Consider the following 72,089-nt stretch of genomic DNA (forward strand, 5'->3'; position numbering starts at 1 on the left):
ATTTCTCTACTCTTTATTATTATATTTTTCCCCATAGCTTGAAATCCTGGTTTAAGGTTAATCGTTATAGGTAATTTCTAGTGTTGCTAAAAAGCTCGATTAGAATAGTCGATTTTTAAAAACAACTCAAATCGGGCTTATGCGGTTTACTAAATAATCACTGGGTATGGCGTGGTTATATTTAACTCCGCTAGGGTTCCTATTTCACGCGAAAAATATTAAAAGTAAATTCAAAATTTGGAGGAGCTAAAATTTGTCGAGCTATTATAGATGACTAAATGTAACATTCTCGTATTATTTTTTTTAAAAAAAAATTTTTTTGGCAATCATTAAAAAAGTTATTATTTATTGAAAAATAAAATTTAAAAAAAAACCAATTAATTTATAAAAAGAAGAAAAAAAAATTTTAATGATTGGAAATAGTTAATTAATTTCTTCTTTTTTTTAAAATCGAAATTTTATCGTTAGAATTTTATAAAATATTTTTCTTGTTAAATAAATGAATACTTTGAAAATAAAAAGTTTAATTAAATTTCGATTAGTTTATTCCTGATGCAAACTTTTGGCTATTTAGTTAAGAAAAAATGTAACGGAATATGAAATATTCGATTAATAAAGTCATGGAAATTATAATAAATGATTTTAAAGAAAATTTAAATAAATTTAAGTTGAATAAATATTAATTAAGCGTCTAATATCTTTAACAAATATGCCAGATACATAATGTGCTTGTAATTAATAGGTTCATCGCAGATGGATCGGATTTATAAAAAAACATTATGGCCGGCGAGAAGCATAAGTATGTAAAAGATTTAGATCATCCAACACGTGAGTTTTGCTTTTCGACCGACTTTAATTAAAAATGGGGGGTGGGGGGGGTGGATACGTATTGCGAATCGCTTTGCTTCCGTTATAAGGTGAGGCGTCTTTTGAATTCATACGCGAATCACGAGAAAGGGGAGGGGTAGTGTTGTTAAACGGCTCTCAAAAAAAATAATATCACGCTAGCCTCAAGATCGCGTTAATAGATGTCCAAACCATTCTGCCGCAAATGACGCAAAATCTCCCCGGGTTTTGCGTGATATTTTTTTTTGACTAAAGTATTGGGCTACCCGTTTTGTGAAAATCGAGCCGTTTACCAACACCGGAAATGGGAGATTAGTAATCATGTTTTTGCTAAATCGATTCATTACTTTAAGTATATATATTGGTGTCAATGTGTTATTTTTACATACCGGAAATATGTTCTTCTATCATGTTTGGAATATACCTATCTTATGAATTGTCATTTATAATTTATAATAAAAAAAATATATGGGAAAAAATTTAAATATAAATTACATTAAGCTTAAAAGTTCGTGGAAAAATTGTCCGAAATTCGTAGGGTAGGTAATTTTCGGTAAAATCAGAATCTTAAATATTTTTTAAAAAAACGCGCTCAATAAATGATATAAATTTTAAAAAAATACCACATTGCCGGAAAAAGCACATTGACGCTAAACATACTATATATTCTTCGATATCATTTATATATACGAATGTTTTCGCTTTAAGAGTTATATAAAATAAAATATTGATTTTCTAAGCCTTAATTTAATTTCCTAATTAGTTATTATGTAGTTTAACTTTCTTTTTTTTATCGTGATTTGTTTGTTAAATGGTTTTTTAAAAAAAAAAAATGTTAACTTTTTATCTATATTTTAAATGCCGCAAATTGAGATTGTAATATTATGTCAATGTGTGTTTTTTTCCGTTAATGTGTTATTACTTGTTGTGTTAGAAACATTGACCTATAGCCTGATCGTTAAAGGCATCATTAAGGGCAAAATAAAAGAAACTGGTAGGAGATTCTCAAAAAATAGTATGAGCCCAAAACTGATATAGCTAAGACAACTCATTAATTTCGGGGATACATTTATTGACCCTTTACTAAAATATAATAATTTAGTACAGAGTAGAGGTCTAGCCCACCCGTCTACGCGCATGGTCGGGTTTTTTAAAATATTCTCAATATTGGGCGATGGACGGGCGTGGGCGGATGAATTTTTGATATTTTACAAGCAAAATGAGCAGAACTGACTTCAATTTATTTAAAATAATAGTTTTATTTCGTAATTAAAAATACATTTGAATAAATAAATAAAGAGCCAAATCAGCCTTTAAAATATATTTTAAACATTAAGCGGGGGCTGTTAAACAAAATTTAGGGGCGGGTAAATTTTTTTAAAAAAAATTATAAGTTAGCCGGGTGAGCGGGTTAAATAATTTTCAAAACAACCAGTTGGCGGGCTTTTTGGCTAAAAATCTCATTGCAGACCTCTAGTACAGAGCGATGATATGATCCATTCATTTTATTTAACGGTTCCTCAAGGAACCAAAAGTTAAAAGCTCGGATTATTTCTTTCCGGTTTCTTCTCTCCAGGTCTATTTTTTTTCCTTTAAGAACTGGACGTACCCTTTAGAGTTTTACGGTTGAGCCGACGTCCCAAATTTTATTATTTTTGGGGGCCATTAAACAAAATTTCATGTTTTTTTTAAAGAATATTAATAATTGAAAATTTATAGATAAATTTATAATAAACTATAGTTATTTTACAAAATACATCATAAATTGGGCATGAGGGATAGCCTCTTGGTTGACTACGAGTAGGAGTGACCATCACCATTTAATAAATATATTTAATATTTATCCTTAAAATAATAGGAATTCTTATATACTTATAATATAGTCATTTATAAAAATTATACGTTTATCCGGAAAGCTCCATTTATTAATCCGTCAATCTAATGAAAGCTAATCACATGTTATCAGAGATCTGCTGAGGTACCATTTGGACGGCCCGGCCCGGATTTTTTTTAAAAATTTTTTCGCCCGACCCGGCTCGAGTTTTATATTTTCAGGTCCGGCCCGGTTTCTGATTTATATAGAGAGTTACCATTTTTTCTTGAAAATAACATTCTCACGAGTGAGAAATCGTTGTGGCCTTGTAAGTGTATGTAGCTCCTATTGCAATTTTAGATAGAATAGGATCAAGCAAGTTTTTATAGTCTCTACACCCACGTTTTATCCCTCGTATTTTGAAATATGTATAAAGCGAATCCCTGTTTCGAAATCAATACTATATCTAAAAACAGGTTAAACATCCGTGTCAATGAAAAAAAAATTTAATAATACGAAGCCTAGGCCGTGCCAGGAATTTCTCAGGAAGGGGATGGTGATGGTTAAGATGGGAAAGTCATGTTGCAACTTATTCCTCTCCACATCTTATTAGCCTTCGATCGGGCTACCCTTATTTTTTTAAAAAAAATAATATTTGTTTTACAAAAAGTTAGCTCTAAGGATGTGTCATGGTGACTTAAGAGCTTTTGAATAGTATTTGTTAAACGGGTTGATTTTTTTTAAAAATGGCTAAATTCAATATTTTCGCCAAGAAAAAAATACTTAAGCTTCGAGATTGGTATTAATAGATGAAACCATTCTGCTATCTACGAGAAAGATCTCCAGACGCAAGTAATATTTTTGGCTGAAATATTGGGTGAGCCGTTTTTCACAAGGTAGGCAGGGAAGACCAGGGCTGGTTAAATCAATTTCTTAAGTTTAACAACACTACTTTTGGACGAGGACACCTAGGTTTGTTTTAAGCGTTTGAGTGACATTTTTATTTTTCAAATTTTTTTTTATCATATTATTTAGCCGGTTAAACAGCTGACGTTTAGTAATAAATCTAACCATGACCTAACAATTTTTTTTATAAGTAATTATTTAAAAAATATATATATCGTAGATAACCTGGGCCATCTAACACGGTGGGAGGTTTACGAATAAATCGCGGGAAATTTCGGGTGGTGGAGGGGGAGGGAGGGGGTCTAGCCTTTTAGTCAAAATATAGAGTCAGTCACTATCCGTTATTATAATTGAATAATTTTGTGATAAGGGTTGGGTATTGTTAAAGATAACTGTCAGTCATCATCTATCATATTCTATCCAGAGCTTCAAGCTGCTCTGGGCTCAAGATGAAAAAAATTTTTTGAACCAGGCCTAAAGTAAGTTGGGTGTCTAGAAATGTCAATCAAAATTTTTTTTTTTAAAAAAACGATTTGTTAAAATGTCAGTCAAATAAATTCGAAAACTTAATAAAAAAATATTTCCGATATCTATAACTTTGACTTATTTTTTTTTCTATTTCAAAATTCAAATTTATCTTACAATTTACTTTAAAATTTATATTATGTCAATTTTCAAAAATCTAACAATCTACTCCTACAACATTCTTGGCCTACTTTCAAAAACAACTATACTTAGGAAACTCCTTGATCAATATGATATTAACATTATTTTAACACAAGAATCACTTATTACTAATAATATAAAAAAAAAAAAAAGAGAAAACAAAACAAAACAAAAAAATAAATAAATTACAAATTACAAAAACTAATTCTTCTTCCTCTTTACTCCTTAATCACCCCCCCCCCTCTCCTTTTTTCTAATACATATTCCTATCTTATCTTTTATAATAAATAAACATTATTTACAATGTGGATCCTGGCTTATCCACGAGTGGTACCCGTCATCCCACTCAAATTAAACGGGACCCTGACAGTAGGGTAAATTACTGTCAACTTTGTGGATCCTGGCTTATCCACGAGTGGTACCTGTCATCCCACTCAAATTAAACAGGACCCAGACAGTAGGGTAAATTTTCTGCCAAACAGTGAATGCAAATTCACTGCACTGGAGACGCCCTCTATGGGGTGGTGGAGTGCCCACTTAATTGTGGGATGTCTCCTCAGTGTATAATATGATATGATATGATAACTTTGACTTGCGATATTTTAAACATTTTGATTTTATAAATATTTTTTATAAAACTATTTCTCTATTTTTTTCCTTTTTTTTTCCTTTAAAACAAATCTATTTTTAAAAACAAAATCCAAAATTTACAACAAAAATCGATATCTTCTCATATTTCATCTTATGAAGATCTTTATTCTAAATTTTTTATTTAAAATTTTTTTTATATTAATTTTAAGACAAATGATATTCATATTAAAAGTATGATTTAAAACAAGTAGTAAATTAATTCTACGTTTATTTTTACATTTTAAAATAAAATACAAAATTAATTAAAAATTGGAATAATTACTATTATTTATAAAAAAAAATTCAAAATTAAATAAAAATTAAATATTAGGCCCTATCTTGGTTCGCCATATTTTTTTTTTAAAATCTTATTTCCGTTTCGACCAGCCTATTCAGATTTTTAAGTAGAACACGCATCCTAATTCTGTTTATTTTTAAAGTGTATGACGTAGTGCTGTTTAAGCCGATTCTTAAAAAATGGCTAACTCGATAATTTATCCAGAAAAATAATACTTAAGCCCGAAGATTTTGGTCATAACAAAGGTTTGGACATCTGTTAGCGAAATCTAGAGGGTTATGCAACGACATAATAATACCTAGACTAACGATGAAGTCATAATAATGCATTTTAAGGCGTCGTTGATTGCAAATCAGCTGGACCCGCCATTTTAGTAATCCATATAGTTATTATTCACATCTCATGCAATTGATAACTTACTTCCTTATTATCTCGATGATCAGGTAATTCTTTAATAAAGTTTACGTCAGACATAGGAATAAATTGGCCTCTCGTTTAAAATTTTTAATATATGGGTAATCAAAATATGGTCCCCAGCTGTTTTCATTGATGTACACTTTTAATGAATGCGTCTTCAGTCTAGGTATTATTACATGTCATTGGTAAGGATATAGCCTTAGATTTTTAGCACTAAAATGGGGAAGGGGGAGGTGGTTACTAAAAACTGTAGTTATAATTTATTGATTTTATTCAGTTTAAAAATACCTAGCTCCCGTTCCCGCTTTCACTCCTACCTTCTCACTCAAAAGTAGCTAACTCCCGCTCCCGCCCCGCTCCCGCTCCCGCTCCCGCCCCGCTCCCGCTCCCGCTCCCGCTACTACATTTTTAAAAGGAGCTAGCTCCTGCTCCAAGTAATGGAGTGCCACTCCATAGCCGCTCCTTTGATTTTCAATTTTTTTAGAAGGTATACGAAACAAAATCATATTTTTTTTTATCAAAAAGCTTTATTTATATTAAATGATCTATCAAAATATTTATAACCTTTTATTAGCTTTTAAAAGTAATAAATTTTTTAAATTAGAATCTAACAAACATCCACGCCTCTCCCCTAAGACCTGTTTTGCAATGCTAAATAGGCACTAAACAGGAGCACTAAGGGGAAGCGGGGTATTGTATTTTATAAAGATATTTTTTAATTCAGGGAATTTATCAAAAATAGTAATTTTGGTATCATTATTTAAAAAATATTTGTTTAATATATTATCTTCCTGATGATCAATTTCATGGAATCCAAAAAAATCTTCCAAATAAATTTGTATTTAAAAGAAAGATTTTTTACTTTTAGATGCTTTTTTAGATTGAAGCTGCTCACTTTTGAAAATTAAATAGTTTTATTTAAACACACAAGACATTGTGCCCTTAAATTTTTTGATCATTTGGATCAACATCTTTTAAAAGTTTAAAATATTTTTTGTATGATGGAAATGAAAATTCGATTTCTTCATCTATGATCTCTAAATCCATAATATCTAAAACTATTTTTTATTATATATCTATAAAATGAATATATTAATATAACTTACAAGATTTTCTAAAAAAATTTTCAATATAAAAAGAAAAACTTGATGTTTAATATTTAATGATTAGATGAAAAACCAATATAAAACTCGGCTAAACATTTTATGGATAAATTTAAATTAAATAAAATTTCATTTTTATTTTTAATTAATAAATATTATTAATATTTAAAAAATAATTTAATTTTATACATTAAATTTAAAGGAAAGGTGGAGCGGCGCTCCTCCACTCCAGCCCTAAAAGGAGCTAGCTCCCGCTACCCTTTAAAAAGGAGTGTTTTTGAAAAAATGTAGCGAAAAGACTTTTTTTCTTCTTATAAATTTTTGTTGTCGAAAGATCAGATGTTTTCCAGAATGGTATTTTTTATCAATTTAATAGTAAACTAAATTTTTGCATATTTTGTTATAAAAAATTTATATGTTTAATCTATTATTATTATAAATGTTAAAAAAAATTAAAAGTACTTCAAGGGTTCAAGGCTATATTGTCTGGAATTCACGGGGTTAAGGAATACCTCTTATACATTTGGAATTCGTTTTCGGAAAAATCATGTATTCCCTAGGTTACCCTAACCCCTCATTTCTTAGTTACCGCGAATTCGCTGCGAAATTATAATAAAATATGCCATTAATTTTATATTCTCGATCACAAATTGGCGCTAACTGTGAATGAGGAGTCGTAATATAGAAATTTAAAAAAAATATATATTTATTACTTTTTTTTTATAATTTTTTAGTTATGTGTCTAGAGAGTCACAATTCAAACTAAGCACAGGAGAATCGATATTATTATTTATTTTTTTTCATCGCACGGATCAGCTTATATATTATAAAAGCTCCCTATTTCTTTAGGGTTTCGTCACGCAGATCTCGTATAAAATAGGGGCAATAAATTAAACATAGAAGAAGAGAGAAGAACAATAGTGCAATAATATATTTCATCCGTATTTACATCTGTGATTTCCATCTTTTTTTAAAAAAAATTCTTCCGCGCGATAATTTCGCCATTTTATACTAAAAATTTTTTTTTAAAATACGACATCGCCATTGTTGATTATAAACGACCTGAAAATTCAAATATTAAAGGCTAAAATTGATCGATTTAAACGTTCAAACATCATTTTTTTTAACGCTCATGCTACCTACCGACTATATGCTATCTTAAAATCAAATGCAAAATATCCTTATTAACACCATAATCGGAAAGGATAAATAAATATTGAGTACACTTAATACAAAAGGCAAACAACACACCTAATTTTCTTTAAAATTATTGTTAATTAAACAAAATGATTAAATGATCACATCTAATCACAAATACGAAAAAACTCCTTCCAATGAGCAGCTGCCCGATTTTGCTGTGGATGATCCCAACATAACCCGGCATCCTTTACTCCCCGAGGATAACGGATCGGGCGCCGTCTATTACGAGGGGACCGAGACTCTTCCCGATTTTACCTTCAACCCTCCCCCGCCCCTTCCTCCTTCGTTGACGGGCACCGGAAATATGGATCGATTTACCCCTTTGATCGATAACAAAGACTACACCCTGGGCTTCAAAGACGGTTCTGGGTACGGTTATCATCCCTACACGGACCGGGATCAATATCCGTTCGATAAAGACTACAAGGCACCCGATTTGAATAACATGGACTACTACAATAATATCAACTATGACAATGACTTTACCAACGGTGCTAAGTTCAACGCCACCACATCGCCACATCACAGTAACTTGACCAACTTCACGTCACTGAATTACGACCAACAGAAAAACCCTTACTCTGACCCTCCCCAGAAGCCCAAAACGGCTCAACAACCAATCAAAATGCCTCCTTCTCTCGCGAACGCCTCTAACATCAACCGACGGGCCGATAAAATTTATTCGTTGGAAGATCGTAACTATTATAACAAGGCGGGACTCTTGGGACTATTGGCTCATCCCATTTATCTCTTCAAGAACTTTTGGAACCGGAGGTCTAAGTTGGAACGAGCGTTTCTGAGTTTGCTCCTTTCCTCCCTTTTCGTGATTATGGTCCTAAGTTTCGTCATCAAAGCCGGAAATCAAAGGTACGGGAAATTATTGAACCGACTCGATCTAATCACAGGTACAAATACAGATTATAACTATTAAAATTTTTATAGAAATTTACTATATTTGCGCTTTTTATAAAAGTTGGTATTTAATATAAATCACCAGAGAGCGTTCAAAATCGTTTTTAATACAGCGGGAAAAACTTTTTTTTAAAAAAATATCAGCTGATTAAAAGTGACCTTCCAAATTCTTCTTAAGTGCTTAGAAGATTAAGAAGTTGCAAGAATAAAAGCTAGCTATGATTAGTTGCGTAATTGGTTAAAAACTTTGCCTACCTAATTAGACTTAGCCTGAAAGAAAGTAAGACAGAAAGAAAAAATTGGCTAAAACTAATTAGTCACGAATTATGCATCGGCTAAGGAGTCCGCGGCTAATTTTCTGTCAGCATTACGTAAGATACGCCTAACCTTAATTATTATACTTAAAATTATTAGTGCATTCATATTTCTTACATAACGCTGACGAACTATTATCCAAGCTCCGATGCCTAATTTCTGATCAATTAGTTTTAGCCAGCTGAGCCATTTTGGCATCGGCTAAAATTAGCCCATTACGCAACACTAGCTACGGACTGCTTCGAATTTAACATAAGGAATAAATCGTGCGATGGTTTTTGACGTTTTTTTTTTAAAATTTTTGATGTGTACTCGTGCGTAGAGACCCGATAATTAGATATTTTACGAAGAAAAAGAAACCGGTATCAAAATTGTGTCATTTACTTTTATGATCATATCTTTTATTGCCCTCTCAAGATGCCCCGCAATTTTAAACAAAATAGTGAAACGATGAACGTTAATCAAAACGTTAGAGTCGATGGAAAGCAAAGACAACTAGGATAGCGGACAATGGCGCAGGTGAACAGGCCTGCGCCTTAGGGGGACCAATTGTATTGTCCGCATTAGTGTTGTTAAACGGCTAAATCATTATTGTATCCGGAAATATGGTTTAAATCTCGCGATTTCGCTAATAGATGTCCACAAACAGTTGTGCCATCTACGAGCAAGATCTTCAGCATGGCGTAATATTATTCTGGATAAAATATTGAGTTTGTTGGTTTTTAAATATCGGCTCAAATCGAACCGTTTAACAACACTAATTCACAGCATCATTGTTTTAAAGCTACTGGCGATTAGTATTTTGTGTTAACAACATTTTTATATTTACAATAATCTTTCTCTATCTCGAAACAACCTCGTGTAACTTTTTCTTCATATAGGTTAATGCTTTTTCTTTTTTAATACGTGTTGTGTTCCATCCGTATTCCTTTTAAAAATAAAATGAGGTTTATTGTTTCTTAAATATATTTTTTATTTCTTTTTCAAAACTTTCTTCTTTTTTTTTATCGATCGCAAAAGCAAAATATATATTTGGAAAGGAGTTTTTTTTTTTAAAATTTGATTCCCATTTATAATATTCTTCCCTTTTTCTCGAATTCCTTATTTATTTATTTTTTGGAACTCCGAAATTGGTTCATCAGGTTCAAATTTCGGATAAATCACGTGAACGAAGAAATTAAATGGATTTATTACCAAAAAAAAATAATGGGAACATTTTACTCCACCAGGCAGCACATCATTTTCAATAGATAGATAGATAGATAGATAGATAATGATAATATATATTTTGTTTAAAAATATTTCTTTGTTAATACAGTGGAAAGAAGAAATATAAATCTAGCTAAGTTATTAAACGGCTTGATATTTTAAAAACAGCTAGGCCCCAATTTTTTAGCCATAACTCATCACGGGAGCTTAGAGATCTTACATATAGAAGGTAGGAAGGTTTGGATATTTATTAATGAAATCTTGAGGATTACATATATTTTTTTGGGTTAAAATATTGGATCAGCCGTTTTTAAAAATCAAGCCGGTAAGAACTTCGATATTTTAACCCCCGGAATTATTTAAAACTCACCAACCCATTAATGATATAAGGGGAGCAAATTGCACCTCCCCACCCTCTCCCGGCTAGTTCATGTTGAAACCACGTGAATGCGGAAGGGATTTTGGGATTCAAAAATATGAATGATGCAAACTTTAAGTCAAATATAATTTAATTTGAACAAACATTGAATTGAAATGAGCTTTCTTTCATCTTTTAACAGTCCATCTTTGCAGCTAACGCATTTTTCCAATTCCTGTATCTCTTTTATCCAAATTCATCACTTGGGATACACAAGTATTGAGATGCCTTTTTATCTTATTTTTTATGGAGAAATCCAAGAAAATTTAATATGCATTATTAATTTATTTTAATAATTAATGAATTAAATATTAATTCATCGAATATAATAAGCCAGGCATTTGATGGTACAAATATCATGTCTGGCCGAAATGCAGGAGAGTACACACCCTGCTTCAAAAAAAAATTAATAAAAAAAGTGCCTTATATACATTGCTACAACCACAAGTAGCATCTTGTGGTTCAAAATTGATATGAATGAAGATAATCATCCAGATCATGATCCTCACTACATTCCGCAGGAAGAGGTTTTGAAAATACCAATATTAGGTGATGGTGATGCATTATTAATTTTTGATACAAATATTGAAGAGAATCAATCATCTCAATCTCTCATTGTCAAGATGAGTATGGCAGTGAAAAGATTTAATTTACCGATGATTTTGTTATTTTAAAATCAGCTATAGAAATGTTCTGCAAAAAAGGCCATGAATGACCCGTTAGCTGAAAATTTTAAGATTTTACTGGGTAGGTTTGAGAGGACATAATTAATTTACCAGCTTTGTTGGACATCTTTAATAAGAATTATCTTGAGCATTCATAAAACGCACATGTTGATACGATATCGATTTTAATTTTTTTTGTAAATGACCCCAATTGCAAAAATTTCGAAATATTTTGAATATGTAATACATATATTTTATTGTTAAATTATGTTATATCTATTACATGATAATATTGGTCAATACTTCATATCGGTATTTCTTTTTCTCTAAAACCTATTTATGAAAATAAGATCATCGATATTTAGCATACAAAATTTATATATCATATCGAAATGTGTTTGTTTTATTACAGCGAATGGTACTACTCATTTGCCTCAAGATAAGAAAACGCCTTCCGCAGAAATTAAACCTGATTCAAACGGGAAGTTATTGGAAGGTTTACCAAAAAAGCTAAATTAATTTATCCGCAGTTTTTTTTTACATAACAAAAAATGATTTAATAATTTCTTTTTTTTCTTTCTTTCTTTCTTTCTTTCTTTCTTTCTTTCTTTCTTTCTTTCTTTCTTTCTTTCTTTCTTTCTTTCTTTCTTTCTTTCTTTCTTTCTTTCTTTCTTTCTTTCTTTCTTTCTTTCTTTCTTTCTTTCTTTCTTTCTTTCTTTATTTATTTCTTTCTTTCTTTCTTTCTATCTTTTTTTCTTTCTATCTTTCCTTTCTTTCTCTTTCCTTCCTTCTTTATTTGATATTTAACAAAATATTAATCAAAAGTGCCACTTACTCGAGAGATGCGAAATTAATCGTTAGCGAAATCACAGCTGATTCATCACGCATTAATACCCTTTGAAATATGCGTCTATTTCTTTATTTCGCTCCGTATTTATGAATCATACATTATTGCCTTGCTTCTGTAAATTACGCAGCGATTAATTTTCATCGATGATTATATCGCGCTTACTCCAAATGCAGCATTAATTATGTATTACAAAGAAAGGGGCTTACAGACTTCAAGTTAGGCAGGTCCACCATAATAAAAAATCCCAAATTATAAGATTTTTGTATTCTTTCCGCCTACAGTGGGTGCGGTTGATCCTAAAATCTTGGCCTGAACAATTGGAGCCATATAATCTTCCATAATTTGTATCTTTTAGTTTATTCAATGGCATAATACTTAGCAAGACTGATTCATTTAGAATGCAACTTGAAGCCCCGTTGAATACAGATCAGCTAGAGACACGCCATTTTGGTTTCTCATATATAAAAGTTTTTATAATGATAATTTATTTTTTAAAAATATGAAAACCAAAATGGCCTGTCATCCAGTTGATTTGTATTTATACAAACTAAAATAAATGCGTCAGCAGTCCAGGTAGTATTGTATGGTTTCACTAAATAATACTTATTCCTTTTTTTTCAAAAATATAATATTTCGCTCAAAGATTGTATCAGCCCCGACTGCATCACCATATCCGCCAGATTACTCAATTCCATGAATCTTTCCGTTGATCCCTGCCACGATTTTTATAATTACGCCTGCGGTGGGTGGGTCCAGGACAACAACATACCCGACGGACAATCCACGTGGAACAATTTTCAAGCTTTATTCCAAAAGAACCAGTACATCCTCCGCAAAATATTAGGTACATTTTTTATAAAAAGACCCCAAATTTGAAGGAGGTGATAATTAGTGTTTTGAGCTGATTTTTAAAAAATGGCTAATTTTATATTTTAGCCAGAAAAATATTGGCTAAGTCTAGAGATCTTTGCTAATAGATGTCCAAACATTTGTGGCCATCTATGTGCAAAATCATCAGACTTGCAATTGAGATAGCCCCCTTTTAAACGCCTAAAATTCTATCCGTTTAACAACACTAGTCATAATTATTTTAATATAAAAGGCCTTTGTTTTGTTTTCTTTAATCGAACAGGTATAAAGGGGCATTGTTTATGATTCCTAAATCCAGGTTAAGGGGGGGGGGCGAGGCGGTGTTCATTCAAACATTTTGCGGAAGTAGTAGCCTGTGAGGAAGGAACTGTTTTTTAAAGTTTTTTTGTAAAATTTTAGTATTTACTTTATCAGGTGAATGCTAAATCAGCAAGTTTGTTTTAAGTCTTTGATATTTCAGAAGTTTATCAATACTGAACTGATGGTTGTTTTTGAGCTTCTTCTTAATTTCCAACGCCTTAAGCGGGAATTCTCTTTGAACTTTAAAAGAGCGTTCGCGTTTTACCTTAAATTTTTTTTAATTAAAAAAAATACGTGACGATTTGTTTTTCAAAAATTATATTATCGTCTGCCTTTCTACTTCTTTTAAATCTCTAAAATATTCCATTTTAAGATTGTAAGCAAGTTATTTTTTTCTTCTCACATTTTATATAATATTACAAAATGAAGAATAAAAATTCTCATTTTTTTTTCAAAATGGTTGCTAACGCCAAACGGTAATTTTACCAATTGGCGTGACGCCATTTTAAATTTATGCGCGCTATTAGATATATATAAGAAATACGCCCTTTCATTTTTATAAATCCATAGATGAAGGTTTTTTTTTAAAAAAAATCATTATTCTCCATTTTGAAAAAAAAATAACTTGAAAACGTTTTTAAGACCTTGATCAAATTAACGATCCTTTGTTTGTTTGAGATAAATACATAAATAAAATATGTAAAGAAAAATATATGGCGGAAGTAAATCGAAATCGATATATAATTTTTTAACTGCATTATCTTCGATCAAAATCAAAATATTTAGAGAACACTTAGTAATCATATCTATTATGATTACATTATAAAATCCCCGTTATAAAAAGTATTTATTTTAATTCCTTTAATAAAATATATAAATTTTATGCGCGAAATATTCCCGAATGTTTGCACCATAATCACGCGATTGTTCCTAAATTTTTTTAAAGTCGCTTGTTATCGCAAGTTAGAAGATCGGAAATCCTTTAGGATAAAAAAAAATTATTTTGTTTAAGTTTTAACTATCGATTTAAAAATATGAGCGAGGAGATGATGACTCATGATGATTTTTTGGCGGGTAAGGTATATGATACCCCGTTTTAAGTAACCCCTTTCTGTTTTAATTACATTACCATTCCCTTTTGTATAAAGAGTAGCCTCGTGGTAATCAATTTAAAATGTTAAAAGAAAGAAAGAAAGAAAGATGTCGCACAAATATTCCACAGGGGAACATTGGATTATTTATCACTTCATTTTTTTTTTCAATTAGCATTTTAATTAAAATTTTTAGAATAATTTTTATTTGAAAAAAATTTTTTTTTTAGTTTGATACTATAAATTAAATAACTTGTTTAATTAATTTCAACGTGATGTGAATGTAAGAAAAATATTTTTATTTCCTGAACGAAAATAATTTTTTTACAACACAATGGAATCTCTAAGGAAGGATAAATCATCTTATTGTTAGAAAAAGTAAAATCGAAATGATTCAAAAAAAAATTTTTTTTAAGCTGGAAATGGCAACTTAAAACTGCGGAGTTTCGAGTGTATCGACATATAAATTTAATGCGATGATTTTTTTTTCTAAGTTTTTGAGATGAAAAACGTTTCCATCTTATTGCGTATATAGTTTTGACTAATTGAACGGCTAAATTTTCATTTTTAGCCTGCACAAAAATGGCTGAACCTAATTTTTCTCCGGCAAAAACGGCTAAATCTCGTTTTTAGCCAGCAAAAAATATAGGATTAAATTTAATTTTTTGGCAGCATAAATGGGCCAAACCTAGTTTAGGTGATTAAAACCGGCCTTACCCAAGTTTTAACCTGCAAAAAACGGTTAAACCTATTTTTCAGTCAAAAGCGATCCCCTCAGATTCGGTTTATCGTATTTTATTTCATCACGCGTGTGCCTCACGTTTTGCGAAGATTTCCTTCAAGGCGTTAGTGACCGTGGAACGAGATTCCCATTGGTGACTAAAATATAAAATATTTGACTATATCCTCCCCCTCCTTTCTAAAATTTCAGTGACGCAATCGCATCGTCTCTTCCCCTTCCCGTATTTAGAAGACCTTTATTTATTTATTACGCTTCATACAAAAATAAGAGAGGAAAGAGACAACGTACGAATCCGAATCGGAAGTTAAGGCCAAAATATATTATGAATCGTGTCTGGACGAGAACGATACCATCGAAATGTTGGGAGCTCAGCCCATATTAGATCTGTTATCCCGATACGGGGGCTGGAATTTTTCGGCTCTTAACGAACCCTCAATAACACCTTTTTCTTTCAACCTGAGCAGTCCCGATAAACTCAAACTTAAAAAACAAGAAGGTATATATATATATATATATATATAATCATAACAAAATGATCAATCATTTTTTTTTTGTTTTTTTGATATATTTTGTTAATTCTATCTGTTTGGGAAATATATTAATAATTTATAAGATCTTGTTTATCAATTAATATGGCGTGTCTGGGGCTATGATCATCAATAATATTGATTTCAATTTTTAAATTTGCTTAAGTTAGGGCATATGTAAGCCAATTTCACGGGAATTTTTGAATGACTAGGACGAGACGCCAAATTAATTTATAGCTCAGTGTTAGATATTACTCAGAATCTCGTGCAACTAGAAAGACGTTTATCATAAAAATATTGCATACAAAGTGTGGAGGTTTTAGCAGGGATTCGGGAGTGAATCGACCCGTTATAACGGAATGATTTACTAATGTTCTGAACCGTAACCAAATTTTTATATGCATTTGCTAAAAGGGGTGAACCGAGCCTATATATTTTGTCTGAACCGGTTTAAACCCGTTTTGTTATCTTATCTTATATATTATAAAATTGTAATTTTTTGATAAATAACACTATTTATTTTAATTTTTAATTATTATTTTTTTCATTTAATGTATACTGCTGTAGAACTTATCAAGTTTAGGCTATTGTTAATTCTGGAAACTCCCCAAATTTGGCCAATTTTGAATCCCAATCAAATTCTTATAAACTATTATTAGAAAGTAAAATAAAGTATCTCGATAATGGGAAACTGTTTAAGTTGGAACAGAGATTTGGTTCAAACTGTGCCCAAATTAAGCAGGTTTTACTGTCGTTAGGCGTTTAATTTCACAACTCTGCATCGGACCTATTTTTTCAGGTTCAATTCTTTTCCAGACTTTTTTTTCCCCCAATGATTTGAATTCAATCCGAAAATTCTATTTAGAAATAAATAACTGATTTATTTTTCACTGGACTGTTGAAAATGTCCGATACAGTCAAACCTGTCTAATTTGGGTACCATTGTGACCAAAATTTTTGTTCAACTTAGACAGTTGCCAAGTCTATCAAGACTTTTATCTAACTTATACAGTTATTAATTTATCAAAACTTTTTTTAAACTTTCTATTTGATTGTTAAAACTATGGTCAAATTAGGGTGTTCCCCGAGTTTTTCCAGAGCCCAAATTATTTTTTACTGACAAACCTTAAAATATTCATTGGATGTGTCCTAAATATCAATAATATAATTAATAAACTTTCGTAACTTTAACTAAAAAGGAGAAATAATGCTATTTTTAAATGTAAAAATAAATTAGTGACCAAATCATTTTTTTTTAATTATGAAAGTTCATTCATTTTTTAAAGTTAGAGAAATTATAAAAATTTAATATATTTTACCTTAAAGTTGGTAAAGTTGTGAAATTTTTACGAAATAGAAGTAAGTAATAATTAGCTTATAATTTCAAATTCTAATAAGAAATGGGCAGTTATGTTAATCAAAATAGGAAGTATAAGAATAATTTGGTACGAATTATATATTTAAGAATTTACAAAACGTTTAATGGAAGATTTTGCATATGTTTGGATAAAGTTACCAAAGTTTTGAAATTTTGACAATTTTATAAACATATTTAGGACATAACCTATAGTGCGTATTATTTATTTCCTCATTCTCAATTAAACATTAATTTCTCGCTTTTTGTGTGTCTTTTTTATATTATTATTTTTAAGACAAAATTTGGTATACATAATTACAAGAATTTCTTAACCCGAAAAAACTTTTTTAATTTATCTAAAGCCACCATATATGAACCTTTTAAAATTTAAGGCAGGTGACCGTAACTTAACCTTTACCTTTTTTATTTTTTTTTCGCGAGCCGTTATAACGGTTTGGGTCCCTTAGTGGTATAAAATATAGATGGAAATTAGTGATCTTTTTTGAAAATAATTTTGGATCAGGCCTAAATAGATCACTAATGGAAATAATTCCTTTTAAGTCAGAGATCTTGCCAGACTGGTTTGGGCAATTATTAAGGATCCATGCAAATTTTATCCTTTTTTTTATTTTAAATACCATATTGGTTTTATTATTATCAGGCCTAAAAAGCCGGATGCGTTATGAAAATTTTCCATCACCTGACTTTTTTTTTTAGAAAAAAGTGTTGCAGTACATTCGTAGACTTAAATTTACACAAATACATTAAATATTTAACCTTAAAATCATTATAAACATGGACATTAAAATAAAGGTTGTTCTTTTGCAAATGGCCATTATTATTTTTTAATCGTTGAAGCAGTCTATATTAATATAAGTTTATGAGTACATTACAGCAATATTATATCTTGTTTATTACACATTATTTCTTAAATTAGACAGCAAACTTTTGAGGAAATTGCTTCCAAAGGATTGGGATTTTCAGGACCGGATGGAAAGAATTTCGATGGAACTCGATATCAGCCTACTCTTCTCGGTATACGTTTCAGACGATGATAAAAATTCATCCAACAACGCTTTGTATTTAGATATGGGTAGCGATCATAATTATTTATACAGTAAAAAAAAAGACACTCCAAATGTGACCTCCAGAAAGTTACCACAGTAGATTCCCAATAAATTATTAAAATTGTTTCTAGTCATTAATCAAAGACCCCCCTTAAAAGTGGTAACTTTAAGTAGTTGATATAATTCCAAACTTACCCTAAAAAAATACTGACAATTAGTTCATTATATATATAAATTATATAATATATATATATATATACCAACCCATTTCATTGGTATGCGATCACCCATGATTTTTTATATTAGTTTTCATAATTGAGAAATAATTATTAATCTTTTAAAAAATTTGAAAGTCTTGTACACAATTTATGTAACTCAATAATTCTACGAGCACTGATATCTACTTTTAAATACTGACCGTCTATTCTAACATTCCCATCTCTTCAGGTCTGTGTGTCCATGGAATTTCTCAAATTCCATGAAAGAGAGGCCAATTCATGGTTTTGGGAATGCCTTCAACCAAACCTTCGGCATTCATGAGAAAAGGGAGCATTTGGAAATAGCAAAATATTCCGAAATTTCGGATGACCACCTATTGATCCTTTATTATTTCCACCAACTGTTGCAACTTTTGGGAAACTCGCCATATCGTTTTTTAAGAAACTAAGGGCTCCCACATGCACAAACTCACGGATGAAGCCCATGAAAGCTTCTTCATTACACCAGCTTCATGAGTAACCTCATGCCAAACGATGAAAATTTTTGATACATTTGATTTTGATTATTTATCTTATTTTCAATAAAACAAATTTTTTATTTTGTATTATATCATTTCTACTGTATTTTAATATAATTATATTGATTTATAGATAGCCTATATGTTTCCTTTAAAGTAAATTTTTTTTATATTCAATTCCTTTATATATTAATTTATATTTATTGTGCAATTACGATCAAAGAAAAATATTCACTTATGCATAAATATCCTCCCACTTCGCCAAGATCTCCAACATGTTCTCCCATCTTAATTTATCTATCCAATTTAAAAAAATTTTTTAACTATCGTCTGCTTTTTTACAATTTTTTTTAGTTTTTTTTTTCAAATGGGTAGAGTAGAAGATTCCAGAGATTATTATCATCTCATATAAGAGGAGAAATTCTGGGAGGAGGATATATAATCAATTAGCCATAAACCGATCTAACATTAGAGATTTACTACCAAAATGTAAAAAATACTATGGTTTGTGAGCCTATTCAAATTCTAAGAAATTATTCCCCAAAAATCAGCTTGTCACTTCTTCAAAAATAGGATTTGATGAGATTACTCTGGGAAATAAGTTTTATATCAACTTATCAATGAAGGCTACCTTCATTAGGACATTCCTTCCATAAGATTGTTTGTATCATACTATTTCATTCTGTCTAAGAAGAAACCATCTTCAACAAAATTACAAATGAAGGAAAAAAATTTTTAATTGGACTGAGTAATGGAAGAACACAATATGTAGCGACGAATTAAAATTTGAGTTTTGGGTCTGTAAGAAATACGGTTTTAAGAACCTAGACAGAAAGATTTCACCCTGATTGCTTAAAGAACATATAAGCTTTCAGAAAGTATTGCTATTGGCAATCTAAACGAATATATTTTCTTTATAAATAAAATGCTCCAAATATCAAGATATCCTCAACGGACTTACACATTCCATCAATTTAGTTATTAGAATATGAAACATTACATCTTCCAGAAAGATTAAGATCCTTGTCATATCGCGAAATCTATAAAATCGTTGCAAGGAGCATAATATCAATCTTTTCATTCACCCGAATACAATTGAAAACATTTTGAGATTTACTCAAACGAGAGCTTAGAAATCATATCGTCGCATTCAGATTAAGGATTTTCTTTGAATAATAAATCTGAGTTTATGGCGACAGAAGTCTCAGAATGTGTGCCAGAATCTTATTAATTCAATGCCACAACGAAAGGTACTGTTAGATAAATGTATAACACTTTTTTTAATATAGCAATAGTAGGACGGAAATTTTGAATAAAGTTTACATATCTTAAATCATATATATCATTAATAATTTTAAATATAATAAGTTTATATTTAAATGTTGTTAGTAAATATACAGTAATTTTATAACGATAAAATTTTGATGGAAAAAATATTTAAATAAGCTGTAGGTTAGTAAATGTGTGTTATCGGGCACTGCTCGTATCAGGCAATATGCGTAATATCTTTAAATTGATAACTGTAGGTATATATTACACATATTGGGAATTAGCGCGTTTTTTGAATTTAAAGGTAGAATTTCGTTTAAAAATACATTCCAGTATGTCTCAAAATAACAATCTTATAAATTTGAGATAATTGGTCAATGATTATCAAGACCTAACTCAGGTAAGGGTTTTGTTTTGTTAACCATTTTATTTTCGGATAACTCCAGTTATACCATAAATCTTTGAAAAATATGTATTAGATTTTTATAATAAAGTTTAAATTATATCTGTTGTAAATATTTTTATTTATTAATCATAATTAATATTATTATTTTTTTGTGTGAGTCATGAAATATTTTTTTTGGAGTTTTGTTTTTAATATTTTTTTTATAAAGTTTAGCGAACTCATCGTGACCATTATTATAAATATTTTTAATATTTATTATAAAAAAATAATAATAATCAGATATAAAAACCTGAAAAAGGTTAAAAAATTGTCATTATTATTATAATATATATTTTTTTAAAAAAATTTCCTTTGAAACAAGAAAATAAAGACGTTATATTGTAAAATCATTTGTTTTGAAAAGGTAAAAAAAAAATAAAGACTTTGTATTTTAAAATAATAAGAACTACCAAGTTGAAAGTTTCTAGCCATTAGAACTTCCAATTTCAAAGTTCTAATGGCTAGAAACTTTCAACTTAATTTCAAAGTTCTAATGGCTAGAAACTTTCAACTTGGTAGTTCTTATTATTTTAAAATACAAAGTCTTTATTTTTTTTTTACCTTTTCAAAACAAATGATTTTACAATATAACGTCTTTATTTTCTTGTTTCAAAGGAAATTTTTTTAAAAAAATATATATTATAATAATAATGACAATTTTTTAACCTTTTTCAGGTTTTTATATCTGATTATTGTTTTTTTTTTATAATAAATATTAAAAATATTTATAATAATGGTCACGATGAGTTCGCGAAACTTTAAAAAAAAATATTAAAAACAAAACTCCAAAAAAAATATTTCATGACTCACACAAAAAAAAAATAATATTAATTATGATTAATAAATAAAAATATTTACAACACGCCCCCATTAAATAAAAACCTTTGAACACAAAAAAAAAGTTGTTTTACAAAGACGAAAAAGGGGGGGGGGGTCGTAAATAAAAAATAAAAAGTAATCATCTATTATTCTACACATGTTCACATAAATAAAAAAATACTATGATGTTAAATATTTTAAAAGTTTTATTCCATATATTAATATCGAATTTTAATTATTCTCGAAATTCTATTAAGGAAAATGATAAAAAAAAAATTGTTTTATTATAAAAAAAAATTGTAATATTTATTCGGGTCCCATCACATCCTCCAACAACTCTTGAATCTCAGAAGGTGACAAATCGACCATAGGCCACTCCTCAGTGTAATAGGCCCTGGGACTCGCCTCCGCCGTTTCTTCTCGTAACGGCTCTATAATCGCCACCGGTCGCCCCGTCGCAGTTATGGATTGATCCTGTTGTGGTATTACCCCTATCGTTAAAGGCGGCAAAATGGTCCTAACTGACCGGGCGTCGCTCCTTCCCGGGCTTCGGCTTCTGGGGCGCGTCGTTTCCCTATTATCATTCGAGTTTTGCCTACGATTTGGCCCACGGGGGCACCGCATCTGCAAATGATTAGGCGAACCACATAAGAAACAAGAGCGTCTCCTCCTTGGGCGCGTGCTGAGGTGCCGGGGCTCCGGTAACTCGGAGTGATCTCGATTATTCGTTATTATCCCGGATACTCCCCTTTGGACCGGGGGAGATCTAGCTACTCTGTTCCGGCGTATTGGAGGCGATCGGTCTACTATGTTTCGGCAAATCGAAGGCGAGATTGGGCGCCCATCCTCAATATCATATCCTCGGAAAATACTTATTCTAATGGTTAAATTCTCCCAATAGATACAACGATGTCTACCCGACATTCTTTTTTTCAAGAAAAAAAAGTATAATAAAAAACTTTCATGATTCTCGAGTTAAAGTACATAGAAAATAATATTACCAATAGTGATAATTAACTCCAGATAGTAATACCTCCGCAATTCCGGGATTAAATCACACTTAGTTAGAGTGCCAATAAATAATGCACCAAAAAGTTAAAAATGTTGGGTATGTTAACCAAAGTAATAAATTAAAGTAAAGGATAATTTTGGGAGATGTCGGAGTCATAAATCAAAAGTTGGAAATAAAATTTATATATAGTTGGAGAATGGAATAGAAAGGAGTAACAATTGGGCTAGGAAACAAATAAAAAATGGTTCCAAGTTGGACTGAAACACGAAAAAGATTTCTACAATGACAGTTGGAAGCGAGACGCAAAACAAGGAAGGTTCCAATAATTGGGCTTTAAAAGGGGAATATAAATGCAAAATTATAATTTTTCTTTTTGTATAATTGTTAATTTTGTTAAAGAAAATTTTTCCTGTATTTATTCATTTTGGCCCAAAAGAAAAGTGAGTAAAAAACTGTTATTAATTTTTTTTATTATACTTTTTTTTCTTGAAAAAAATAATGTCTGGTAGACATTGTTGTATCTATTGGGAGAATTTAACCATTAGAATAAGTATTTTCCGAGGATATGATATTGAGGATGGGCGCCCAATCTCGCCTTCGATTTGCCGAAACATAGTAGACCGATCGCCTCCAATACGCCGGAACAGAGTAGCTAGATCTCCCCCGGTCCAAAGGGGAGTATCCGGGATAATAACGAATAATCGAGATCACTCCGAGTTACCGGAGCCCCGGCACCTCAGCACGCGCCCAAGGAGGAGACGCTCTTGTTTCTTATGTGGTTCGCCTAATCATTTGCAGATGCGGTGCCCCCGTGGGCCAAATCGTAGGCAAAACTCGAATGATAATAGGGAAACGACGCGCCCCAGAAGCCGAAGCCCGGGAAGGAGCGACGCCCGGCCAGTTAGGACCATTTTGCCGCCTTTAACGATAGGGGTAATACCACAACAGGATCAATCCATAACTGCGACGGGGCGACCGGTGGCGATTATAGAGCCGTTACGAGAAGAAACGGCGGAGGCGAGTCCCAGGGCCTATTACGCTGAGGAGTGGCCTATGGTCGATTTGTCACCTTCTGAGATTCAAGAGTTGTTGGAGGATGTGATGGGACCCGAATAAATATTACAATTTTTTTTTATAATAAAACAATTTTTTTTTTATCATTTTCCTTAATAGAATTTCGAGAATAATTAAAATTCGATATTAATATATGGAATAAAACTTTTAAAATATTTAACATCATAGTATTTTTTTATTTATGTGAACATGTGTAGAATAAATAGATGATTACTTTTTATTTTTATTTACGACCCCCCCCCCCCCTTTTTCGTCTTTGTAAAACAACTTTTTTTTGTGTTCAAAGGTTTGTAAATATTTTTATTTATTAATCATAATTAATATTATTTTTTTTTGTGTGAGTCATGAAATATTTTTTTTGGAGTTTTGTTTTTAATATTTTTTTGTTAAAGTTTCGCGAACTCATCGTGACCATTATTATAAATATTTTTAATATTTATTATAAAAAAATAATAATAATCAGATATAAAAACCTGAAAAAGGTTAAAAAATTGTCATTATTATTATAATATATATTTTTTTAAAAAAATTTCCTTTGAAACAAGAAAATAAAGACGTTATATTGTAAAATCATTTGTTTTGAAAAGGTAAAAAAAATAAAAATAAAGACTTTGTATTTTAAAATAATAAGAAATACCAAGTTGAAAGTTTCTAGCCATTAGAACTTTGAAATTAAGTTGAAAGTTTCTAGCCATTAGAACTTTGAAAATATCCAAACCCTTATTTTGTTAGGATTAGGAAGGACTCGAAGACCCCTTCTTTTTTGATCACATTGAGTGTAGATCCATCTTAAATCATTTGTCAAACAAATGTATTATGGCGTTAGTTCTATATTTATGATCATAGGTAAAACTTGGTCACGTGATGTTCCGCAAAATTCGGTTAGCGGTTTAAATTAATATATATATAAGAAATAAAGAAAGAAAGGCTAATATATACATATATAATTTTTTAGGAAGAATCAGCCTTCCTAAACGCGATTATTACCTTAACATGTCCTTGCCGGAAAACAAGGAAATTCTGACGGCCTACTTCAAGTACATGATAGGCGTGGGCCTTTTGTTGGGCGATAAATTGGAACAACAACAAAATCGGCAGCTCAGATCGTTGCTTCAAAGCAGGCTCATGTCCGGCCCCTTCCGAAAAAAAGGGGAGAATAACCTCAAGATCAACCCGCCTCTAATTCGCGCCCACCATTTGAGCTCATCCGATAAGTTCGCTCAGGAGGATATGGGTAAGTTTAAGGAATTCTTTTCGCGGTTGGTGTTATTGAGGGGGGGGGGAGATCTTTTTTTAAAGTTTAAGCCTATTACCTGGAATTATGTCAGGAACTATAAATTATTTTATCTTTAAATCCCCCAGGAAAAACGTTTTTAATATTTGTTTTTTTATTGATGAAAATCATTTTGCTCATTTTTTAAAATAATTTTTTTTTCGGATATATTATCTACATTTTCATTAATTTCTCAATTAATTTATATATATATTAAAAAAATACTACCTCTTATAAAATATTTGCCAAACACTTCAAAGAGAAATAAGAAAGAAAGAAAGAAAGAAGAGAAAGAAATGAATGAAATTATAATGTATACTATTATAAATATTAGACGTAAGCATTCTTTATTTAAAAATAATTTTTTCCCTCGTCACCCTTTAAAAGCCGTGTCGAAATTCTCGGAGAGCTTGGTCATGATGAACCTGGAAAGGGAGATTTTCGAGGAATTAGAAAACGGCGACGATTCCCTCCCGCCTAACGCCGATCGCAAGCAGCTTAACAATGCCCCTCACGATTCTAGCAATAATACGATATTTGCTCGGTCGGCGTACGCTGACTACTACAGACTCATCACTAGAAGCATGGCGAACGTTCTCACCTTCGAAACTACCATAGCTAACGTAAATAACCTAACCACGTGCAAAAATAAATAGTAGTCTGTTCAATTTGATATTCTACCGTTAACAATGACATATAATAATACCTAGACTGAAGATGCATTCATAAAGGTGTACATCAATAAAAACAGCTGCGGACGCCATTTTGGTTACCCATATCATTATTAAAAATTTTAAATCCAATTTATTCCTATGTCTAACGCAAACTATAAAGAATTGCCTGATCATCGAGATAATAAAGAAGCATGTTATCAATTACGAGAATAATTACCATATGGTTTACCAAAATGGCGGGTCTAGCTGATTTTACATTCAACGGCGCTTTCAAATGCATTGTTATGAAAGCATCGTCAGTCTAGGTATTATTTTATGTCATTGATTGCAGTATAGAGATAAGTATAAAATACTTTGCACTTGTAATTTGATCATAATAAGAATATTTATATTTAAAGATTCGTTTTTTTTTAAAAAAAATCAAAATATATTCAATTAGTTCACGCCACCCCAGGAAATGCTGAGAAACGGAGAAAGAAACTACAATCCCATGACCCTCAAGGAAATTCAGGAAAAATACGATTTTGTAATATCTTTATCATTCATTCATTTTACAACTTTTTTTTTGTATTTTAGAGATCTATTTGAAATTTCTCTCTCTTCATTTCAAGCTAAAAAAAAAATTTTGCGATAATAAAAATACTCAATATATTATTAAAAAATAACATCGCAACAAAAATACAATAACGAAATCGATGGTAAAATAAAAATATGCGACCTTAATTACGTCGCGTACAAATAATAATAAAAAGAAACATATAATTCTGCTAAATACAACACGTCCTCCTCCAAAAGAATATTGCTTGAAGGTTATCCTGAGTATGTGCCACACTACTCTTGCCCAAATAATAATTCATCCAAATCTTCCATTATGTCTTCGGTGTCTCGTCTTTCACCCATTGCACTAATATTACCCCTTTCGTCCGGTCAGGACACACACCCACCGGTGTCTCGCTTGTAATTGCCATCACCGGTCTTACTCGCTTTTCTGTATCAGTTCCCTTACTCTACATGAACACGGATCCTCTCTGACATTCTCCACCCCCTCTGAGAATCGTCCCTCCACTTCCCTTCTACGCATCATAACACAATGGAAACGGGAGGTGGTCATGTACGGACAAACGAGCTTCAGTTCCCCCTCTTTCCCTAGACAAAAAGTCGTAACTGATGGACAATGCCTCGACATAACACGCCATCATCCCTTCGTTTCTCCTGCTGAATATCCCTCTCTACCCCTGAATCTACTCAATCCGTTCATCTTCACTCTATCCATTCACCAATGTAGCACCTAGTTGAATCCTCCATTTTTCATTCCATACGGAAACCTGGTAAATTAAGACGTGGGATGATAATGGAGGTGAATTTGGTAAAGAGCGATGTACTATGGGTGTTGTATGGAATAAAAAATTTACAGATTCAACAAGGTGTTACATTGGTGAATGGACAGAGTGAAGTTGAACGGATGGAGTCAATTCAGGGGTTGATAGGGATATTCAGCTAGAGAAACGCAGGGATGATAACGTGCTATAGGTGTGGCGGTGTTGGACATATCTCGTTGTCCAACAGTGACGACTTTTAGTTCTAGGTAGAGAGGGGAACTAAAGCTCGTTTGTCCGTACATGACCACCTCTAGTTTCCATTGTGGAGAAATTCTCATGTGATGCGTAGAAGGGAAGTGGCGGGACGATGCTCGACGGCGGGGAATGTTACAGAGGATCCGTGTTCAAGTACAGGAAGGGAAGCCGACTGTCAAGATGATAGGATTGACCAGAAGGAAGGGAACTGTTACAGAGAAGCGATTAAGACCGGTGATGGCAATTACAAGCTACACCCCTGTGGGTGTGTGCTGTGCCAACTATACCGGACTAAAGGGGTAATATTAGTGCAATGGTTAAAAGACGAGACACCGAAGAAATAATGGAAGATTTGGAGGAAATATTATTGGAGCAAGAGTAGTGGGATACGTATTCTATTCAGATGAGTAAGCAATATTTTTTTTGAGGGGAGGACGTGTTGTATTTAGAAAAATTATATGCTTCTTTTTATTATCATTTGTACGCGACGTGGTTAAGGTCGCATATTTTTATTTTAACATCGATTAAGTTTATATATTCTTGTTGCGATATTATTTTTTAATAATATATTGATTATTTTTATTATCTCAAAAATTATAATTTTTTATTATTTTTCTGGGTCTTTTAAAGAAAGCTCAATAAATAAGTAATAAAGGTGACCAACTTTTGTACCACACAATTTTAATAATCAAAACTTCCACACTTATCTTTGAATCACACAATTTTTACTAAAAATAATATTTTTTCGACATAGTAAAAAAAAAATCAAAAATTAATTCTTTTCGCGATAATAAAAATAATCTTTTTTTAAAAATAATTTTACGCGAAAATAAACAAAATAAATTATCTAGTTTTTCTCTTTTTCATATAAAAATAAAATACATCCTTGACATCATTGCAAATAACAACCAATTAACCCCAAAAAACATAAAAAGAATAAACAAAATAATATTACAATATTACAAGTACAACATATATATACACACACTGACGGAATCACGCGTTCGCATCTTATATACTATATAAATATACCTTTCTCCTTAACGCGAGACCACCTATTTTGCCTTAAAAAAACACGGTCCTAGCTGGATTCGAACCTAGTACTATCGAATTGAGATACAAGCACTCAACCGACTAGATTCTAAAAAAATCGCATCCATTACTCTTTACAAATAGTATATTTTAAACAAAACAAGAAAAAAATATATGAATAAAATTGTACAATCTTATATCTATTTTCAAATTCAGGTGCGTAGCCAGCGGAGGGAGGGGGTGGGTAAGGGGGTAACTCCTATCTCCATATTTAAAAGTGCAGATAATTAAAATATTTAAGAACATTCACTAGCATAAAAGTGATCACTGATTTTATGAAGTTAGAGCAGCTGATTATTAGTTTTATTAGTGGTGAAATTACAGAATGGCTTGAAGAAGACGGTCTACTAGACTCGATAGAGGTTTCTTTGCATAAATAAGGCTTTCCCCCCGCGCTAAGCATCCCAAATTCAGGATACCAGGGTTCGTATAATTTATAATATCGTCTTTATAATGTTTTAATAATCTTGATAATGCTTCGTAAAGGTCTACAAAGCCCTCCTCCTCAGTCCGCCTCTGCCCATTAAGAATTTTTGCGCAAATTGTTCGACTCAGGCCCAAAATATTTTGTCAGGCTCGGCCCTTTAATTTTTTTTTAGAACGTCTTTATTGACTCCTTTAAAAATAAATCTCATCAATTTATTATATTTTGAACCTTCGAAATCAAGTTCATAACGAATTATTTAATATCCAGATAAATTGGACCCATTACCTGAACGAGTTATTCAGCTTAGTCAACGTGACCATAAGTGAAGATCAGGTGATAATCGTGAGATCGTTGGATTACATGGCCAACATAACTAAGTTGGTCAAGGAATACAAATCCACCATCGATAAAAAGACGTACGTTATTTTTGTACCCTCAATTAATTTTTATGTGCCTAGTAGAAATTTATAGCTTTTTTTTAAAAAAAAGTGTCACCTCGTCTTTAATAAAGGATGCTGTTGACTAAGAAAAGCTAAATATCGAATATGATTATCTTTCATTTTAGAATAGGAATAGAATTATGAGCGTGTCCTGGTTCGACTTCTTACTAAACAGCCAGCTGTTTAGCCGGCTATGAAACAAAAGAAAATTTTTTTTAAGGAGAGGAATTTTGAATATTGGACCTCTCAGATGTCTATTTTCAAATTAAAATGGAGGAAGAGTCGCAAAAATAGCTTGTAATCAATACGTTTAGAGGATTATATAAATATACGAGACTACCTTTTGGTATATCGTCTTCTCCAGCAATATTTAAACAGAGCCATCGAGAATTTATGAAAAATTTTTGAAGGAGTAGTTTGTTATTTAGATGATAAAGGTATTAGAATGTTTAGAATATGGTATAAGTAAGAAAAATGTAAATTTTTTCAACAAAATGTCGAGTACTTAGGACATAATATATCAAAAAGCGGGATTACAACTACAGAAAAAAATACTGAAGCAGTAAAAAAAAAGGGCTAGAATCAACGAACTTAAAACAATTACAGACTTTTCTAGAGTCAGCTACATACTATTCAAAATCCATTTAAAATTTTGCAGACAAAGCCGATCCATTATACTATTAGAAAATAAGTAGCTTGGAGATGGGAAAATGAACGCAAAGACGCGGATGAAAAAATAAAGCAAGAAATGAGTAGTACTCCAATATTACAACATTATTATCCGAAATTACCCATTATACTAGCAACATATGCTTCAGCCATAGGAATTGGGGCAGTAATATCGCATATAGAAGGGGGAAAGGAGAGACCAATTGAATTCGCCTCAAGAATGCTAAATGCAGCCGAGAAAAATTATAGCCAAATAGAAAAAAAGTTCACATTACAAACAGACCACAAGCCATTAATGAGTTTATTTCTATTTCATCCAAGAGAAGATTTACTAATATTCACTGCTAGAATACAAAGATGGGCTTTATTATTAGCATGTTACCAATATGAAATAGAATTCAAAAGTAGTCGACAAATAACCAATGCTGACATGCTATCACGATTACCTATACAGGTAACCACAATATCAGAAGAAGAAACACTGTATCAAATTCATGTGGGTGAACAACAAACACCTTTGAATGCAAACGAATTCGAAAGAAAAACAATGCAAGATGATGTACTCTCTAAAGTATACAGGTATGCAATATACAGATGACCAATAAACAATGATACATGCTAAAGGAATATAGCTAAAGAGAAAATCACAACAGATAGAGGTTGTTTACTTGTGGAGAACTAATGATAATACCAGAACAAAACCGAAACAACGTGTTAAACATAATACATCAAGGACATATTGGAATGGCAAAAATGAAGATGAGAGCAAGACAATACGTGTGATAGCCTAATATAAGCCATGATATAGTAACATGGGTCGAAAAATGTAGAGAATGCCAGGAACAATACGATAAGCCTCATAAGACATAAATTTAAAATTGGCCAAAAACTCATGTCCAATATTTATATTTTTTATATCTTCCCTAAATATTTTGAAATTTATAGTATATATAATAAAAAGATCGAAATTTTTCAATATTTTGATTTATTTACAACCCATTCTCCCGTTTCAGAATCCTCAACAACTACTTCATGTGGCACATCACGAGCCGCATGATAGCTTACCTGTCCCAAGAATTTAAAGCTACCCTCAGGCCATTAAGCAAGGCGCTCAAAGGATCTTTCGATTCCGTCGTGGCTTGGAAAACTTGCATATCCGATACTAACACTATCATAGGCTTCCCGCTCGGTTCGTTGTTCGTCAAGGAAACATTTAAAGGACGGAACAAAATAATGGTAATGTTTTATTAGTTATGTAATTTAAATTTTAAAAAAACGGATTTTTTAACTCTCATTTGTATTATTGTATAAAAAATTAAAAATCGGGAATAAAAAAAACAACGTTAATAACAAAACAGGAAAAAAAAACAAGCTTAATTTTAACGGAAATTTTAAAACATTTTTTATAAAAATTTTGTAAAAAAAATTAAATCTCTTTCTTTCTTTCTTTCTTTCTTTCTTACCAATCATTGAGCTAAAATCAGGGATCCAAACCGAAATGAATATCGGTTCGGTTTGGGTTCAGGTTCGGATAAAAATAAAGTTTCAGGTTCGGTTCGAACCTCTAAAAACCGGTTTGAACACTTTTGTATTAAAACCTACATTCGAAATATGTATAGCGAAAATATTTTTTATTTTATCATCAATTTAAAAAACACATGTATAAAACCTTCATTTTTATTAATTGCACATTATAAAATAATATTTAATCTAATTTATAAATATAAAAATAAATATCAATGATTAATTTTAATATGAACAATATTTTACTTTTTTTACTTAAATTTTTTTTATTAAGCCGCACTAATATATTTTCAAAATTCGTCTCACTCAAATTACATCTATAAGGAGAGGAGATAGTATAAATTTAATTGTTGAAAAACATCTTTCCACACTAACTTGGGTAGCCGGCACTGGCAATATGATATCAGATTTGATGTGTCATTTATAATAATATTTTGGATTTAATTTTTCTCTAAGCATTATAATGTATAAGCTAAAAATGTTGTAAAATGACAATATACTAAAATTTATAAAAATTATGTCTGACACTTTTCAATCAAATGTAATCTTTAAAACAATTCGAATATAATTGAATTTTTTTAAATATACTAATAATAACTTACATATTATTTTATAAGCATAAAATCATGAGGTTCGAACCGGTTCAGAGGCATTTTAGCGGTTCGGTTCATGTTCAGCTAGAATTTTTTTAGCAGTTTAGGTTCGGTTCAGGTTCGATAAAAAATACCGGTTTTTAGCGGTTTAACGGTTCAGGTTGGGTTTGGATCCCTGGCTAAAACGCTAACTTCCTTTAGAACTCACGCCTTAGTCTTCTTCGGGGATTTAGGGCATCGCATCATACATGACATAGGCGAAGATTTTTTTTACCTTTGACAAAGAATCGCAAATAATATATTAGAGCTAACCAGATCTGCTTTATATTCTCTGCTGATGGATGATTAAATTTATTATTAGATAGATTCCGCTAACCAATCTTAGGCCCTGCAACTTCCTAAAGCCATTATCCCATTATTTCATTCTTATCGGCTTGATCGATTCGGAAAACGGAGCTTGCAAAATGATATCCCATATCCTTCATCCCTTTGGCAAACTGAATATTTCACGACAAAATTCATAATTAATTTTTACGAAATATTCATTCATTTTGGTATTTATGTATAAATGGATGCAGATGCAGCTAAAAATATATCTAGATATAGATACTTTCTATCAGTGGCGTATCCAGGATTTTCTTATAGGGGGGGAATTTTTTGGGGCTTCGCCCCCAAACCCTTTTACCTGGCCTTCGGCAGCTTTCCTCCGGCCTTTGGCCGGGTCTTATTTAGCTATTCTATAAAATTATTCATAATTTAATAATAATTATATTTCTATTTTTAACTATTATTTACTAATTCGTGCTTATGGATAGGATATTACAAGCCTCTTTTTTATTATTTCAAGTTAGGTATATTATATTTAATAAAGTTTTTTTAAATGTAAAGTTGAAATAAAGTGTAATGTCATTTTTTTTATAAAATTTGCTTTAAAAACTAGCCTCAGCTTAAATTCTCATACAATATAAGTAGAATATAATTTTTTTATTGAAAATACTAATAGTAGTGTGTTTAAAATATTGACTAGAAAATAATTAAATTAACAAGTTTTTTTAACTTCTTATCTAATACAAGATTTTTAATTATTTCGTTTGTCGTTGGAACCAAATCTCCGTGTATATTTAACAGAGCTAACCCATTTAGCCGAGATTCAGTACTTCGTAAATATGTTTTCAACCTTCTTAAGTTGGAAATTTCATTCGTACATGTTGTAATAGGCAAACATGCAAGAATATAAAACTACTTCGATATATTAGGAAATTGAGCCAAGGTTTCTTTACACCGATTGAGCGCATCAATAGCATGCTCAGGTAAAATAGCTAAACGTATAAATATTTATACCACAATTCGAATTCACTGATTAAATTTATTTCAGTATCAATCTCATAGGAATAAAATATTTCTAAATATTTAATTTTACCAATAGTGCCATTAGAAAATGAAGAAGGATCTTTGGGTAATAAAACTTGAAGATTTTCAAAGACTTGTTTTTTTATCTAAAACCCGTACTTTTATTTGCGATAAAAAAGTATCTAAGAATGGGATGAAAATGGATATTTTATAATATTCTTCAGTTGAGCCAATATTTATTTTCATCTCAATAATGGCCTAGGTGCTAGACGAGGTTTAATTAGTGTTATATCATAAAATTTAGCCTTCGATTCAACGTCTAGATAAATATTATGAAAATATTTATCTACATTCATTCTTATTGTATCTACCTGTTCATGTATATTTTCCGCCAAATCAATAACCTGAACCAAATCTAAATTTGGTTTTTGTAAATTTCTACAAAGTAGTGAGCTAAAAATAATTTATTGATGCAACTAGCAGCAATGATAAACTCTGATTGATCAATTGAATTCAATAATGATATCGCTGCTGACGACACATTACTTTTTTCATGCTCAGCCTTATTTATAAATTATCGTTTGATTTCAATCTCTTTGACTAAATATTTTCCCATTTTATTAATATTTTTGAATAATATGTTGAAAAATTGATATTCAAATATTTGTAAAATTTTGATTGGTGGGGGGGGGGGGGGGTAAATTTTTATTATCTTAAAATGATATTTATAAAAATAGTCAAATTTGCGCTGGGGGGAGGGGAATTTCCCCCTTTCCCCCCCATTGGTTACGCTCCTGCTTTCTATAAAAATTTGTCTATTATAAAATACAACATTTTTTGTCTAGATATTGTAACGCTAATACTTAATTTTTAAATGGAGATCTATGTTGGATGAATTTTTTTTGATCAATTCCACTGCTCATTTGAATATTATAAAATTTCACTTTTATTTTACTTAAAAAGTGTTTAATAAATATTTTATCAAGTATTCTTCTAATTTAAATAAGATAAATAAACTAGATTAGCCTCAAAATAATTTTTTTTTAAGGAGGATGGCTATAAACACCTTCCTTTGCCCCTCTTTTGTTATAACATAATTTACAAATTTAAAAAATAATAATAATAACCCCCATTTTATTATAAAATAAATTATTTTAGGCCGAAGCCATGATAAACAAGATAAAGCAAGCTTTTAAAAATCAATTGCCAACTTTGGATTGGATGGATGAAGAAACTATAAAAGTCGCCTCCGCCAAAGTTTAAAAATTATTTATTTTAACAGAATAACCGAAAAAAAAAATCGTTATTTTACACAAAGAAAGAAAGAAAGAAAGATAAAACAAAAATAGTTTTATATGTCATGTAAAATGTCAATTGAAGTATATACCAGAGACCTGCAGAGGTACCATCATTTACACGGCCTGGCCCGGATTTTTTTTTTCAAAATTTCTTTTCGACCCGGCCCTTTTATATTTTTAGGCCCGGCTTGGATTTTTAAAAAATATATTATATTTATTTTTAATTTTTATAGCTAATAATAGCGATTTCAAATATTTGGTTTTAAAATATACGGCCTGGCCCGGATATTTTTTAAAAAAATTTCGGGCCCGGCCCGTGTATCCGGACCTGGCTTAGGGCCGGACTGGCAGGTTTCTGCTATATACCTACAATAATACCAAACGAGTGTTTACATCATTTATATTCAAATCTATTACGCAAATAATTTCGAATAATTCGATCAAATACTCTCGTTTAAAAATTAATTATTCGAAGGATAATATATTTTCCTTACTCACGTATCGTTATTTCTATTCGTAAAATATACGAATAAATAATTCGTTTTAGGTGTAAAATCAAACATTTAAACCACGACCACCCCCACATAAATTTTATCGAAGAAAAATATTAAGAATAGTAAAACTTCGCTTATTTTCCGCGCAAAGTAGATTTTTTTTTATCTCAAAATAATTTTAAAACCTATTCTTTTTTTGCCGAAATTTAAAGGCAGACGCTATCAGAAATAAGATAGGGTTCCCGGATTATCTGCTTAGTCCTAAAGAATTGGACAAGAAATTCGAAGGGGTATGTAAATACATTTTATATAAATATATATTTAATTAAAATGTTTAAAAAAACTTAATGAAATCTAGTTATTTGGCCCCCTTATTTTATAAATAACTCGATATTTGAGCCGACAAAATAACTAGATGCCGTTCGGTTTCCTCTAAACGCTATCCAAATGTAGTCGACCAATTATTTTCGAAAATAAAAAAATAATTTTGGATGTTAACCTTAACTGGCAGCTGGCAGTAAGTGTGGTCGAAAAAAAATTATATCGATTGGTCGAAAATTCATGATGATAACTGATCATTTTTCTTTAATTTTGGATGTTAAAAATATATTATCTTTGAATTTAGCTATCTTTCAAATCGGACGCCTACTTCGAAAACAATCTGAGACAGATCGAATTTTTCTTGAAGAAAAGCTTGGGTAAGATAAGACAACCCGTCGATAAGGCCAGGTGAATTTTTCTAATCTAATGCATTCCTAAATAACGAATAATAATTGTAATATTATAATTATATATTAGAGGAATATCGGTTTAATCTTGAAGAGGATATATATCTCTTGAATTCTTCATTACGAGATAATTCCCATTTGAGATTTTTTTTTTAAAAAAAAATCAATAATAATACCTAGACCGATGATGCATTCATTAAAAATGCACATAGATGAAAACAGCTGGGGACGCCATTTTACCCATATCATTATTTAAAATTTTAAACGAGAGGCCAATTTATTCCTTATGTCTGACGCGAACATCGAGATAATTAGGAAGCAAGTTTGAACATGAGAATAATTACTATATGGGTTACCAAAATGGCTCTTCTAGCTGATTTGCCGACGCTTTCAAATGCATTATTAAGAACGCATCATCAGTCTAGGTGGTATATGTTATTGTAGCTATCATAGTATTTTTTTTTAAAAATTTATAAGCAGAGCTGGAACAGCCCTGGTAATTTTTGCAAGGCAAAATTTATGATCATTTTTAATTTTTTACTAAACTTAACCCCAAACTGAACCAACCTGAATCAAACCTCTAAAAAAGGTCTGTAACCCGAGTTGAACCTTTTACCATTCTAACTCTTTTTTTTTGATAACGATTATCTACTATTCAGTTTTGATTGACAAGTATCTATTATAACTATTTTTAAAATATTTTTCTACGTATCGCAAAATTTGACATTCACGGTGTCAGCCACCCAAATTAGCGTATAGAAAGAAATTTTCTCAACTATTCGAATTTATTATTTCTCCCTTATAGATGTATAATCTGACAGAAGAGAATCATTGAAAATATGTTTTATCGTAAACTATTTTTACATTATATTATAAGCAGTTTTTTTGTCAAGAGGGTCGATCCGGTTTTTAAGGGTTTAGGCCGCATTCATAGTGGATCCGATCCGACACGATTTAACAGCTGATCGATTTTTAAAATCGGTTTATGAGAATCAGTATTTTCTTTATTAAAACCAATATTTCTTAGGTTATTATCATGTATAGAATTAAAAACAAAATTAATATTATTACAAAAAAATTGATCTCATAAACAGATTTTAAAAATTGATCAGCTGTTAAAACGTGTCGGATCGGATCCACTATGAATGCGGCCTTAACCGGAACAAGCATTTTTTTTACTAACCTAACCTGAACTGATCTCCTTTACGGTTCGGATCCCAGTAGGAACATACATTCGCATTTCAATCTTTTGTATTTATATTTTATTTTATTTTTTTAAAAAAAAAGATGGTCTCTCACTCCTCCAATGGTCAACGCCTACTATTTAGCTACCGGAAATGAAATGGGTAAAATAAAGTGTATAACATAATTATAACCTCAACAAAAACAACTCACTTATATTTAGAATGATTATTTATTATTAGTGCTATAGATATTTTTTTTAAAAAATCGAACGCGTTCAACGTTCATCGACAAAAATCGAACGCGTTCACGTTAAACGTCCACCTTTAAGAAAAGGAACGCATTCACGTTCTTTCGTTATTTTAATAATAAAAATTTTTTAAAAAAATTTCCTTTAATTTAATATTAAATATTTTTTAAACACATTATATTAGCCGTGTTTAAAATTAATAAAATATCTTTATTTGTTAAAAATAAAATTCTTATTAATCTTTTATATATCATTATAAAATATATAAATTTATAATATTTTAAATTATGTTCAACTATTAAAATATAAAACCCTTGATGAAAACAAATTTCAAATATTCACACTAAAAATAAATAAATTTTAAAAGATATTAATTATTTTATTTCTATATATATATAATATATATTATTTAGTGATTTTTCTTTATATATCTATTCTAATAATTTAATAAGCCTATGAAATACATCAATCTAAGATAAATTATTATACGGGCTACTTATAGTTATATTATAAAATAATATATATTAAAATCAAGTTTAATTAATTTAGAACTGGAAGATTTTGAAACTGATATTTACATTTGGTAAAGATAGAATAAGATAATTAAATATATGATGATGTCGTAATTTATTATATTTGGGCCATGGTAATGTTAATTCAGAAGCAAAAGACGAATTAACAACATTCACACTTTCGCTATTCTTTAAATAATAATATTCAAGTCAATAACGCAGAAACGCGGGTTAAATAAATTCAAAAGTGACAAAGGAAACAGCTGATTAAAAAATAACCCTTTTTTTTAATTAAAAAATTTGGATTAATATTAAATTAAAATTGAACGAACGTTAAAATCGAAAGCGTTCGTCAAAAAAAAAGGTAAGCGTTCACGTTCAAAGTTCGTCAAAAATAAAAAAACGAACTTCGTTCACGAACGCGTTCAATTTGAAACATTAGTTTAGAAATCATTTCTTGATTACCATTTTATTTTGCTGGGCAAGAAAATATTTTTGAGATATAAGCTTCCTAAAATTTTTAGGGTGAATTAAATGGTATATGAAAGAAAGAAAAATTGATGCATTTTTAAACAACTTAAACTTATAAATATAAATTAATATATATATATTTTTTTAAAAAGTGTTTCCAGCGGGGATATTGCAATCCCCATTCTACGACAGCACTTTTCCAAAGTACAATGATTAAATAATTTAACCACAACCTACAATATTTTATATATTTTTTAACGTTATAGAATCAATGCTAAAATTGAACAAATTATTATACGAATAAAACGAAATTAAATTTATATTTGTAGAGCTCTGAATTTTGGTGCTATGGGCTTCGTCGTAGGACATGAATTAACCCACGGCTTCGATGATTTAGGTTTTAAACAAAATTTTCCGATATTAATTATAAATATTTTATGAAAAATCTTATAAAGAGCGCCCTTTGCTAATTACAAATATTAGAGAACCTCAGATGTACCATTTGCACTGCCATTTTTTTTAAAAATTTTTTTGGCCCAGCCCGTGTTTTAAGGCCCGGCCCGGATTTTAAAATATATGGCCCGGTCCTGGTATTTAAAAAACGGGGCCCTGCTTGCAGGCCTCCGATAAATATACAGATTAGTTTTAAATGTATTTTGATTATATTTAAATTAAATACAACTAGTGCGATAAAAAAATTTTAACGAGCAAATCCTCAAAATATTCAAATTTTTGCGAACGAAATTATGCAATTCTCGATTTTTTGGCTCGTTATCTTTTAACATATGCGTTCAAACGCATTGGTATTTCCCTTAACCTAAAAGGGCTAGTATTTAAATTATGTATCCATTTATAGTCAAAACAGAATTTTTATTTAAGCTATTAATATGTTAAGCACGCTGACTAAATAAGAATTAATGTTATTGTTAGTATGTTAAATTTTAGCTTTTCTTTATTAAAATTTACAAACATAAAATCGAAATTATCATATGGATGTTGTTTTTAAAATATTTACATTTCAAGCGATAGGTACAAAAAATAAATGATGGAATTTAACGTAAGAGATTAAAGTATATAATTTAATTTTGGTAAGAAAAATCCGTGCTAAAATGTGGAATATAAGTTATAAGTTAATAAGAGTGATTTGAATATTCAAAATTCCTTTTCCTTAAGAGGAAGATGTTGAATTCATCATGTTGTTATTGAATTGGTTCTTCCGATGGACCTTGATTTGACTTTATCGCTTTAGGTCCTTTTAGTTGTAACACGATATCGTCGCCATTTTACGTCTCTGTCTTTTTGTTAGAAATCGTTATCATAGGTTATGGGTTTGGATCATGTTTGTGTCTCTTAGTTATGTTTTCATTATTTCACTGTTATTTTATTATCATCATATTTATAGATGTCATATAGTAACGTTGGAATATCGCCAAATATCAGAATCAAGACAAAAATAAGAATGATATAATATCCCAGATTTTACGCTATTGGATAATTAATTTTGTGCACGCGCGATTTTCGCGTTTTTTTTACGTCAGATTTATAAATGAAAATATTTATAAAAAAAAATTATCACATTTTAAAAATTATTTTAACAAAGGTCGACAATTCGATAAAAATGGTAATATGAAACCCTGGTGGAACAATGCTTCTATCGAGAAATTTAATCTAAGAGCTGAATGCTTGGAGAAGCAATACTCGGAATACAAATTGGAACAATTAAATGTAAATTTTGTTACCTTCATTTATTATTGTACCGGGTAAAATCACCCAACCAAAAATTTTAATTGATTTGCATTTTAAATATGAATCCTTTATTATACCCTTTTATGAGCATTACGATTTCCTTGTCAAAAAAAAATATTAGAAATATATTAGCAGAAATTAATAGAAAGAGGAACTAAATAAAAAATTAATCTTAAATTTATCAGGACAAATCATAATATTTTTAGGGGGGCTTGAAAAAGTTGGCACAAAAATAATTTTAACGCCCGTTTTTTTCTAAAAAACTATTAAAAATAAGATATTAAGTAAGGTTAATTTCATTTTCCCTTAAAATAATTAAATTTATATGTTTATTTTAAGTTGCGCTTTTAGTCTTGAAGGAGGGGGGTCCGATTTATAAAAATATTTGAGTTTTATGTGTAAACGATTATTTTAAATCATAAATTATTTATTATGAAAAAACGATTTCAATTTTAAAAAAAAGATTAACGGAAAACAGACTATCGGTGAAAATATAGCGGATAATGGAGGATTAAAAGCTACATTCGCCGTAATTATATATATATATATTTTTACTATTTTTAATTAGGGTTATCATCATATCCCTTTGTACCTCCCCCTAATCCAAGCCAATGACAAATATATAAAATGGATACAGAACTATGAGAGTATCCCCCCCCCCTCCCTACCTGAAATTTATGAAATTGCATTGTAACCCCACATGTTAGAGGGCCTTGGTTAATTAATAATAAATCGTTATTTCATATGTTTACATTACGTTGCAAAATTAAAGGCATTTAGATCATATATGGCATCGAATCCAGAATACAATCCTACACTACCCGGTTTAAATATGACTGACAACCAGTTGTTCTTCCTAGCTTTTGCTCAAGTTAAATTTATATTTTAAAAAAAATTGTTGGAGTTTTTCGCATTTTAAAGTCGATTTTCAGAATTCAAGTAAAATTTAAACCATAAAAAAATATATATAGGCTCAACTTTTCAATAAACAAAAAAAAAGACCGATTACGACTCTATCGGATTTCATGATTGATTTTTCTCTTCTCAATTAAGGGAATTGTATTTTGATAAATTATCTATTTTTTGACAGGTTTGGTGTTCGATAGACACAAAAAAATCTTTGTATTTCGAAATTCAAAACGATTCCCATAGTCCTAATAAAATACGGTAATTTGATTTTTTTTATTGTAAAATATGGGACTGGTGATTAGTGGCAAAACTTTGCCGATCTCCAGAAAAGCTCAAGAGCTCATGTCGCGACGTAATAGGGGTGCTTAATTATATTTAAGAAATAAATGGAAGAAGAAAAAAAAGTTTTTAAATTTTAGTTAAAATTTTATTTAAGAATAAGAAAAATTATTAAAATGGCAAAAAAAACCTAATAATGCCCCCCCCCCTTCACTTTGCCTAACCTGGATACGTTTATGGACAGAATGGATAATTTATTATTGTAATAATTTTTCGTTATAAAATTTATATTTAGGGTTATCGGAACTCTCTCAAACTCGGTCGAATTCTCTAAGGCTTATAATTGTCCACTCAAATCTCCCATGAATCCCTCCGAGAAATGCGTGGTATGGTAATAAAACAGGGGATAATGAGATGAATGAAACCCTGCGAAATTTGGCGCACCACACCTAAAGTTGTAAAATAACAGCAAAAGCGTAATTATACAGAATTAAAATAAATAAGCTTGCACCACCCGACGGCTAGAAGAATTTTTTTTTAAATATAATCTGGACCAACTATTATTTAATTTTTAAACTCATTATTCTTAGGAATTTTAAACATTCTTTATAATTCAATGCAATTCCTACACTCCAAACACTTACTAGATTATTATTATTCAACGTTTTATGGATTTCTGCTATAAACCAAAAAAAATTCAAATTTAAATCAAATCGCAATAAGTTTATACCAAAAAAAGCACACTCTTTATATAATATACATTTTTATCCAGGTTAACGGTCTGGTAGTTTACTTAATTTTTTTTAAAGATATTATATATGTATTTAATCAAGAAAGTGCAAACATATTTATTTTTCCGGTAATTTTTAAAATATGTTATATATATATTTTTTTTTAAACGACTTGTTGCAATAAAACCAATACTTATATAATATCATTAGGAAATTAATTTATAAAAAAAATATCTACGCAGTGAAATCTCTTAAAGGCGGAAATATAATGAGAACCGCAAAAGGCCTAAAAAATATTATTCTCTTTTGAAGATACACAAAAAAAAATTATAATAAAATTTGTTTCCTTTTTTAATTAGTTTAAATATATATAATTTTTTTTTGAAATGATTTAAATCGATAAAAATACTAAACTTTAATCATGTGTTATTTAATCCATATATAATTTTTTATTTATCTGCCAGAGGCCCTAAAATTTTTTCGGCCGATATTCTGACTCTTATAGATTTCATTGTACTTATATAGTAATTTACATTTATTTAATATGTGCAATTTATAATTTATTTAATATATATGTTATGTTATTATACGATCTTAAACCTGTATTACTTTTTTTTTTCAATCAGATTTAAAACGAATATTTTACCGCATATTCAATATACATTTTATTAGATGCTGATTTACAAATTTGTAAACCATGTTTTTTTATAACGCTATTTAATAATATACAAAATATATAAATATCATACCGGGAAAGAATTATTTATTGAATAGATTCAACAAAATAAAATAACATGCAAGTATTTTTTTAAAGGAATATTTTCAAATTTTTACCAAATTTAAAATAATCCTAACAGAATGTGTTTTTTTTAAATTTTTTTTGCCCCTATCCATTCTTATTTGTCATTTCTGTCATATTCAAAACTGATCTATTCTATTAGCAAATCTCGTTCACTAAATTTAGGTATCGATTCGAGAGGCAAGTCTCATTCAAAAATACCCTAATTGCCCTCTCCATCATCTCAATCCTTATTTTTTCATGCGCCCTGTAACATAGTCCCAAAATATTTCCATAATTCAATTATGGGCCCCTTTTTCACTTCTCTCGACTCAGTCGGATTAAAACCTGAGTACTTGTGTCTTCCAAATTAATTTTCACCCAAGCAACCTTCACTTATGGGCATACATAGAACTTCTTACACCTACGTCTCTTCATTCTTATTTAGCGTTATATTATTCATAACTTACATGTCTATTACAATTTTATTTATTATCATAAAACGTCAGTGGAAGTCTTATCACATCTAGATTAGTTAATGCAAATGAAATGTAGCCCCCCTTCCCCTCCTTAAAAGTGTATTAACCTGACTATCTCGAAACCCGCTTCCACCAACTTTACAAAATAACGGTTGATATATAACTCATAACTGAAAAAAATACAATATATAATATGCAATTTTTAAGGGCTAAATTGGCGCTTAATTCATTCGATTATTGAGGTTTTAAATTATTAAATAATTTTATTTATTAGTAAAATTTAGTCTATAAATATATATATTAGCCATCGCAAACTTCTCTATAAATCAATGTTTAAAAAAAAGTATTTCATGGACGTAAGGGCAGTCCTAAGATATCGGCAATTTTCGTAGGCAACGTCTTGCATTCATAAATTTGATACCATATAGCTTCTGCAGATTTTAGCGTTTTTTCCAAATCTATCGTATTCGCTATGTCGTTAATGTGCTTCAAGAATTGAATGTTTAAAAATAATTTCATATATTTAGTCATAAAAAATGACACAAAGCCAAGTTATTATTCAAAAAAAAATCAGAGGTTTAAGTCATTTTTCTATGCTAGAAGCTTGGCTAACTCGTATTGGAGCAAAGTTAGCTAATTTAGCAACACTTGTATTTAAGCATAAATATCCGAATTTTCGTTTTATAACTTATTATCAATTAGGTAGTGTTGTTAAATTACTTAACTTTGATCATCTTCTATTGTGGTTTAGTCAATCCTTTATCCTAAAATATTGAATTAAGCTTCTAAGTTGACTCTCAATTAGAAGATTGATTCGAATATTTTTGGATAAAACCATGGCTACGCTGCTATATAGCTGACTAAAGTTAGGTGGTTTAACAACACTACAATTAGGACTTTCAGGAACTGAGGTAATTTTAAATAAAATATAAATATCAAAGATTTAGAGAACATAGAATTTTATATAAACCTGAAACTTTTAGTTTTCACACATAAATATTGTAAAGGGTCTCAAAAATAATATTTAAGACTAAGTCTATTAGTATTATCGATCATTTCAAAACACAAAAACCCACTTAAAAATTAACAAAAAAAAAGAAAAACGTTAAGCATTTAATATAATGTCCTCCTTGTATTTAGAAATATATATTTGATATGCATTTCTATTTTTCGTTAGTACTTTTAATATTTCTGTCAATCCGAACCTATTTTCCATTATCGTGTGTTTTTCTTCTTCCAATAAAGCTAGGCAAAAGAGCAAATGAAAATTTTTCCCGGGTAGATCAGTCCAAAATATCTGTTTTTTAAAAAAAAAAAATGTTTATTACATATAATTTTTTTTTTCCTTTGGCGAATATATCAGAAATAGCTTTAAAAAATTGATACTATTTATTTACGCACCTCTAGAAACTATAAGTGATTAACAGATTCTAAAAGGAAGGGAATAAAAATCATCGAGTAACATATAGAAAGATAATAAGGTTAAGAAATTGTTTCTAATGATATTTGTTTTAGCATTGATTCATTGTGGGTTAAAGGTATCACAAATTATTTTTGTATTTATATTTATTAATATTTAATATCTTCATGAAAATTTTTTTTATATTTTACTTCCCAAAGTCTCATCACGTCATTGAATGAGAATTCCCTTTTGAATAAAATAAGCAGCCACCGGAAGCAAAAGTACAAATTTCCGGATTCGTGTTTGTCTTTTATTATATTATTTAAAAAAAATTAAACTATTAATTTGTAGATTAAGCAATTACACACGTAATACCCAGGATTACCGATTTTATTTCATTAAAATTCATTTTGTTTCCTTAAATGCAAATCAGCTGGCGATACGCTATTTTGGTTTTTTCATATATACAAAATAAATGAAACTGTAAATTTTTTTATTTTAATATAAATTCTTTATTCGATAAATTAAAATGGCGCGTCACCGGATGATTTGTATTGATACACATTTAAATGAATGTAACGTAAGTCTAAGTAGTACTATATAGCACTGAGATAGTCAATGAATGGCAATATGATATGAAGGGAAAAAAATAAATGCAATGTACATATAAGGAAGTAAAATAAAATATTGATTAAAAAAAAGAAAATCTTAGAGAATGGCATTTTTTTTAATAAAATTCCGAATTGGGACATCAGTGGGTTAGCTGCAAAACCACTCCTACATTTAATCTATTTTCCCCCATCTCTTACCTAATTTATCTCCTAGATATGAAGGGCGAATAACCTTCACAATTTTAAAGGTTACGAGAAATGCTGAGTTAGGAAAATCTTGAGGTTTTGCCAGTAATTTTAAAGGCCTTAGACGATATTAAAATCTTCACAATAAGCTGAGGAGTACGCTTAAATTTGGGGGAAAAGAGTAGTGTGACTATATGGACCCGAAATTTTTTAAAATAAATTTATCCCTTAAATCATTACAATTTTGTCAAAAATATATCTTCTGACTAATTTATTATACTGATAAAAGATAACAAGAATGTTAAATTAAAAGAAATGTTTTTTAGAGTGAGGTGTGCTATTTCTTTAGGGTATAACACTTAGTATAAGTTTGTAGGTCACTACAACATCAAGCTACAATGTAACTTGATAAAATTTTTGAATTTAGTTTAATATTATTTCATCAATGGAGTAAGAACCGAACTATAACTTCTTTTTTCTTTTATTTTAATTCATAAAATTGACTGCAAAGTTCTATGTCTATTTTTCTAATATCACACTTTTTTACTTTAAAAAAAGTATATATTCTTAATAAATAAAAGTTTTCAAAAAAAAGGCAAGGTATTTTTTTTCCAAATTTGATTTTAGTGAACTGAAATCAGAACACAATATTAATCAAACAACTCAAAATATTTAAGTATATAATTACCTAAATAAATCGCGAAATGTGGGTCCAGGAAAGCTAAAAGGTTGTAAAGTTGAATCAATTGTATTTTCATGGATTCCTGGTCGAGATGGAAATTATTTTGCTAAATTATTGTAAAAAAAAATTAACGTAAATTTATATTACAGTTTACGGTAAAATAAAGCCTCTAAACTAGTCTCGTTACGAGGTTCGATTTAATCCGATTTTTAAAAACTGCTAACTTAATATTTTATTCAGAAAAAAATAATACGCAAGCCTGAAGATTTTGGTCATGAATGGCTCAAAGGTTTGGACATCTATTAGGGTAACAAGGTTTAGTTAATTTCCGTTTCTAAAATCTAGCTGTTTAACAACACTACCCTATACATTAGTAAAAGTAGGTTTATTGAAATGAACTTTTAGGGGTAATTTCCTAATTTTTGAGGATCTACTTTAGGCAAAGCCCTTCCATTTTCTTTAGTTACTTATTTATAAATTAGTTTAAATCCTAACATCAAATCATACTAACTTTTGAAAATTCCAAGGCAGTGTTTTTATCCAAGTTTTTAGTCAAAAATAAATAGATTTACAATTTTATGATGGGCCTGAATGTTAGAGATTGAGAGTTGAAACGAATTTTGTTTAAGAAAAATAAAACTTGCCCCAAGCCATTATGGATGTGAACAATACTAAATGATTTAGGAGAGGGTTAGAATGTCAATCATAATAAAATCAATTCGGAAATAGAGAATGATTGCGGGAAACTTTAAGGAACAAATGAAGCCCCTCCTCCCCCCCGTCATTTTACTAAACGAATCCTGCCAATAAAAAAGTAAATACAGGAGCCTACTAAATTAACTTACCAATCGTTCCATGTAATAAACGAAACACCAAAAGGCATCGACTTCATCATCCATAACCACGAGTATTGGAGTCAATAAATCGCTCATACCCTGAACGTAACCTAAAAATTTTGTGGAAAAAAAAAATGATTATAGGGTTGACATTGACAAAAAAAAAATTGTCAAAAATGTATTCCATTCCCCAACTTCGCCACCAACTAAATAAAAATGATAGCGACTCGTTGCTTCCGTCACTGTAATAGTGCGCACAAATTGAGCGTTTCAAAAGCTGCGTTGAAAGCGCAGATATTGCATTTCAAATGGCCTCGTGCAAATTGGTAAATTACCGTTTGGCGTTAGCAAACATTTTAAAAAAAACGCAAGCAGGTTCGCTTTTTCAATACTTTTTTTTTTTACTCTTCCCTTCGTAATATTATATAAAAATGTAATATAAATAACTTTACTTATTAATCCTAAAAAAAGGAATATTTAGAAATTAAAGAAACGAGAAGGCAAACGCGATAATATAATTTTCAAAGAACAAGTCCTTTTTTTTTTTTAGAATTTATTTAAAATTTTGAATCGACGGATATTAATAAAAAGACAACCTCAATTTAAACGAGGGACGCGTTAAGAATTTTTTTTATTTAAAAATTACGGCAAAACGTAATCGCTCAATTTGTGCGCGTGCGCACTATAAGATATCACCAAACAAGAGTTATAAAAAATCGTTATAGAAAAAGTATTTGTAATTTTTTTTTGTTTAAGGTTATTAAAAGTTATAACTTTTATTTTTTAAAATAGCTGATGGTGATAGCTTTTTCTGGGGCCGCTAATAATCCTATATATAAAATATGATTTATATGTTAGTGGCAATCAGTGGCGTAGCTACGGGGGTGGTTTTCGGGTTTGGACCCCTTCCAGATCAAATTTTTTTTTTAGATTATACGTTCAAAAGACTCATAAAAGTGACTTTATATCAAATCAATACCATTAATATTTATAGGTTTCTGATTTTGATGTTTGTGGAAGGATATTATATTATTACTAGTGAAATAATTCTGAATAGTATTATTATAAAGTCATTGAGAATAATCTGCTAAATTTAAATAACATATTATTGATGCATTTAAAAAAATATTTTAATTATTATTATATTATCAAAGATATGGTTATGATTTGTAAGATAAACCCGGCCGAAGGCCGGGCAAAAGGGCCGAAGCCAAGTTAAAGGGGTTTGGGGGAGAAGCCCCCCAGGCTTTTATATGTATGGACCCCCTCTAAGGATAATTCCTAGCTACGCCACTGGTGGCAATGCATTATTTTTTCAATTTTAAATCATTTTTTGAGCGCGTTTTTTTTTAAATATAAAAATCTGATTTTACCGGAAATGAATTCCATCATGTTCGAAATACCTACCCTATGAATTTCAGAAAATTTTGAACTTAATATAATTTATATTAGTTTTTCTATAGATTTTTTTATATAAATTATATATGACTTCAAAGGTTAACGGCAAAATTGTCTACAATTTATAAGATAGGTATTCTAAACATGCTGGATTACATTTCCGGTAAAATTAGAATTTTAAATTAAAAAAAATGCGCTCAAAATGATTTAAAGTTGAAAAAAATACATTGCCCGCTAACATACTAATAAAATATTTGTGCTTATTCCCCTACCCCAACTATCGTTTTTCTTAAAAACAAATATGATCTTGTAATGTTTAATGGGAAACCTATGTCGAAGTTATACATTGTGTAAGTCATTAGGATATCGTATTGCATAGTTAGATGAGGATTTCTATTCCCGTAAAAATATGGATGAGTTCTATCCGTTCGATGGACATCTTTTTCTAAATTGAGATTTTATAAAGATTATATGCTTATAATAAGAATATTGAATAGGTATCGGTACATCAGGCATATGGTCAGATGCGTAACTTTGAGAATTTACAATAATTTATTCACTTGGCAAGTAACGTCGTTATTAAAGGCGTTACCTTTTTCGAGGAAAAGGAAGCCTTTCGTTACTTATTTTAAAGGGTAACGAGCGGCGCGTTTGTTTTTATTGAGCAACGGTAAAGCATACTTTAAATTTGTTTCTCAAAAAATATTTGTTATTTTATCATATACTATGTTTTTTTTAAAAAAAATTTTATAAATAATATATGCCGAATTTTTAGATTAAATTTTATACAGTCATGATTTGTTAATCTAATTAATATTGTATATCAAAATATGATAATTTATATTCTCTAATATTATAATTTATTTTAAAAAGAATACATGTCAATGATCCTTATTTCTTCGGGATGAAGATGTTATATAACTCTGTTCTGGCCCTAGTAAGAAATAAATATTGCCTTATTGATATCAAAATAATTGGAAACCACTGACATATAAACCTTCTTTTCATCACAAGATTGATGGATCAACCTCCCCACCTCACTTGATATTTAAAAAAAATATATTCTAATCTTATGTATATTTTTTTGGCAACGTAAACTTGATTACTCCAACCCATGTCGATCTAATAGAAATTAAAGTTTCAAAAGAATCTTTAAAAACAATTTTTGGCCAAATTTTACGTAAAAATGCCAAAATTTTTTATAAGTAAATCTTTTGTTCATGGCACAAAAAAATCTTTGAGGATGTAAGAAAAATTTTTAATCGGAAAATATATGCAAGTTTATTATATAAAAAATAAAAAAATAGCTATACTTCTAAAAAAAAAATTATAATGGTAAAAAGAAATTTTTTTTTAACTCATATCTTAATTACATTATTCTTCCTTTCTTTCCGTTCGTTCTTTTCAAGAGCTCTATCTTAATAAAATTAGGAGTAAAAAAACAATAAATCAAGTTTAAAAGTAGCCGTAGATTACGGCATTTTATTACCTATCAAACTTTTCCTTTCGCGGATTTTGCTGAAATTTTTTTCCTGTTCCTCGTCTATAGACTTCCATTGCAATTTTATACGATAATAATTGTCTCTGTAAAAAAAAAAAGATTACATCCAAATATATATAAATTACTTATAAGATCTAAGCATTGTAAAAATTTAATAATAATATAAAGGTAAATAAAAATACGCGGTATAAATTAAATGACCAGTATTTTAATACCAATTTTTTTTTACTTGAGCAATATGATTTAGATATTAAACATCATTTTAAAAAAATATATATGTGAACTGCATGATAAATTAAATGACCAATATTTTAATATCAAATAGTAAAAAAAAAATTTGACAATTATTTTAGTTTTATTGAGCAATATGATTTTGATATTAAACATAATAATTAATCATTAAAAATTAAAAAAAAATAATATATATGTGAAAATTATGTGCATCGATAAATTATTCTATTTTCAAATATTGGCTATTTAGAAATCGTAATCGAACAAAATAAATAAGATGCTAAAATATACTAAATATATGGCCTTGAAAATTCTAGGATAACCCATTTATGATCCCAACAAAAGGAATCTGATATTCAAGCAAATTTTTTAATTGGATAAAATATATTCAAAGTTAAACAAGTATGATGTAGAAATTAAAGGTTAAAAAAGATAAAATTAAGGTTAATTAAAGGTTTGAGAGATATGGATAAGGGTTAAGATGTATTAAAAAATGGTTTTTTTTTAAAAAAATAATAAAATTTAATCATTTTCTATTAATAATTATGTCAAAATCTGGCAGGTCATGTGACTAAAAATTATTACATCAAGTTGACCCATAATCCCAATTTAAAGAGGTGGTAACTTATATTGATGGTTCGTTCGTAGGTCCGAAACCCGTCAATAAAAATTATTTAAAAAACTTTTGCGTGTTCCTTGATTTAATTCGAAAAAAAAAATTAAAGGTTATACCAAATATTATACTCGATTCATAATTTAAAAAAAAGATAGAAAAAAATTTATTGATTTTTTTTATTTAAAATTTACGAAAGTATATAAAAAATATATTTATTTTTAATATCTAGTTCGCCAGCCGACCCCTATTTTTTAAATTAAGTTCAACAATATAATTAAAAAAAATGATTCACTTATTATATATTTTTTCTTCTTCTCTCTCTCTCTAAAGGTAAAAAGGTATTACAATTTTTTTTAATATAAATTAAACAAATATTAGAGGGTGAAATTTACAGCCTGAACAAACAAAACGATGCTAGTCAATAAAATATGAAATTCGAGATTAAACCTAAAATTTGGCAGAGATAATATAAGTATTATGGTGCGCACAAATTGAGCGTTTCAAGCGGAAATAATGCATTTCAAAGGGCATCGCGCGAATCGGTAAAATTACCGTTTGGCGTTTAGCAACCATTAAATAAAAAAAAACGTAAACATGTTTGCTTCTTTCCATACTTTTTTTTATCCTTCATTATACAAAATGTCAAATAGCACTTACTCATATCTTAAAATGGAATATTTTAGAAAAATTAGGTAAATAAAAAGGCAGACGATAAATATAATTTATCAAAGACAAATACCTTTTTAAATTTAGTTGAAATTTTGAATCGACGATATTAATAAAAAAGGTATCCTCAATTTAAACGGGAAGCGTTACGTCTTTTTTTTTAAATTAAAATATTACGGCAAAACGCAAACGCTCAATTTGTAAGCACTAATAAATAGGTTTCATTTTTTTATATATATAAAACTTTTTAGTCTTGACTAGTTCTACCCTTTCTTGATTAGTCGAGTCCCAGGGAAAATAATTTAACAGATACTTCCAAACATCCTTGCGTATTTCATCGCAAACGCCCTTTATTTGAAAAAAATAATTAAAAATAAATATGTAAATTCAGGGATTGCGAGACGCCATTTTTTTTAGCCGGTATAGCTCTCAAAATTTTTTTTTTAATATTTCATTGAATTTCTTTTAAAAATTTTTTAAATCGATTTCAAATATTACGTCATCTAGAATTATAATGTTGGGGCTTAAACTCCAAAAAAATGGGCGTTACAAATGACGTAAAGCTATTTTATCGGGGTTTGGTTCTTGGACTCATAAAGGTTCGTTCCGATTACTAAAAAATTTTTAAAAGAGGGTTTCCAGGTACTAATTCCTATATTAAACCAATACCAAGAATTCCTGGTATGGTTCCAAATATCTTAATTCCTATTGGTCGGATTAATAAAAAAAGAATATTAGTTAGGCAATATTCATAGTTCTTGATCAAAAATAAATGTATCATTTTTTATGTTAGAAGAAAGTTCGGTTTATTACCCCTTTAAATATGATTTGTTTGATTCTGTCGGTGTGCAGAGAACAGCCCTGCGAATCAAAATTCTTGAGCCAATCTTGTTTGCCCAATGGGTCACTCCTTTGTATTTCGGGCTTATTAGGCAATACAGTCTTTTTTTTTGAAAAAAGGAAGAAATAAAATCATTTAATAAAATGATAAATTAGGATAAAATTTAAGGGCACAAGTAAATGGGAACCATACGTGGATAGGAATGTAAAACCTTCAATTACATTTTTTTTAAGTTAACTTTATAAATATCTACTCAAGCTAGTATTGTTAAACGGTTCGATTTGAGCCGATTTTTAAAAATGGCCAGCGCAATGTTTTAGCCAGAAAAATATTGCCTAAACCTCGAGATTGGTCTAATACAACCCTTCGTGCCATCTGAGCAAAATCTTCGCACTTGCTTAATATTTTTTTGGATAAAATATTGAGTTTTCAAAAAATCGGCTCAAGTCTAACAATTAGGAATGACCTTTACACTCGGTGTAATGGGCGCGAAAAATAATATTTCGGGGTCATTCATGGATTCATGATTTTAAAGTCTTTGATTTAGAATATTTGGTTATCATATTTTATATAGATATAATGAATGATAGCATAAAATAATTGTTATATGAATATTTAATTATCGTAGATGTTGGTTTTCATGTTAGTAAGGAAGTTTATAATTTTCCCCAAAAAGGATTTTAAAAAAGTTTAAAATAGTTCCTTCTGGATTCCTGTAAATAATCGGTAGAATTCTATGTCGTATTGAGTGTTAGCCGTTTTTAAAAATCGGCTCAAAACGAGCCGTTTAACAATACTAAATTCCACTGTTGAGATATATCGTGAGTACAAAGTCAGAGTGAAGGGGGGGAGGGGGGGAGTTAGTAATTTTATAAACTTACACAATTGACTAATTGAAAATCGCTATCGGTGCTAATTACGTCCATATTTCTATTGTTTAAGGATATTTGGTTGACGAGAAGTGTTATATCTTTACCATTATCATGATTAACATTATTTATACAATTATTTTCGATAAAACCTTCGCTTGGTTGGGGCAAGGTCAATGAATCATATACTAATTGAGCAACTTTAGAGAATCCATTGAAGGTAGTAGTGTAAGGGTCTTTAAAAAATTTCTAATTTTTTTTTTAAATTTTAAATGAACGTTAAAACAATACTATGAATTTATTATCAAATTTAATATATTATGTTATAATAAGTTATATTATTTTTTTTTAAAAAATTTAAAAATATAACCGAAACAAAATCGTCTGCTTTACCACCGAATAAATTTAATTCGTTAAATGATTTTTCTAGAGCTATTGCCCGATGATCCTTCACAATGTACATATCGTTTTCTTTGTAAGATCTTAATATTGATAATTATACTTGTATGGTAATTATTAAAAATATTATATAAAATGTTAAGTATTTAAATTATATATGCTAATAGTATTTTATTTTTAAAAATAATAATATAGTAGTTAAACTCTTCATAACCTTGATTTATATAAATATGACAATATATATTTTAAAATTAAAAAAATTATTAATATAATAAGATATATTTAAAATTAAAAATATTGTATTAAATGAAATGATGAGGCAAGAATTATAAAAGGATTTTGCTTAAAATTGAATTTCTTTCTTTTCTATTTCCAGATTAGGGATTTAAATGGTTTTCCTATAAGTGGTAATTTAAATAAGTTAGGAGAGGGAATGCAAATTGTGCATTTTATTTTATTAATAAATAATATTAATTCTTATTAAAAAATATTTGTAATTTATTTAAAAATAAAATTTGCCTTTAAGTTCCTATTTAAATTCATAACATTACATATTACTACATATCTGAAAATTATCTTAAAGGCAGATCAATTTAAATTGTTGAAAAGTTGGAATAAATTGGATACCAATATTTTTTGCATATGTATAAAGCAATCAAAAAAGTACCTTCTGGCACTCTTTCCTACCATTCGATTATTTTCAACTAGAAAGTCATATGAGAGATTTAGAAGCTTGCCTTTAGAAAAATAAATAATTCCTCCATTATGAAATTTAGGTGATTTAGGGTAGATGTTACAGTAAGACAATATTTCCTAGGATCAGTGATACTATTATTGCTACAATGCTTTCAATAATTTAAAAGCCTTGTAGGAGTTATTCACATAAAATGAATATTGAATTTCCGAGGTGGTCCTTTCTAAGAAGCCTCTCTTTTCTGTTCTCAATTTATGACTAATATCAAGCAGGATATATTTAAACCTGTTCTTTCTATAATGACCAGCTCCCACCAGGCTAAAGATTAAGTTTTTCTTTTTAGAGTCAAACGAGATCCAGTCTGGATAGGAGTACTCATAGGTAGGGAATTTAAACCAAAATTTGCAAGAATATTACTCGTTCGAAAATGTGAAAAGTTCAACTCACATTCGGTTTGCAATATTTCATTTTCCTCGTGTATTTCTCTATAAAATTTAGATCATTCTGGGGATCGATATTTAGTTTTAATCGCTTTAGGTAACTTTTGCTATTTACCCCTTTTCCTCTTATATCAGAATTTTGGATTAATATTTAGGTAACATATAATAGTTTTGATCCGAATCAAACCATCAAATCCAACTTCATGAAGAACATTTATGATTGATCCATCCTATCGTAATCTTCGAACAAATGAAATAATCGACTTGTGACAGTAGTGTTAATAGGCACTAAAATTGGTAAAGATTTCTATGGAGTCAGTTTGTTCGAAAAAATGTTCCCGATGCGTAAATCAAGGTAGTCCCTTCCCCATTTTGGCATTAAAACCACGATATTGAGATCCCTTTAAGGAAGGGTAGAAGACCATTTTTTAAGAATAGTTTGCCAGAGCATAAATGTTCACAATGTTCAGAGTTAATTTTTACGTTTGGATTTAGGTTCTAATTACACATATTCTGCTATTAACTGCTTCAAAGTGTAAAATTCTTGGAAAGATAATAAATAGATAATAAAGTGGAATTTTTCAATTTTTTTCTTAGGAATTTAGTGAAAATCCTGAAAAAATTAAAATAGATAATAAAGTCGTATTTTTCATCATGCTTTTTCTCAGAATTGAGTGATAATAGGGTTGTTTATATTAAATAGATCTTCATGAAAAAATAAAAAAATTAATAAGAAAGTAATAATTATTATTTCAACTTGGTTCTATCGCATTAATAATAGGATTGAAGGTATTGATCAAGATTCTGTTTTGTTAAAATATTTTGATTTTAAATTCTGTCGTTATAGACCATACTAGCTTAACTTTGACTTTAACTCTACGTCCTTCGCTGGCAACTTCAAATTATAATATTAAATAAGAGATCATTCAAGGATAACAAAAAGATTTTTCTCCATTTTTTTCTTCATAAATTTGAGGTGGTAAATAGCAGAATAGGAGCTATAGTTTATTTCCAAATGCAAAACTTTGAACAAAATATTTATGCCCTGGCTAACTACTCGGGAAAAATGGTCTTTTACCTTTCATTGATGGGCTACTTAAAAAAGTTTCCTAAATGTGAAGGCTTCTTAATAGCGGGTGACTTTAATGTCAAAGTGATGGAGCAGTTAGTATTTAAAAAAACCATAAAGCACTAGGAACAACAGTTTTAACATAAATTCTGATGCAGGGGGGAAACTGCTTCTGAAAATGTGTCACAACCTTGACTTACATATCGAGAACATCTTTTCCAAACACCCTGACCTCAGAGAAATCTTGACTCATTTTAGTACCTCGTACAATACTTGGTCACAAATTGATTATTTCCATCTGTTCTAAAACTACGATGTGATAAGTGTGTGAGTGAAAAATGCCTCTATGAATTAATAACAGTTGATAATTTAAATATCCTCGCTTTTGCTGATGATCTATGTACAACAGCAACATCTATGTAATACCTTACAATATATCTGTAGACATAATAATCATTAAGGTGGACTGATTCTTTATACAGATAAAACTAAAGTGATGAGTATCTTTCATATTTTGCTACATAATAGCTTTTTAATAGATAATGTAGAAATTGAGGAAGTGAGAAGTCTGCAATATTTGGTCACCCTACATACGAAACGAAAGACAGAAATAGATATAGATTAAGATGATTATGACCAGATTTAAATATCACATTTTATGATAATTTGGTCTTCTAGCCAACTTTCTATTCCCCTGAAGATAAAAGTGTTCAAAACCTTGGTGCTCTCTTCATTTTATTATGGTATTGAGATTTAGAAAAAGGGATAGATACTATTACAAAAAAGGTACAATTGTTTACCAATAAGTGTCGCTTTTACCTTACTAACGCCTATCTTGATAGTACTTCTAACCTATTCCAAATGTAAAAATGTCCCTATACACCTAATTATAAATTATAGGAAAATCTAGCTAATTAATCTCATGCTAAGACTATTGCTGAAATTTAATATATCAAGCTCTAAAAGTACTTCCTGCTAAATTTTCGTCATAGCCCTTCCTGTCATTTAAGAAATTGATTTGGAATGATTACTAGATCATTAGAATATATAGGTTTTACATGGCATAACATCAAGAGTACTACTTCAAACAGATGAAAATTTTAAAAGATGTTAGCTACAATTTATGATAATTTTACTAACAATAACTGATGCATAACTAACTTAAGTTATTCAATACCTCAAAACTGGATTGTAAATTAGTAAATTTAACTCTTACTTATTATTAATTTTACTAAGATTTCTTATTATCACAATTAATACATCTGTGTTTTTTTTATCCTAGGGTTTAAAATTTACATATTTTCAACATGACACAAGTTAAATTTGCTCATTATATATCATATTGGTAGTATTTTATGATTTCAAAGAAAGTTAAAAATATTAAATAAATATTTAAATCTACTTTAAAAATGTGTAGTCTACCGCTTGTTTATTTTTTTTTATTCTTAATTTAATGTTTTTAAAACTATGCAATTTTAATAGTCCATCCTATTGTTGTTAAATGCTTCGATTTGAGCCAATTTTTAAAAATGGCTAACTTAATATATTGGCCAGAAAAATATTGCCTAAGTCTTGACATTTTGCTAATAGATGTCCTGTGCCATCTATGAGCAATATCTTCAGGCTTGCTTTATAATTTTCAGAACAAAATATTGAGTTAGTCATTTTTAAAAATTGGCTCATATCGCGCCGCTTAACAACATTACTTCCTGAGGTTAGGTATGGACTTGCAGGTCTTATATACGATATTATAAATATATACCTTTTGATTTCTAAATAATTAAGCAAGCATTGGACAAATTTGTCTGAATTGTGGCTATCTGAAAATTGAAGTGGAGGATATGTTGTGCCATCTTTGAGTATAAATATAAAATAAGGAGGATTTAATTGTGTTTTGGGCAATCTATTTTCATCAGTATACAATATGTTTTCAGAACCAATCTTATCAGTATTAACATCTTCATTATTATCTGATAAATTGAATTTAGGAGTGATGCATCTATAACATTGCAAGTCATATAACTCAAATCTAATAAATTTAATGCCAATTGATCTGTGCAAGTTCAAATTATTTTGATTTGGATCATTTAAAGTTTCATTTTTATTAATTTGATCAATATTTTCCTTGTTTTCAATTGATTTTATATTATCTTTTGAGTATAAAGAATTTTCCATGTGATCGGAATCTAATTTATTATGATAATCAATATTTGAATCTTCAACACCTATGAAAATATAAATTAAATATTTTATTATTATTTATACAATTTATTTTAACAAAGGGGGATCTTGGTACAAAATCTGCTTCTGTATTACTTATAAAATCCCATTCTCCATCGGTGTGCTTGTTATAATTAATTCTTTGCCATAACAGATAAGGTCCAAATTGCTAATTATTAATATATATTTAATCTTTATAACGAAAAGTTTACATTTTCACATATTTTCAATGTTCCAGAAATTTGCAATTCAGGATTAGTTTGATTTTGACTGGCTGTAGGATTTAAATATATGTTTTTTAATTCAAATATTATCTAATGAATATTAGAAAAATATATATATTTCAATTAAGACAACTTTATCTTTTTCGTCAATCATTACCACTATCTACTAGTTTTTAGATGTATGAATGATATATGCATTTATTATTTTGCTAACACATGATTTGGTTTGAGTAAAAATATCATTTATAGTGTAACACCTTCCAGTACACAATGTGTAGGTACAAATATAATAAACTTTTGATTTATATGATTTGCCTTTTATTAACGATAATGAAATCATATAAAAAAATTGTTGCTGTGCTGTAAAAAATTTATAGATTATTTTATACATTTTTACCATTTTAAAATCTTTGTTGTTTTGCTGTAATATGTTTTAATACTGTGCTGTAAAAAAACTAATTAATTCACAGATAGGCTTAGAAGTTTTTACCTTTTGGTCTAGTTCCATAAATTTATAGAAAAGATTAAACATTTTAAAATGTGCCTGATACCTAATATTATTGGAATATACAAAATCGAGCTTGGATGAATAGTATATAAATGCCAGAATCATTTTTCTTTTGAAGATTATTTTGACTTTGGACCCATATTAAACATTTGTAATTGTAATGAAAAAATAAAGCTAAGAATATTTTTCTATACTAGAGCCCTTCTTCGCGGCTTAGCCCTATATTTAACTCTTCTGGCAGTGGCTGGGCCTGAAAAACATAAAAATATTCTAAAGAAGAAATGGAAAATGTCGGAGAAATGGGGGATTAATATTGGAAATAAATCGGTTGGTTTATACGTTAATTGCTTTCTCTTTATATTTTTTCTTCTCTGTTAATTTATTATAAAAGGAAGAAGTTTGTTATTTTATTTATCGGAATATTTATTTTCATTTAATTTATTATAAAGGAAAAATAGTTTGTTATTTTGTTTATCGGAATATTTATTTTAATTTATTATTTATTATGGAAAATGATATCGCGTAATTTTAATATATAAATATAATTTTTATTGTAAATTAGATGTTTGTTTTTTCTTTTTCAAATTTTTTGGAAATTATTATTGGCTGAAATCAATAAAATAAAAGAAAGGAAAAAGAAAGTAAAAATAATATAGAAATTTGTTTCAGTAGTAACAATAGGGTTCAGTGATAATAATAAGTCATTTAGTAAAGTGAGCCATTTGTTAAAAGAAATGATGGCTTTTCGAGTTTTATCAAATTAAAATAACAATTTAAATTACTTCATTTATTATCACGAAAACGTTTAATTTATGCTTCTTAATAAATAGTTTGATTGTTACCCAAAGCTGATTTTTTTTGGAAATTATTACAAATTCCGAACCATACTAATCGGCCTCAAAAATGGCTCAACATTTCTTTCTTATGGCAACAAAAATAACCCTACAAAAATCTTTGGGTTTGAAATAAATACAACCCCTTACACCTAGCGTCTACATAATATTTTCTGGAGGCAGACCCCTCAAAAACCAGCCTATACCCCCCCCCCCCCCATTTTCACAAAAAATTACACCACCATTATAAAAAGAATAACTTAAATTATTCCTGTTCTATTACCAACAATGATAATATTTTGAATGTAAAGGAGTTATTTTTTAGAACAATAATTCAATTAAAAACCCCTTCATTCACAATGAATGCATTATGTAATATATTATTTGGCATGAATATGAGTTTGCTGATAGATGTCTAACCCTTTTGAATTACATTTAAAAAGAAAATTATTCAGAGATAGTTTTATTTGGAAATTGATGACAATGATTGTATGCAATATTTAGATTTGGTCGTTGTTTAGAAATATCATTGTGTTATAATATCTTTATAATAAAAATAATTTTACAGCTACATTTTGCCCAATTTCGTTTAAAAATTTAATGGATATCTCCATAATAAATTTGTCCCACTCTTAACCTACCCCCCCCCCCTTTAAATGACTACCTCCAATCAACCTTGGAAACAAACTGTTCCTATCATCTTCGATCATGTAGACGTTGATGCCAACCCTCCTTCCATTCACACATCATGGCCATCGACCTAATTTGTATCATTTTTATTCTATTTATTAAAATCGATTCAATTTTATATTTTGTTCCGCAATATATTTTTTTATAGTTAATAAAACAATATAAGATTTTATTGTATTGAATGTTTATTTTTTACGTAGTTATCAGTTTAAGTATTTATTTATAATAAAATATTAACCTATGAGATTTTTTGTGATAATTACAAAGGATAGTTACCTACCTGACTGTTTTTGTTTTTGGGTTTTTTTTTGTAAGATATCTAAACATTTATCAATATTATATACAAAAAACCATTCATTTGGAATGGCATGCATGACTCAATTATTGGAAAGCATAATTGAATAACTGAAGGTCAGAAGTTGAGAATTTCCATTTATTTCTAATACGGCTAATGATAGAGTGTATATATATGTTAAAAGATGTGCGCAAAGGCTTGATACGGGATAATTCATATTTAATTTTAATATTCACCCATGTGTTAAAATATTTTCTGAAAATAAAAATTAGCCCATTATGAGAGTGGCAGAATCATTGTTTTGCTTCTAGCTTTATCAGTGGAAATTGATATCTTTGCCATATCTATTTTTCAAAAGTGAAAATATAAATACTAGTTTTACTATATTATTTGATCTAACGAGTTACTAGTTATTAGGTATTTTAAGAATTGTATGAAACTTTGACTAGCTATTACAAGGTAGTGACTTCTACACCCCCTTACGTCAATGACAATTTTACTCCCCATTCAAAATTTTTTTTATTTACGCCCACCCCTTTTAAATTTTTAGCCCCTTTCCCCTCATAAAATTTGATCCCACTTACTCAAATGACTGAAATCAAATAATTATTACTAATACATGATAAATATTATAATATCCAAATAAAAATTAATGTAATTCGATTGCATTATAAAAATGAGGCGTATAGGAGAACTTAGATGATTAATGTCATTTAAAAGATAAATTATTTCTTACTAAATATTCAAAATTGTACAATGAACGTATAGCAAAAAAAAAGAAAGAGGATAAATATTTCAAAGATAAGTAATAAATTGTAGAATATTTTATAATGACAAATGTCTTAATATAATATAAATTTTATTTCATCTTTAATTTAAATTGTAGAATATTGTATAATGATAAATGTCTTAAAAATAAATATTACGCTAAAGAACGAATGGGGCACCATAACCTAATTTTTTTTATACTCCTGAGAATTAAGACCCTTCTCTGTATAGGTAGAACACGCTGTGAATATGGATAGAGACATATAAGATTATTAGAAATATACTCGAATGCTACTTTATAGATTTTTTTATATCGTAGCCTGTGAATTATTTTATTCTATCATCATTTTTGACAAAACTGATTTTTTTTGATAGATCGATTATTTAATTATTCATAAAATTAATTATAGGCAGTATTAGATCATTCTATTTTCCTATTTCTTCTTATTGTTAAAATTATATAATTCCATTTACAAAAAATAATCAATTCACCCAGCATATATGATTATTTAAAAAGCTTTCAAGTGTTATACGTAAATGGAATTAAGAGTTATTTTAACTGATTATAGATTTTATACAGAGATCTTGATATAACTGATCCAAAAACAGAAAATTTAAAAAAAAGATTATTTTTATCTATTCCAATAAAATATTACATTAAAATTTTAGTCTGTTATCTTGTTTACATTTTAATTATTATTAATATTCAATAATATTTATTTGAAGGGAAGTTGTTTGGAGATAGGATAATATTAATAAAAAAAAAATTTGGTATTTATTCATGGTTTTAACAATATAAAGAGATAAACCTAAAAATAATACATGAATGTTAATATTTTAAAACTGTGTGACCCTCTTTTATAAAATTTGCTTTACCTATTAATTTACCCCAGTCCAGGATCTCGAATTAACCTGTGAACATTTAGACCCTGAAATCATCCTTTTATTTTAAAAAAAACTTTGGCACATAAAATACGAATCCACCATATTGAAGGCCAAAGAATTCCTTTTCTTAAAATTAAAAAATACTAATAGAAATATCTTAATATAATTACTGCTATTTAGGAACTCAATTCCATTTTTCATAATTGTGCCATTTCCTATCTTTTTTTTAAAACATAATTTTGTATTTTATATCTTTTTTTAAAATAGTATATATATATATATATATATGAATGTAATTTTGGAAAGAAATAACGAATTATTTTATGTAATGACGAATCATTGATTTATGGGGTATTTCGTATTATTTATTCAATGGAAAACCAGATGGTCTTATTAAATACTAATGTATGATTGCTTATGGCCATACAAATCAAAGTTAAAAAAGTAAGTCATCTGTTTTTATATTCACATCTGACAACCAACTCCGTTCTAGAAATATTTTAAAGATACCCTAAAACATTTAATTTTAGCTATATGGAAGCCTTTTTAAACACAAATATATATTTTTTCCAATTATAAGTCACTCAGTACGCTTTTTGTACTTTTTTTTAAAGATATTATATTATAAAATAAAAATTTATTGAATAAATTATTATCCCTTCTTTGAGAATAAATTTTTAAAGAAATTACCTAAAAATATGTAAAAATCGCTTTGGAAAAACGTTCTGTTTGGAAATAGCTTTATAGTGCGCACAAATTGAACGTTTCAAACGCTGTGTTTCAAAACGCAAATAATGCATTTTAACCCTGAATTCATAGTTAAGAGCGATTGCGATCGCGATTTAAGCCGCGATATCGCGACTGATCAGCTGGATCGATCGCAGCGATTTTTATTCATAGTGCAAATCGATTTTTATTATTTTAAAATGGTATCCAACATCAAATTATCATTTTTATATAAAATGAATTTGTGAAGAGGAGAAGATTAAACCCTTTTTGATAAAAGAACAGAGGGCGAATTTTACCTCCTCTTTTTTAGACTTTTAAAAAATGAGGCTAAATTTTATAAATGTATGACAATGACTAAAGTATTTATTAAATTTATTTTATCTTTACTTCAATTTTATATAGGAAACTTTTTATTACATAGTAAAACATATAAAATCAGTATTATATACTACAACCACAAATTTTATAAAAGGTCCTATAAATGATAAAAAAAACTAATGGTTTGTCTTAAGTAATAATAAAGTACTTTATTATTTAAAAATATTTTTTATCTATGTATTTAGCTACAGGCTGTTGCTATCCTACATTAGTTTAATCCTTCAAAATGGAGATTTCAACAATCCAAAAAATTATAAGACCACATGCTAGTAAATAGCAAACTTTAGTAAGCATTCATATGCCGTCACCTACTCTCACTGACTTTGAGAGAATAACAAAGGTATAATATAGTGTGTATTATATTTATGTATATTATTATTTAAAAGGAGTTTGAAATAAAATGGAATTTACCGAGCTGTGTGGGTAGTATTGATGAAAAACACTGCCTAGAAAGCCACCTCATTCTGGGTGTGGGTTCTAATTACAAACATTTTTTCTCTGATGTTTTACAAGTTTTATGAATTTATTTTACTAATTAAATATTTCAACATTAATTAGACATTGCAATGAATATAAATTTAAACCTAGATAATTATAAAAATATAATTTTTTAAAAAGATAATAACAAAAAGATAATTTTTTAAAAAATTATGATTTAAATATTGGAAAAACAAGGAATTGTGGATGCAAATGGGAAATTTGTAACTGTTGATGTTGGAAGTTCCGGTATCGAATTTGATGGAGGAGTTTTTGCCAACTCCAAAATATATAAAATGATGAAAAGGGAGACATTCAATTACCTCCTTTAAAAAGATTGCCTAATTCCAATACCATTAGTGTTGTTAAACGGCTCGATTTGAACCTATTTTTAAAAACGACTAACTCAATATTTTATCTAGAATAATATTATGCAAGTCTGAAGATTTTGCTCATATATGGCAGAAAGGTCTAGACATCAATTAGCAAAATCTCAAGGCTTAGGCAATATTTTTCTGGCTAAAATATTAAATTAGCCGTTTTTATAAATCGGCTCAAAACGAGCCGTTTAACAACACTAAATCCCATTTTCCCACATTTTTTTGTGACATATTTTATATCCTATAAGGGTATAATATATATATTGACTTTTATATCATATCTATATAATATATTAAACATATTATTTTGGTTATTATTTAATCAAAATGTCCAGTATTTTAATTATCAGGAATTTAAAATTTTATTAGTATTTTTTTATTTATATATTAAATTTGTTTCCATTATTATTTTAAGATATCCTCACCTCACCCAACAACAAGAGGCCTATAATTAAAGGATATCTCTATCTCTTGCAAGGATACAAGTGAAATGTGTATTTGGAATCTTAAGAGCTAAATGGATGATCATGGTCCTATGGTTACGAAATTACCACTTACTGAAAATATCATACAAACTTGCACATTACTGCATACATTATTATTGATAAGGAAATATCTATTCCTTTTAATCCAAAAATAAAATCATCCCCTGTAAATTTATTCTTATATTTATACAAAAATATTTATATATTCTTCGAATTTTATAACTTAAAGAATATGCTACGATATTATGATGCATTAAATGGAAAACATTACATATAAATTAAATGATGGGTTATTTTAAAATAATTTGATATAATCTCTTTTTAAATAATTTTCAGAAATATTTTTTTTAATATACATAAATCTATTTAATAAAAAATTGAGATTAAATATCAAATAATTTTTAATTCTATTTTTATTTAATATTATTGGTAGAAAATATATATACTAGCTTATTACAACTAAAATTTTATTTTTAAAATTTATCAAATATATATCCATAAGAGAGCGTTAAATGCAAAATATGAATATATCATCTTAGGAAACCAGAATGATTATTGGTTAGCGCTTTTTTTATATTATGGTGTAAAAAAGTCTAATTTTTTTTAAAAGAAGATAGGTTTCTTTAACATTTAATTAATGAGTAAGTTTAGAATCGAAAAGTAATAGAAAACTTGTAAGGCACACACTACTGGCGTTATTGGTCAAAATCTCTTCATTTTTGGTTCATACGTGTACATTTAGGTAATAAGCATTATCCTGAAAAAATATTATGATTTGACCAAATGCCGATCTCAAAATCGACCACTAACTAAATATTAGAACGACCAAATTTGCTAGTAATATTAATTGAAAAATGCTCATTTTTGTTTTATATAACTATATGCTTGTAAAACATTATTCCAAAAAATATTTAAAAATATGGATTTGACTGATAATCGATTTGAAACCGAAATATTCATTGCTGGGCGTTATCTATGGAAAATTGCAGTCTAGCAATTAAATATGGCATAATAGATAAGCATCTAATTTCGCTAATAAAAATAATGTGCGACAATCATTACGTAGTACCACAACATCACATATAATCACAACCATTTAAAGCCAACAGTAGGCTTAAACAAGATTGCATTCTATCAACTATGTTATTTAATGTAATAATGAACGATATTTTAATAAATCCTTCAAACAAGAATATGCTCTTAACCCTCGCTATCTTATACACAACTCTCTGAATTTTCTATGCTATGCCGATGATGTATGCATATTAACAAACTCTGAGTACAAACTAAGAAATTTACTGTCATTGTTTGTTAATAATTGCTATGAATACGGATTAAAATTAATTACTCGACGACTAAATAATTAATTGCGTCCAATATATTTACATCTAACACAGACCCCTTTAACTTTGATGATAATGTGATAGAATTGGTTTCAGATTTTAAGCACCTAAGAACCAGGATAATGTCAATTAGACACCACAATATAGGATACGAATTCGGTTGAAAAGTTCAATTTGTGCGCATATTATAGGCGTATTTTACGATAAACTAATATCTAATTTACTTCAAATCCTGATTAATCCCTATTATTAAAAAAAAAGTACAATAAAGAGTGATGATATGTGATTCTTTTAAATTATCTGTAGATTATTACACTATATAAAAAACATTTTATAATGATCAATAAATAAAATAGGGATTTTACACCTCATTTATAGTTAGCACGTTTTGTTCAAGAGGTGAGGTACTGCTGTCTAAATCGTAGCTGATTCTTGATAGCGATAATAATTTTTGAAATAAACCTTGGCAATAAATATTTTTCAAATTTTATCATAGCTTTGTATTTATAAATTATATCTACTTATTGGCTCGATACAACCCAATGGCAAATAACCGCACCACTTGAACAAAACGCGTTTGCCATAAATGAGACCTTAAGCGGTTAATTATATTTCCTTCCATTCAATACATTTTTATTTTAAAAAAAAATTATCAACAAGAACCAATTTAAGATGTGGCAAATTTTATACAGACAAAGAATACATTCGGTAGTATGAGTCAGGTAGTATTGTTAAACGGCTCGTTTACCGATTTTTTAAAAAGGCTAACTCAATATTTTAGCCAGTCCAGACCTATGTTCCTTATATGGGCAAAATCTTCAGGCTTGCAATATTGAGTTAGACAATTTTAAAAATCGGCTCAAAACGAGCGGTTTAACAATACTGAGTTTTTCTTAAAATAACTGCCATGATGATATAGAAAGGAAAGGAAAATAAAGAAGAGATCACAAAAAAAAAAGAATAAAGGAAAAAAGAAACAAAGAGATGAACTCTCATTTATGTAAATATTAGAATATTTTGCAAAATCATTTTTAATTTAATAATAATTAAAATATTTCGAAATATAATAAGATAAATTAAATCTAATTAACATTTAATCGATTTCTCACCCTTTTTTTTGTTAATAAAAATTTTTCTTAATAACGCGCGAATATTAAACTGTATATTTAAAAAAAAATGATTTGTCATTTCTTTTGCGAATATATACATAAAATTTTGATTCGATATTAATTAACACAATCTAAAGCTAAACCATTATTATTATTATTTTAAAAAAATCAACAACGAAAGGATACATATAACCCGAAAAATTATAATAATATATAAAATAAGATTTTGTCGCTATTTCTGGATTTCTTTAAAAAAAATAATATAATAATTTTTTTGTTTCTTCCAAAGTTACATCTTTCTACCTTTCTAAAGTTTTAATAAAGAGTTGTTATAAGTTAAAATCATAACAATAATAAACATGAACGTAGCATATTTTATCTATCTCACAAAATATTTGATCATTTTTTCTATCATGCAATCCTTGTACGTGGATAGGATGTGTATAGCCCAAGTAAAAATTACGACTTTTAAATGATAATTAACTTTTATCCAAAATTCACTCCAATGGTTACTTCTACAAATGACCTTTTCGCCATTAACATTTAAATTTTTTAAAAAATCTAGGCAATAAAAATACGGTTTTTTTTACATACTAAGCCAGAGGATTTTTATAACTTACGCCAAAAAATTCAAATTGAAATTTTTAGACATAATTATGGTTTCTTTTTGGGAACTTTATCATAAAATGTATTTTTAATTATATAGTTTTTAAAAATATTTTATTCTTATACTATTTTTATAGTGTAAAACAAGAAGTATTTCATTAAAATTTAAAACAAATGGAAAATTTAATAGTTCGAATTCGCTGTGAATAATATTTTTTTACAAAAAAATCTTTGATAAAAATTTTTCTATAATTTTTTTGGATTTTAAAAATAAATCAAAAATCACATCTATAGAAGATTTTATTTTTGTTTATCAAATCATCATCAACTTTAAAATTAACGTCAGAAATGTTAAAGTGTAAAACCCCAGTACTTGTAACATATTAAGTAATAAGTAATAGCTTTATTATTATTCAATTTATAAGTGTATGATAGTAGTTTTTAGTTCTTAATATTCTCCAGAGAATTCTTTCTAGCATTCTTTTCTTAAATTTACTGAGTTTCCCCAAAAGTTTATATTGAAAAATTCTTGCCCACTTAGAATGAACCAAACAAACATTTTCAACCATATGCATACCAATTTTATTTCTTAGAAACTTCAAAATAAGTTTTTGGTTTACCTACAAATTTTAAAAGTTCTCAGTTTCTAAATATTCATAGATTATTAACCTCGCGATTTCTATTTTTCAAAATCTTAAAAAATGACACATTTTTACTATTCATTATTAGAGCATAATATAATATCCTTCCTATTGATATTTGAATAACTAATTCGCAAAATATTTTAAAAACGGTTGTATTTTTATCATGCAAAAATTATAAATTCCAAAAATTTTAAATAATTATTTATAAAAATATTAATTTTTTCAATAATGATTATGCTAAAAAAAAATTAGAATTGGAATATTTTTACGAATATATAATTGTATATGATACAAATATTTTATATTATAGAATTATTTTTATCCTATCCGGGGTTTCAAGAGAGCCAACGAGAATTACAATAATTGGGTAGATATGCTAAGGAATGAGTACGAGTCCCAGGTATAATAAAATATTGAATATTATATTCAATTATTAAAGGGTCAAAAAAATTTTTGGTTTAGTTTGAGTTTTTTTTCGAATGAAAATCTCAAAACATCCTCCCTATATGAATGGCTTGAATAGATTTTTAAGTGGGTATCTTGGCCTTTATGGCTTTGATATCTTTAGCTTTCTAATTTTGACAAAAACTTTGAAGAGTAAAAAAAATTTAAAATACAAGAAAATTGTATTACGCGAATTTATAAACAAATTAAGTAGAGACAATGTTTTACCCATTTGTTTCCTTAACCTCCAAAGGCCCTTATAAGGGCCAGTATATGTTTCCAAAAACATTTATATTATATGTTACAGTCAAATAACCTAATTAGTCATTACTTCTATTTCCCAGGGCGCCTAATATCTTATAAAGTCTGAAATTTATATAGGATATGTATCATACTATACAACTCCTGGAAAGAATTATAGAGAAAAAAAAATTAGATTGTAAAAATTCAAGAAACGCGTTAAATAAAAGGATTCAAAGTTGGTAAATAGACCAATCATTTATCTATAGCGTTTTTTTTAAAATAAATTTTTATGATCTGATTTTGCCAAAAAAATATATATTGATACATGTAGATTGATAGAACACAATACAGCCCATAAATTTTGATTCATTTTTTAAATTTATCTCGAAACATATAAATCTTTTTAATTCATATTGTAACCTTTTTTTCAGGAACTACTATATCAAAAAAATATATCTTTTTTCTATGCTATAATCAGATGACGTGAGAAAATAATGTCTTCCTTTTACTAAGTCTCGAAAAAGGCGGGCCATCATGTGACTTTTAAAAAGCAATATTTAAAAATAATGAGCAAGCTATATGATGAGATTATTCAATTTTTTTAAGTTTATATTTCATATGACATAATTTTTTTTAACAAAGGGCGATGTAAATTACAGATTGTTTAAAAGGGTTCCCAGCCGCATCCCGCCTATATTCCGCGGAAAGCGATTAGCGCGAAAATAAAAGACGTCAGCTGTATATTTAATATTGTTTGTGTTTGTGTAATTTATAATTTTTTTTTATAAAATAACTATTTTTTTTTTACAAAATATGTTTTTATTTGTATAATCTTATAGCGTGACATTAGATTTTAATTAGTCTCATTTTATTATATATTAATCGATTTTAAAAAAAACATTCTACAGAGAGAAATTAAATATATATTATATTGATAAGAAGTTTCTGATACTACTTCTTTGGTAATAATGGGAGTTTTCAGATGATCACAGTTTATAACTTTAATAGTTTTGATAATCAAAAAAAAATTTTTCCCCCTTTCCTATTATAATATTACCCCATTCTATATGTTTGATTGCTACATGCATATAATTATTATCAACATATGGGTCAAATTGGTCCCAAAAGTCTTTTTTTCTTTCTTATAAATATTAAGTAAAAAGTTAACCACATTTTCTCGCGACTTATCTCTGTATTCCATCATAAGGTATAAATAAAAAATTGTGGAAATTACGTTATAATTTTAAGCGTTGATCGATTCTAATTTCTAAAGTGTTTAAATAAGTTAGAGGCGATGTGTTTCTCCCGGCAATGTCTTATTTTTTTAACTTTGAATCATTTTTTGAGCGGTTAAGAATCTGATTTTATCAGAAATGTATTACAATCATGTTTTGGAATACGTACCCTATGAATTTCTGATAAATTCTGCTATGAACTTTTGAACTACTTAATTTAATTTATATTTCTTTTTTTTTTATAAATTTTTTTTTCTATAAATTAAAAAATGATTCAAAGGTTAGGAGGGCAAAAATTGTCTGCAATTCATAAAATATTCTAAATATGCTAAAATTTATTTCCCAGAAAAATCAGATTTTTAAAAAATTAAAAATCACGCTCAATAAATGAGTTAAAGTTGAAAAAAAATTAACACATTGCAGGAAAATAAACACACTTTCGCTATCTCGAGTCGTATAATATCCCAAAAATTTGACGACCAAGCAGGGGCTAAAATTATCCAAGCCCTCTTTATAGACATAGTTTGACAGGAGAGAATCCTTAATATTATTATTTTTTAGAGAATAGTGACAATATTTAAAATAATATTCTTTTTTTTATATATATACATAATTCTAATATGTTATTTGCGCAAAGGTTTAAACCGAACCCAAATTTTATTTTTCATGAAACCTTATCCCTTATATTTTATCTGAGCCGAATCGATATTTGTTACAGTTACGATCCCTGACGGCAATAGAATTTTTATTAATTCAAATATTGCATCACATATAAAAATCTTATATGTGGCGACATTATGAAATTAAACCTTTAAAAAGTAATTTTTCCAAATATTACAAAACAAATATATTATACAAAGGATATTATATTCTTTTATGAATTTATACTTTATTTGATCAAAAAAAAAGGCATAGGAACAATCTTACCCGGGTATTTACTAATTTTTTCCTGAAATTTATTTTCGGGAAAAAATTAATATTGTTTACAATTTTATTTAAGAATTATCAAATAGTTTTAATTTTATAGAAGTTTGCTTTTAGGGCTTGCTTGATTCCTTGCCCCCCCCCCCCCCTAATAAGATGCTTCAACACTAATAATTCGACATTTTTTAAAAATTATATCTCAAAATATAGCATGTTTCCAGAACATAATATAATTTAGTATATATATATATAAAATATGTATATATATAATAATATAAAATACTATTATTATTTATAAACGAAACTTCGGCGTTCAAATATATTTTTCAATTTTAATATTCGTTGTTCAATTTTAAAGAGTCAGCCTTTGGTCCATTACAACAAGTGGATATATTTCATTGCTAATATCTTTCTCCCTTCAAAATAATTGTAAACGTATATTTTCCATATTAAATTCATTTATATTATTACTAACAAACATTTACAAAAAATTGGCTCGTTTATTTGAAGGGGTAATTTAGTATTTTGATTACAAAGAAATTGCCACTTTTTATTAGTGGCACATTTGATGGGAGTGAGAAAGAGTGATAGGGTACTTGAAGCACTTTCTATATATTTCTGATGGAATTATAAATATCAGCAGGGATTATGCTATGTTAAATATTAATATAAACATTATCATATGATATCAAGTTTATAAGTAAATTAAATATTTAAAATATTTAAACATTTTGATTGAATGACAACATAATTATTTTGAGTATCCCCCCCCCTCTCCTTTTCTTTAAAAATAAATTTTTGGAATATTTTTGCAATATAATAAATTATTGCACTATCTATTATGAATAGATAACTCATTATTCACAAATCCATGATCTTATATTAAATTACATTAGAATAATTACTGTAAATCTTGAGTATATAGTATATTCATATGCGCCTTTACAGTAAGGTCAAAAGGGTCTTTTTTGGGAAAATACAAATCACGACTCTATTTTCTTAATTTAGATTTAGGTTTTAATGATAAATCGATCCATCTTGGCAAACAATTTAACTTTATTCAGCCGTTAATATGGTAAAATCATCATCAGAAACGTCATTAAAACAAATAATATTATAAAAGTATCAAATAGCCAATCCTCTCTTTGAAAAAAAGTCCATGAGCAATATTAAATATGAAGGATATAAGGTAAAGTAT

General features: G+C 28.7%; 2 protein-coding genes across 4 annotated transcripts; one reads left to right on the forward strand and one right to left on the reverse strand.

Moving 5' to 3' along the window:
- The first annotated feature begins 7,833 nt into the window (after window positions 1–7,833).
- Window positions 7,834–42,532, forward strand: LOC135927280 (endothelin-converting enzyme homolog). 2 transcript variants are annotated; one of them, XM_065463235.1, is made up of 21 exons: window positions 7,834–8,784; window positions 11,811–11,894; window positions 12,892–13,092; window positions 15,520–15,747; window positions 18,073–18,228; window positions 24,513–24,791; window positions 25,218–25,453; window positions 25,944–26,030; window positions 28,865–29,013; window positions 30,720–30,942; window positions 34,332–34,430; window positions 35,178–35,255; window positions 35,591–35,694; window positions 36,981–37,039; window positions 38,261–38,312; window positions 38,438–38,505; window positions 39,709–39,833; window positions 40,318–40,383; window positions 40,627–40,725; window positions 40,945–41,021; window positions 41,338–42,532. In XM_065463235.1, exons 1-21 carry the CDS (start codon window positions 7,974–7,976, stop codon window positions 41,435–41,437), a joined length of 3,381 nt encoding a protein of 1,126 aa, XP_065319307.1. In that variant the 5' UTR covers window positions 7,834–7,973; the 3' UTR covers window positions 41,438–42,532. The 2 variants fall into 2 exon arrangements, with proteins under 2 accessions (XP_065319307.1, XP_065319308.1); XM_065463236.1 differs by lacking the exon at window positions 11,811–11,894.
- A 756-nt stretch (window positions 42,533–43,288) lies between these two features.
- On the reverse strand, window positions 43,289–58,103 carry LOC135925959 (TBC1 domain family member 15-like). Of its 2 annotated transcripts, XM_065461562.1 has the most exons (16): window positions 58,049–58,103; window positions 57,904–58,005; window positions 57,737–57,860; window positions 57,234–57,696; window positions 53,240–53,351; window positions 53,022–53,118; window positions 52,882–52,970; window positions 51,973–52,101; window positions 51,404–51,507; window positions 49,635–49,729; window positions 48,474–48,590; window positions 46,757–46,857; window positions 45,918–46,017; window positions 44,642–44,739; window positions 44,211–44,327; window positions 43,289–43,516 (listed from the first exon to the last, which is right to left on the reverse strand). In XM_065461562.1, exons 1-16 carry the CDS (start codon window positions 58,067–58,069, stop codon window positions 43,379–43,381), a joined length of 2,007 nt encoding a protein of 668 aa, XP_065317634.1. In that variant the 5' UTR covers window positions 58,070–58,103; the 3' UTR covers window positions 43,289–43,378. The 2 variants fall into 2 exon arrangements, with proteins under 2 accessions (XP_065317634.1, XP_065317633.1); XM_065461561.1 differs by having other exon boundaries at window positions 52,882–53,118.
- Window positions 58,104–72,089: the final 13,986 nt, after the last annotated feature.

This window comes from Gordionus sp. m RMFG-2023, chromosome 3 (assembly GCF_954871325.1).
Source record: "Gordionus sp. m RMFG-2023 chromosome 3, tfGorSpeb1-WG-v2, whole genome shotgun sequence".
NCBI classification, from domain to species: domain Eukaryota; kingdom Metazoa; phylum Nematomorpha; class Gordioida; order Chordodea; family Parachordodidae; genus Gordionus; species Gordionus sp. m RMFG-2023.

Bases quoted from the DNA above. Each gene is read 5' to 3' on its own strand.
- LOC135927280 (XM_065463235.1), top strand. From the start codon at position 7,974: ATGATCACATCTAATCACAAATACGAAAAAACTCCTTCCAATGAGCAG. The intron at 13,093-15,519 runs GTACATTTTTTA...TACAAAAATAAG, and splicing joins CATCCTCCGCAAAATATTAG to AGAGGAAAGAGACAACGTAC. The intron at 35,256-35,590 runs GTATGTAAATAC...CTTTGAATTTAG, and splicing joins TGGACAAGAAATTCGAAGGG to CTATCTTTCAAATCGGACGC.
- LOC135925959 (XM_065461561.1), bottom strand. From the start codon at position 58,069: ATGATTGACGAAAAAGATAAA. The intron at 57,861-57,903 runs GTAAACTTTTCG...ATTAATAATTAG, and splicing joins CATTGAAAATATGTGAAAAT to CAATTTGGACCTTATCTGTT. The intron at 53,119-53,239 runs GTTATATTTTTA...AAAAAAAATTAG, and splicing joins AAGCAGACGATTTTGTTTCG to AAATTTTTTAAAGACCCTTA.